Here is a 71,835-nt window from a genome sequence, read left to right as displayed (position 1 = left end):
TTCAAGGAGCGTTCTGTTTTGATAGGGATATTTGACCTAAAATCCTTTAGGCCTACCTACAGAACAAAATAAAAATAACTACGCATCCCTGCCCAGCCGGGCATTAGTGGCCCAAACGGTGTTTAGCATCCCAAATGGCTCTGCAAGAGCTGAGAGCGTATTCTCTGCGGCTGGCCTGCTCTCCAGGCACAATCACATGAGCCTGAAGCTACAGACTCTGGCCAAACTCATGTTTCTAAAAATGAATTCAAAGGCACTGTAGACTGAGCCTAATGACGCATTTTTATTTAATTTGTATTTCATTCTAAGTAAGTCAATCAGCATGTATGTGCAATTTATAGACTATAACGATTTAATACAACAAAAGGTTGTTTAAATGCTGAGCTTACACAGAACCCAAACTGGCTGCGCGCGTGCGCCATAGTGTTGACAGTACCAAAATACAACAACTCATTTACAAAAAACACTGCAGCACAAACAAGTTACAACGTGAAATCGCCTCTATCCCATTCATACCTTAGAGGACCAAACTACATCTCCCATAATGCAACGCCCGTACCGTTAGCTCCCAGTCTGCATCACAGAAAGGCACGCTAGCTAGCAACAGCAGCACTTTTAGCACTCTGTAAACTATATTAATAACAACAATAAAACTCACAGTTACATGTTTCTATAGTCTCACATTCCCTTATAACAACAATATCTACAGCATTAACCTTGGGATGTTTTATTTATTTCACGATATGGACTTCTACAAAGGAGTCATATCAAGACACACCTTTCTCTCTGGGTTTTCTCGGACTGAAGAGAACGGCAGCTACGGGTAGCACCAGGGTGTTAGTAGGTGACGCATGCACCCAGATGAAATAAAATACATTTAATGAAACAAAACCCGAAGATGTTAACATCATTCAGCTACTGTAACTGCCTACCTAACATCAACAGGCAGCACCAGTAGCGCAACAATTAAAAATAGACACCAAAAGTAAAGTTCCTGGCGATCAAAGCGATCTGACTCCCCCCTTCTGTCTGAACTTGGAATATTCCTGTTCGCGGGCTTTGGCCCTCAACCTGTTTATTCTGTTCTGCGTTGTGTACTATTCTAATATTTTGAAGTTTGATGGAATAACCATTTTAACTCTACTACAAATACATTTCGTATTAGGCTACATGTCTGACTCCTGACCTATTTAGAGTGTTTATATGCTGTTTAATACGACATGTAGCCTATTTGAAATTATGAGTGCTTCTTACAGTCACCTTTTCCTGTTGTTTACAAAAAAATACTTCAATATTTCAAAACCAAATGGTAGGTTATACGCCACAGCTTTCAGCCAATCAGCATTCAGGGGTCAAACCACCCGGTTTATAATTTCAATTATCTCGCCAACCCCCTCGTTACCACTCTGGGTAGCAGAGTTTCAGTTGTGTTTACATCTGTAGGTCTGATATCTGATTGGAAGTTCACTTTTATAGTAGCATATTGGTTAACAACTCACATTGTTTTATTTTAACAACTCAGAGGCTTTTAAGAGTCTTAGATTCATTGTCTCTCTTTTTCTTTGTTCCTGACCTGCGCTAGTGAGATACACTCTCTCTCTCTCCACCCCAGCGACTCTTGGGGCATGGCCTTTCAGGCTATGACTTCTCTCTCTCTCTCCCTCTCTGATCATGCATAAGGTATTGCATTGTAATGTTTGTTAATGCCTTGTATATGATTTCATAATGTTAAATACCTTTCCACTCTCAGTCTAATTCTTGCAAGTCAATGTCAACTCATTGCCTAATGCTTGCTTGCATATTTTAAGTATCTTTATAGCGTAAAATATAAACATTTTAATGTATAGTTATATATCAAATACTACCAACTACAAAGTCAATCAATTTAATATACACCATCACAAATATTCACATGTTTTCATTTAGGCAGGTCTTAAGAAACATTATGATATTAAACCTCTACGGGATCAGTGTCCCCCCCGCGGGACGGTTGAGCTAATGTAGGCAAATGTGATTGGCATGAGGTTGTAAGTAACAAAAACATTTCCCAGGACAGATATGGGCAGAAAGCTTAAATTCTTGTTAATTTAACTGCACTGTCCAATTTACAGTAGGTATTACAGTGAAAGAATATCAATCTATTTGTTTGAGAAGAGTGCACAATGTATTGATAAACCAATTAGGCACATTTGGGCAGTCTTGATACAACATTTTGAACAGATATACAATGGTTCATTGGATCAGTCTAAGACTTTGCACTGACACTGCTGCCATCTAGTGACCAAAATCGAAATTGCGCCTGGGCTGGAATATAAATACATTTATAAATATGTATATTTATAGGCAATGAGTTGACATTGACTAGCAAGAATTGGACTGAGAGTGGAAAGGTATTTAACATTATGAAATCATATACAAGGCACTATGATCAAATACCTTATTAATTATCTGATAAATCTTGAACAAATCATTTAAAATAGCGTTTATAAATGTGTAAATAACTATTTATAGATTTCTCATTGACATTTACAAATGTAGGAATAATGATTAATAAATGGTAATTGAACTCTTCACAAACAGCTTATAAAAAATGGTATATTAAGGGACTTTAATATAAAGTCTTACTGAACATTTTGATCCATCGATGAGACTTCATCAATACAATCCATTATCATTCGTCTCCTAACTCATGTATCTCTATGACATGTAACTGATGTGCTCTGTTTTTCCTTCCTCAGCCACCGTAACGCTGCGGTGAGAAGCTGCACTGCTCAGCACCTGGAGAGACTGGCTGAGGTCATGGGAATGGCTCGTCTCCTGTCGGGGAAGAAAGACCTCACTGACCGTTTCTTGATTGCCGTCAGTAAACTGGCTGTGGACCCTGCACAGGAAGTCAGGTGGGATGTTCCTCCTGTAAAGTCGCTTGCTTAAACATAATGGCCGGCCTTAATTTAGGCCGTGATTCAATCCATGGCTCGCTATAGCACTAGATCGCCGACAATGCAACTTGTAAAGGTAATTTACTCTTGAGTCGACATCTGCAGCGTTTACCACGAATACAAATTGAAATTGCCTTTAAAAGCCACATTGTCAGCTGTCTACAGCATCTATGCTAAAGGGTGTCATGGATTGAATTGCGGATTTTAGGTATTCCAAAACAACCACAGGTTCTCTTGGAGGGGAATAGTAATTGAAAACAGATAGGAAAAATTATAAACACAAATAAGTGCTACGTGGCATAGGAAAATCCAAGTCCAGGCACTCATGTGGGTTTGAAAGTTAAAAAGCCAAAAGCTTAGCCGAAGCCAAAGGATGTTCTTCTCCCATCGCCAACTAGCGACCTCCTGTGGTGACCAATGCACGCTGACACGGTCGCCAGGTGTATGGTGTTTTCTCCAACACATTGGTGCAGCAGGCTTCCAGGTTAAGCGGGCTTTGTGTCAAGAAGTAGTACGGCTTGGCTGGGTTGTGTTTCGCAGGACGCACGGCTCTCGACCCTCTTGCAAATTCGACCTAATGTATGTCTTATTTTGATGGGATATTTTTTCTCAGGTTGCCATCGTTTGAGGACTGTTTTTAATCACAGACAGGAGAAATTATTTGATATGTTGCACGTTTAAGATGATATGAATATCTTTGTCCACAGGCATCATGGTCGCAATATCTTGAGAAACGTGGCCACCAATGGCGACTTTGCTAAAATGTGGGACAAATTCGCTCCGAGGAAAGAGCGAGAATCCTTGAGGGAGGTCATCTCAAAGGTTAACCTCAAAGAAAGGTACATTCTCTCTGGATGATTAGAAGAAGTATGACAAATGAGCTGAGATGATTACAGAACTCCAATCCCACTGGGCACAGACATCAGTTCAATGTCTAGTTTTGATTTAAATTTGGTAAATCAACCAATGTGAAATTAACCAAAAATGTTGGTTAAAAGTTGGGTGAAAAAAATCCAATTGTGTTTTCCACATTGATTCACCGTCATCACATAGATTTTTTGTTGTTGTTGAAATGAGGTGGAAACAACATTTATTCAACCAGTTTTTGGCCCAATGGGATGAATTTAATATACTGTAAGATTATATCTTTCTGTCTTTTCTCTTTTTCAACAGGAATATCTGAATAATCCCCAACTTGACTATATGTTTGTATCTAAATATTTGCACATTTCCCAACTTGACTATTATCCCCTCCAGTCCCCAAACTCCAATATTTTCACTCATTCTAAGAAATTTGACACTATCATCCAAACCCCCATGTAAATGCATCTTTAAGCTGCATCGACTCCCTGTCCAAGTCCTGAATTCACTATAAGGCAATATGAACCACATTCAAAGCACTAAATGACCTTTCCTCGAAGCTCCTATCTGATCTACCAGCTCAATAGTGGTCTACTGAAACCATACTCACCATCTCAGGGGGTGCTCAGATCATCAACCACTGACCTCCACACCATCCTCAAAACCAGCAGTCCTCTTTTGGAGGCAGATTGGTCAGTGCTCCTGTATGGCACCTACATTGTGGATTTTCATCCAATGCTTCTGGACTATGAGAACATTCTTTGGACAATAAAATTAGGTAAAATGGAAGCTGGCTACAGTCTCAGTTTTATCCTCCAAGACAGTGTGAGGATGTGTAACAACAATACCTGTAGTTTAATTTCATGATCAGGGCCAGATTACCGAATGGGCACGCAGGGCACCTGCCCTGTGGGCCCCGACCTCCAGGGAATATCATCATAACATCCAAAACTAAAAGTATAGTTGATGTATATTACAGTACGTGGACGTTTTACAATTCGTGAGCTCGTTTCATAATTTGTAGCCATGTTTAATATAAATTTGTGCTCATTTTGTAGAAATTCGTGAGCATTTAAAAACATTTAGTGGGGATGTTTTATATCAATTTGCTTACTGGTGCTCTTCCATGCCGTCTCGAGGAGGGGTGCGTCACTTGAGTGGGTTGAGTCACTGACGTGATCCTCCTGTCTGGGTTGGTGCCCCCCCTTGGGTTGTGCCGTGGCGGAGATCTTTGTGGGCTATACTCGGCCCTGTCTCAGGATGGTAAGTTGGTGGTTGAAGCTATCCCTCTAGTGGTGTGGGGGCTGTGCTTTGGCAAAGTGGGTAGGGTTATATCCTGCCTGTTTGGCCCTGTCCGGGGGTATCGTCAGATGGGGCCACATTGTCTCCCGACCTCTCCTGTCTCAGCCTCCAGTATTTATGCTGCAGTAGTTTATGTGTCGGGGAGCTAGGGTCAGTCTATTATATCTGGAGAATTTCTCCTGTCTTTTCCGGTGTCCTGTGTGAATTTAAGTATGCTCTCTGTAATTCTTTCTTTCTTTTTTTCTCTCTCTCTCTCTCTCTCTTTCTCTCTCTCTTTCTCTCTCTCTTTCTCTCTTTCTCTCTCTCTCTCTTTCTCTCTCTCTCTCTCTCTCTCTCGGATGACCTGAGCCCTAGGACCATGCCTCAGGACTACCTTGCCTGATGACTCCTTGCTGACCCCAGTCCACCTGGCTGTGCTGCTGCTCCAGTTTCAACTGTTCTGCCTGCGGCTATGGAACCCTGACCTGTTCACCGGACGTGCTACCTGTCCCAGACCTGCTGTTTTCAAATCTCCAGAGACAGCAGGAGCGGTAGAGATACTCTGAATGAACGGCTATGAAAGGCCAACTGACATTTACTCCTGAGGTTCTGACCTGTTGCACCCTCGACAACCACTGTGATTATTATTATTTGACCCTGCTGGTCATCTATGAACATTTTAACATCTTGGCCATGTTCTGTTATAATCTCCACCCGGCACAGCCAGAAGAGGACTGGCCACCCCTCATAGCCTGGTTCCTCTCTAGGTTTCCTCCTAGGTTCTGGCCTTTCTAGGGAGTTGTTCCTAGCCACAATGCTTCTACACCTGCATTGCTTGCTGTTTGGGGTTTTAGGCTGGGTTTCTGTACAGTACTTTGAGATATCAGCTGATGTAAGAAGGGCTATATAAATAAATTTGATTTGAAATTTGGTTTGATATATGCTCCTTAAAACCAATGAGGAGATGGCACGTGGGTATATGCTCCTAAAAACAAATGAGGAGATGGAAGATACAGGACTTGCAGCGCGTCCAGTGTCACAAATAGAACCAAGTTCTATTTTTGCACCTGGCTAAGCAGATGCTTGCGTGCGTGCAATGATTGAATAACATGTAGGTGTTCATTTATTTTGCAACTGGTCCGGTCAGCATGTTAGAGATAGACAGGACTCCAGTCATGTCATACTGCAAAACACCACTAGATGCCGGACATACCATTTGCATAGATGGGAATAACCAAGAATTCATGTGAAATCCATTCATGAGAATATTTAAAGAAAGGGAAAGGGGGATAGCTAGTTAGAGTACAAGTGGAAAAGGGTAGTCACTAGTGGGGACAAAAATAATGTTTGCTTCTTTCTGCCACACATTACAACAGTGGTTGTTGTATTTTCTGTTCTGTTTGATTATCACTGGATTTGGGCTTTGTTGCCCTTGTTTACAGTGACCTAAATAATGCTCAAGTAAAAGATGGTGCCTCACAACCACGACCACCCAGAGTTTATGCCATTGGTTTCTACATCCAGCTTCTAATGGTGCATTTCCATACAGGATTTACCCAGTATTTTACCCATGGATCTGGTAGACCTGCTCTCATTTGGGGCCAAGGCAATGCTCTGTGTTCTTTTCAGCTGTTTTTTACATAACAATGGCTATCTGTGAACTTTAACACCTTCTCACAAAGCAACAGACTTAAATGATGCAGAGATTGATGATGCCGTCACCATAAGTCTTTAGAGCTGACATTAACATATAACCCTGGTCGAAACCCTGGAGTGTGGGTAAGTCTATATGGAAAAGTACCACTAGAGGGAGCCACATCCCAACATGTGATCCTGGATCCACAAATCTATCAGCAAGTGTCAAAATTTCTGCAAGGTCTCACAGTCTCACATCAGAATTAGACGTTCATCCATGTTTCTCAAACTTCAAAGTTGTTCCAAACGTTAAATCTCAAAGTGTTTAAGGTTAAGTTTAGGCATTAACACCGAAATCTTAAGGTTAGGCATTAACTCCAAATGGTTAAGATAAGGGGTAAGGTTTGGGATAGGCTTATAACAAAACTATCAAAACTGACTTTCTATCGCTGGATTCAACCATGAAACCTTTGGAGTCAGAGGCAGATGCTTATCCACATCCACAATGTCCTAGAAAAACCAAAACTTACTTAAAGGTAACAGCGCTCACTGTTGCCCCTGGTGGCCGGTTTCCACGTCATATCCTGACATCCTCAGCCATGGATGGATGTCGAATACTGACTTGTATCACGGGTGATCTGCCTGCAAAACTCTGATTCCATTCCAGTCTGGCTCAGCTCAGCAAATGTAGCAATTGGACATTTGAAAACGTAGAAAATCCAATTCAATGATATTGTTGTTTCCTGAACTGAGTGAACTCATGAACTGCATTTGACTTCATTTTCAGAGTTAATTGAGTTGAAATGGAATGAAGGCCAACCCTGCTAACCATGGTCCTTCCCTGTAAAGTCTAGACCTTTCCCATCAAAACCCCAAGCCCCCATCCTTGTCTATAGTGCCTTCAGAAAGTATTCATACACCTTGACTTATTTCACATTTCGTTGTCTTACAGCCTGAATTCAAAATGGATTAAATATGTTTTTCTCTCACCCAGCTACACACAGTACACCATAATGAAAAAGTGAAAACATATATTAAGAAATGTTTGCAAATGTATTGAACATTTAATACAGAAATATCTAATTTACATAAGTATTCACACCCTTGAGTCAATACTTTGTACAAACACCTTTGGCAGCGATTACAGCTGTGAGTCTTTCTGGGTAAAGTCTCTAAGAGCTTTCCACACCTGGATTGTGCAACATTTGCCTATTATTCGTTTCAATATTCTTCAAGCTCTATACCAGGCAGTGTCAGAGGAAGGCCCTAAAAATTGTCGAAGGCTCCAGCCACCCAAGTCATAGACTGTTCTCTCTGCTACTGCACAGCAAGCGGTCCCGGAGTGCCAAAAGGCTCCTTAACAGTTTCTACCCCTAAGCCATAGCACTGCTGAACAGTTAATCAAATGGTTACCTGGACTATTTACATTGACCCCCTTATTTTATTCATATTTGTTATTATTTTCTGCACTGACTCTCTTCCATAGGCTCGATATACACTCACTGGACTCTAACCATACACTTACACATACTACACTGACACTCCAAAACACACAAAATAGTTTAATGTAACATAGTCAATGTGTTGGAATGGCCATCACAAAGCCCTGACCTCAATCCTATAGGGCAGAACTGAAAAGGCGTGAGCGAGCAACGAGGCCTACAAACCTGACTCAGTTACACCAGCTCTGTCAGGAGGAATGGGCCAAAATTCACCAAACTAATTGTGGGAAACTTGTGGAAGGCTACCCGAAACGTTTGACCCAAGTTAAACAATTTAAATGCAATGCTACCAAATACTAATTGAGTGTATGTACACTTCTGACCCACTGGGAATGTGATGAAAGAAATACAAGCTGAAATAAATCAATCTCTCTACTATTATTCTGACATTTCACATTCTTAAAATAAAGTGGTGATCCTAACTAACCTAAGACAGGGGATTTTTACTAGGATTAAATTTCAGGAATTGTGAAAAACTGAGTTTAAATGTATTTGGCTAAGGTGTATGTAAACTTCCGACTTCAACTGTATACTGATATGTATATAAACTCAGCAAAAAAAGAAATGTCCTCTCATTGTCAACTGCGTTTATTTTCAGCAAACTTAACGTGTAAATATTTGTATGACCATAACAAGATTCAACAACTGAGACATAAACTGAACCAGTTCCACAGAAATGTGACTAACAGAAATGGAATAATGTGTCCCTGAACAAAGGGGGGGTCAAAATCAAAAGTAACAGTCAGTATCTGATGTGGCCACCAACTGCTTTAAGTACTGCAGTGCATCTCCTCCTCATGGACTGCACCAGATTTGCCAGTTCTTGCTGTGAGATGTTACCCCACTCTTCCACCAAGGCACCTGCAAGTTCCCGGACATTTCTGGGGAGAATGGCCCTAGCTCTCACCCTCCGATCCAACAGGTCCCAGACGTGCTCAACGGAATTGAGATCCTGGCTCTTTGCTAACCATGGCAAAACACTTATATTCCTGTCTTGTAGGAAATAATGCACAGAACGAGCAGTATGGCTGGTGGCATTGTCACGCTGGAGGGTCATGTCAGGATGAGCCTGCAGGAAGTGTACCACATGAGGGAGGAGGATGTCTTCCCTGTAATACACAGCGTTGAGACTGCCTGCAATGACAACAAGCTCAGTCATATGATGCTGTCACACACCGCCCCAGACCACGACGGACCGTGCACCTCCAAATTGATCCCGCTCCAGAGTACAGGCCTCGGTGTAACGCTCATTCCTTCGACGATAAACGTGAATCTGACCATCACCCCTGGTGAGACAAAATCACGACTCGTCAATGAAGAGCACTTTTTGGCAGTCCTGTCTGGTCCAGCGACGGTGGGTTTGTGCCCATAGGCGAAGCTGTTGCCGGTGATGTCTGGTGAGGACCTGCCTTACAACAGGCCTACAAGCCCTCAGTCCAGCCTCTCACAGCCTATTGCGGACAGTCTGAGCACTGATAGAGGGATTGTGCGTTCCTGGTGTAACTCGGGCAGTTGTTGTTGCCATCCTGTACCTGTCCCGCAGGTGTGATGTTTGCATGTACCGGTCCTATGCAGGTGTTGTTACACGTGGTCTGCCACTGCGAGTAGGATCAGCTGTCCGTCCTGTCTCCCTGTTGCGCTGTCTTAGGCGTCTCACAGTACGGACATTGCAATTTATTGCCCTGGCCACATCTGCAGTCCTCATGACTCCTTGCAGCATGCCTAAGGCACGTTCACGCAGATGAGCAGGGACCCTGGGCATCTTTCTTTTGGTGTTTTTCAGAGTCAGTAGAAAGGCCTGTTTGGTGTCCTAAGTTTTCATAACTGTGACCTTAATTGCCTACCGTCTGTAAGCTGTTAGTGTCTTAATGACTGTTCCACAGGTGCATGTTCAATAATTGTTTATGGTTCATTGAACAAGCATGGGAAACAGTGTTTAAACCCTTTACAATGAAGATCTGTGAAGTTACTTGGATTTTTACAAATTATCTGTGGAAGACAGTGTCCTAAAAAAGGGACGTTTCTTTTTGGCTGAGTTTATATATATATATATAGTATTTACAAATTCATCACACATTTATGATTTTATATGGGAATCAAAAAGCTTTCATGGATGTTCACCATGTGCTCAGTGCTGTCAACAGACCCCATTATGACATCACAATGTAACGGAATCCTTTCCATGATATCATTGCTGGTTCCATCTGACAAGCAAAATTTCATTTCCACTCATTTCATGATAGTTCTCTCACAGAGATAGGTTAAGTTCTTATTTTGAGAGTGTTAATATTTATCATCAATGGCTTATCGAGGAAGAAAATCAAGTGAGTTTGACAAACTCCAGAAGGAGAACTCTCAGATGAAGAGCGTCATCGAAAACTTGAGGAAGCAAAACATGGCTTTAAACCAACAGGTTGACCAGGACAAGTTTTCAAGTTTTGTAAGGCTCATCAGTATTTCAAACATTTTTCAAAAATATCACTGTTTATTTTGTGGTTTCATAGACAGACAGTAGGCCTACATCCATAACATCTTTAGCTTAAAAGCTTTATATGACACACTGTAGAAACTATTTTGACTACTTCCCTTCTGCTATTCATTTCATACTGTACCATTGTGATCCAGGGCTATCAGGAGAGCTACCGAATCCCAGAGGGCCATCGGGGCTTCATCAGTGATGCCAGACTTCTGCAGATGCAGAGAGCTGAGAGAGAGGCCATGGAAGCAAAGCAAAGAAAGATAAGTGCTATCCATGAGAATTATGTCCGGACTGCTCTCATCGGGGTTGGCAGCACCTTCGCGCACCACTTCGTCCCCTCTATTCAGTGCATTCCGCGGCCGAAAGCTCCACCGAGGCCTTTGCCACGAAGGCTTGAACACATAGCTCTGGCCCCACTGAAGAACGTGGTGGGGGTGGACGGAGCCCAAGTTCGACCCGGATCTCACTCTCTGGAGTCCATCCAGGTGAATAAGTCATTCAGCAGCAGTAGCGTGCGGCCTGTTCCCGTCCCTCCCACTGGAGCTCCCTCCAAGAGGGGCAAGAAGAAGAAGAAGGGCAGGCGGGGAGTCAAAGCCCTGAAAGTCCAGTTGGACGAGGGCTGTGCTGACAACAACGGACCCATTGACCTGATGGAGGAGGTGAGGGACATCGAGGCTCACCTGAAGGAGGAGGCCTGGAAGGTAGGATGGACTTTGAATTTATTGTAAATGTGAAAATTTGTGAAAACACAAGTGTAGACCTTACTGTGAAACCAACAGTGCAGTTCAAGAAGAGTTTGGAAAATATTTAACAAATAAACAATAATAATAATAAAAGTAACACAATGACATAACAATAACGACGCTATATACAGGGGGTATCGGTACCGAGTCAGTGTGCGGGGGTACAGATTAGTTAAGGGGGTACAGTGTGCGGGGGTACAGGTTAGAAAGGATACTATCTTTGACGGCATGATAGAGTAGATCCTAGAATACAGGATCTCTCTGTGTATTAGTTTATGTATATACTAGTTCTATATGCATTTCTATGATGGGAGCAATCTTTTCTGGTCTACGCCAAAGGTGGTACATGAGGTGAAGGCCATGGGCAGGAGAAGTTTGGGCTCGGCCATGTCCATGGGGGAAATAGCCACCAGCTCTCTGGGAAGCCTGAGCTCAGTGGATATGAACACCCCTGCGGAGCTCCGTGACTACTTGGATGTTGGGACCCCGGTAAAGTCGCGTGACAGCCCACCCAGGCCTGCTCCCCCTCCTACCAAGCCCAGGAGCAAACTGCCTCGGCCTACAAGGTTCCTTAGCCTGCAAAAGGCTGACACCGGCTCAGGTCAGTCCCTCTCATGTACTCACACTAATTTAAATTAGACAGCGAGATGAAGCTAGGTAGACTGATAGTAGGAAGGGAAGGGACACAAATGGCTTTAGCCCAGGGCTAAGACATTTTTCCACACTTGCTTTGCCTGTTGCACAGTGAGATAACCTTTGCTCAAGGCGAATTAGACCCTGCTTCTGAGCAGGGTGAGCACCAAAGAAATGTGTGCTAAATTTAAAATGATATATTACTAACTAAGATGTTCTAGTGTTAAAAGCTACAAACAGATATGGAAATGAGTAAATACATAAATACATACATACAGTTCACAGAGAGATAGATGTCTGCTGTCAACCCATAGACAAGAAGGCAGCCAGTGAGCCAAAGGGCCAAATAAAGAAAGGTCAGGACCAGGCCAGATTGCAGCCCCTGTCCAACCCAGAGCAGGCCCTGACTAAGACCTTTAAGCTGCTCCACTCTGCCTCTGATGACTGGTGAGCATTCACTGTAGACATGACCAATGGAGCTAGGCTAAAGGAAGCACAGTGTAGTGTCCTTGTAAATGTAGATTTGAGCTACAGAGCGTAGAAACTTCTGAAATTAAGAGACCAGAGTCCTAATTGATGAACATCTTTATAATGTTTTTGGAAAATGTTGTGGAAATTGCTTACGTTTCTTTCACTGGCTTGCAGGGAGAAGAAGATCGAGGGCTTGACCTCTCTCCGTGTGATGGCTCAGAACCACATGGACATACTGATGCCTAAACTCCATGATATCTGCCTTGCCATTATAAATGAGGTAGCTGTATTCATTCACTGCCCTATTCATTCATCTGCACAAATCTGCTACATTTGGAGAACAAGCCAAATTATTGTGTCATGTTTCTGATGTTCGTGGGTTGTACTGCTCAACATTAATAGTTGGTCCTGTGCGTATTATTATGATTCAGGTGAAGAACCTGCGCTCTGCAGTGTCCTGTGCTGCCATGGCCACACTGGGTGACATGTACGTTCACCTCCAGAGGGCCATGGACAGTGAGGTGGAGGGGACGGCACGCGTGCTGCTGTACAAAGCCAGCGAGGCCAACAACTTCATCCGGCAGGCCGCCAACTTTGCCCTGGGTCACATGGTGCAGAGCTGCACCCCTACCCGTGTCATGAATGCCCTGCTGGTCGGTGGGCTGAGGTAAAGAGGGAGAGGGGTCAATTAACACTCACTAAGGGGTAGATCCGGACTTCCACAAATGTTCACTTTGTCTCACATTGAAAGTTTGACTCGAATGGAAGTTAGGATTCACTCCAAACGGACCTGATGTGACAATTCAATAGATCATTGATATGTAGTGAACTTTCTGGTGCAAAATGGTCACTGCTCGCTTAAGTATACCACACATTAGATTAGATTCAACTTTATTGTCATTGAACAAGTACAAGTACAACGAAATGCAGTTAGTATCTGACCAGAAGTGCAAATAAAAAAGTGCAAAAAATGTGAAGGGTCCCTGATGCGCTGGAGGTCTCCGATGGCAGGGAGCTGGGCACCAGTGATGTGGTGGGTGGTTTTCTTTGCATTGAGGGCCAGGTTGTTGTCAGCGCACCATGCATCCAGGTGCTTGACCTCCTCCCTGTAGGCTGACTCGTCATTGTCACTGATCAGACCTACCACCGTGGTAGGTCTGATCAAAATGTTGTTTAAACGCTGAGCTGACACGGAACCCAAACTGGCTGCGCGCGTGCGCCATAGTGTTGACAGTCCCAAAATAAAACAACTAATTTACAAAAAACACTGCAGCACAAACAAGTTACAACGTGAAATCGCCTCTATCCCATTCAGACCTTAGAGGACCAAACTACATCTCCCATAATGCAACGCCCGCACCAGCTCAGCTAACCGTCTGCATCACAGAAAGGCATGCTAGCTAGCAACAGCAGCACTTTTAGCACTCTGTAAACTATATTAATAACAACAATAAAACTCTGAAAGTTACATGTTTCTATAGTCTCACATTCCCTTATAACAACATCTACAGCATTAACCTTGGGATGTTTTATTTATTTCACGTTATGGACTTCTACAAAGGAGTAATCTGCAAGACACACCTTTCTCTCTGGGTTTTCTCGGACTGAAGAGAACGGCAGCTACGGGTAGCACCAGGGTGTTAGTAGGTGACGCATGCACCCAGATGAAATAAAATATATTTAATGAAACAAAACCCGAAGATGTTAACATCATTCAGCTACTGTAACTTTCTACCTAACATCAACAGGCAGCACCAGTAGCGCAACAATTAAAAATGGACACCAAAAGTAAAGTTCCTGGCGATCAAAGCGATCTGACTCCCCCCTTCTGTCTGAACTTGGAATATTCCTGTTCGCGGGCTTTGGCCCTCAACCTGGTTGTTCTGTTCTGCGTTGTGTACTATTCTAATAATTTGAAGTTTGATGGAATAACCATTTTAACTCTACAAATACATTTCGTATTAGGCTACATGTCTGACTCCTGACCTATTTAGAGTGTTTATAGGCTGTTTAATACGACATGTAGCCTATTTGAAATTATGAGTGCTTCTTACAGTCACCTTTTCCTTTTGTTTACTTAAATATGGTTTGGTTTCAATATTTCAAAACCAAATGGTAGGTTATACGCCACAGCTTTCAGCCAATCAGCATTCAGGGGTCAAACCACCCGGTTTATAATTTCAATTATCTCGCCAACCCCCTCGTTACCACTCTGGGTAGCAGAGTTTCAGTTGTGTTTACATCTGTAGGTCTGATATCTGATTGGAAGTTCACTTTTATAGTAGCATATTGGTTAACAACTCACATTGTTTTATTTTAACAACTCAGAGGCTTTTAAGAGTCTTAGATTCATTGTCTCTCTCTTTTTCTTTGTTCCTGACCTGCGCTAGTGAGATACACTCTCTCTCTCTCCACCCCAGCGACTCTTGGGGCATGGCCTTTCAGGCTATGACTTCTCTCTCTCTCTCCCTCTCTGATCATGCATAAGGTATTGCATTGTAATGTTTGTTAATGCCTTGTATATGATTTCATAATGTTAAATACCTTTCCACTCTCAGTCTAATTCTTGCAAGTCAATGTCAACTCATTGCCTAATGCTTGCTTGCATATTTTAAGTATCTTTATAGCGTAAAATATAAACATTTTAATGTATAGTTATATATCAAATACTACCAACTACAAAGTCAATCAATTTAATATACACCATCACAAATATTCACATGTTTTCATTTAGGCAGGTCTTAAGAAACATTATGATATTAAACCTCTACGGGATCAGTGTCCCCCCCGCGGGACGGTTGAGCTAATATAGGCAAATGTGATTAGCATGAGGTTGTAAGTAACAAAAACATTTCCCAGGACAGATATGGGCAGAAAGCTTAAATTCTTGTTAATTTAACTGCACTGTCCAATTTACAGTAGGTATTACAGTGAAAGAATATCAATCTATTTGTTTGAGAAGAGTGCACAATGTATTGATAAACCAATTAGGCACATTTGGGCAGTCTTGATACAACATTTTGAACAGATATACAATGGTTCATTGGATCAGTCTAAGACTTTGCACTGACACTGCTGCCATCTAGTGACCAAAATCGAAATTGCGCCTGGGCTGGAATATAAATACATTTATAAATATGTATATTTATAGGCAATGAGTTGACATTGACTAGCAAGAATTGGACTGAGAGTGGAAAGGTATTTAACATTATGAAATCATATACAAGGCACTATGATCAAATACCTTATTAATTATCTGATAAATCTTGAACAAATCATTTAAAATAGCGTTTATAAATGTGTAAATAACTATTTATAGATTTCTCATTGACATTTACAAATGTAGGAATAATGATTAATAAATGGTAATTGAACTCTTCACAAACAGTTTATAAATGGTATATTAAGTGACCTTAATATAAAGTCCAACTGAACATTTTGATCCATCGATGAGACTTCATCAATACAATCCATTATCATTCGTCTCCTAACTCATGTATCTCTATGACATGTAACTGATGTGCTCTGTTTTTCCTTCCTCAGCCACCGTAACGCTGCGGTGAGGAGCTGCACTGCTCAGCACCTGGAGAGACTGGCTGAGGTCATGGGGATGTCTCGTCTCCTGTCGGGGAAGAAAGACCTCACTGACCGTTTCTTGATTGCCGTCAGTAAACTGGCTGTGGACCCTGCACAGGAAGTCAGGTGGGATGTTCCTCCTGTAAAGTCGCTTGCTTAAACATAATGGCCGGCCTTAATTTAGGCCGTGATTCAATCCATGGCTCGCTATAGCACTAGATCGCCGACAATGCAGCTTGTAAAGGTAATTTACTCTTGAGTCGACATCTGCAGCGTTTACCACGAATACAAATTGAAATTGCCTTTAAAAGCCACATTGTCAGCTGTCTACAGCATCTATGCTAAAGGGTGTCATGGATTGAATTGCGGATTTTAGGTATTCCAAAACAACCACAGGTTCTCTTGGAGGGGAATAGTAATTGAAAACAGATAGGAAAAATTATAAACACAAATAAGTGCTACGTGGCATAGGAAAATCCAAGTCCAGGCACTCATGTGGGTTTGAAAGTTAAAAAGCCAAAAGCTTAGCCGAAGCCAAAGGATGTTCTTCTCCCATCGCCAACTAGCGACCTCCTGTGGTGACCAATGCACGCTGACACGGTCGCCAGGTGTATGGTGTTTTCTCCAACACATTGGTGCAGCTGGATTCCAGGTTAAGCGGGCTTTGTGTCAAGAAGTAGTACGGCTTGGCTGGGTTATGTTTCGCAGGACGCACGGCTCTCGACCTTCTTGCAAATTCGACCTAATGTATGTCTTATTTTGATGGGATATTTTTTCACAGGTTGCCATCGTTTGAGTACTGTTTTTAATCACAGACAGGAGAAATTATTTGATATGTTGCACGTTTAAGATGATATTAATATCTTTGTCCACAGGCATCATGGTCGCAATATCTTGAGAAACGTGGCCACCAATGGCGACTTTGCTAAAATGTGGGACAAATTCGCTCCGAGGAAAGAGCGAGAATCCTTGAGGGAGGTCATCTCAAAGGTTAACCTCAAAGAAAGGTACATTCTCTCTGGATGATTAGAAGAAGTATGACAAATGAGCTGATATGATTACAGAACTCATCCTGGAATACCCATCCACGACCCATTTTCAATGCACTGGCTGAGGGATGGAGGTTCTCACCCAAGATTTGACGGTACATGGCCCCGTCCATCGTCCCTTTGATGCGGTGAAGTTGTCCAGTCACCTTAGCAGAAAAACACCCCCAAAGCATAATGTTTCCACCTCCATGTTTGACGGTGGGGATGGTGTTCTTGGGGTCATAGGCAGCATTCCTCCAAACACGGCGAGTTGAGGTGATGCCAAAGAGCTCCATTTGGTCTCATCTGACCACAACACTTTCACCCAGTTGTCCTCTGAATCATTCAGATGTTCATTGGCAAACACAAATTTATATTAAACATGGCTACAAATTATGAAACGAATTGTAAAACGTCCACGTACTGTAATATACATCCGCTCTACTTTTAGTTTTGGATGTTATGATGATATTCCCTGGAGGTCGGGGCCCACAGGGCAGGTGCCCTGCGTGCCCATTCGGTAATCTGGCCCTGATCATGAAATTAAACTACAGGTATTGTTGTTACACATCCTCACACTGTCTTGGAGGATAAAACTGAGACTGTAGCCAGCTTCCATTTTACCTAGTTTTATTGTCCAAAGAATGTTCTCATAGTCCAGAAGCATTGGATGAAAATCCACAATGTTGGTGCCATACAGGAGCACTGACCAATCTGCCTCCAAAAGAGGACTGCTGGTTTTGAGGATGGTGTGGAGGTCAGTGGTTGATGATCTGAGCACCCCCTGAGATGGTGAGTATGGTTTCAGTAGACCACTATTGAGCTGGTAGATCAGATAGGAACTTCGAGGAAAGGTCATTTAGTGCTTTGAATGTGGTTCATATTGCCTTATAGTGAATTCAGGACTTGGACAGGGAGTCGATGCAGCTTAAAGATGCATTTACATGGGGGTTTGGATGATAGTGTCAAATTTCTTAGAATGAGCGAAAATATTGGAGTTTGGGGACTGGAGGGGATAATAGTCAAGTTGGGAAATGTGCAAATATTTAGATACAAACATATAGTCAAGTTGGGGATTATTCAGATATTCCTGTTGAAAAAGAGAAAAGACACTTCAGACGGGCATGTATGTGTGCTTTCTTGAACAGGGGGACCTTGCGGGCGCTGCTGGATTTCAGTCCTTCACGTTTAGTGTGTTAGCAATTGTTTTCTTGGTGACTATGGTCCCAGCTGCCTTGAGATCATTGACAAGATCCTCCTGTGTAGTTCTGGGCTGATTCCTCACCGTTGTCATGATCATTGCAACTCCACGAGGTGAGATTTTGCATGGAGCCCCAGACCGAGGGAGTATGACAGTTCTTTTGTGTTTCTTCCATTTGCGAATAATCGCTCCAACTGTTGTCACCTTCTCACCAAGCTGCTTGGCGATGGTCTTGTAGCCCATTCCAGCCTTGTGTAGGGCTACAATCTTGTCCCTGACATCCTTGGAGAGCTCTTTGGTCTTGGTTATGGTGAAGAGTTTGGAATATGATTGATTGATTGCTTCTGTGGACAGGTGTCTTTTATACAGGTAACAAGCTGAGATTAGGAGCACTCCCTTTTAAGAATGTGCTCCTAATCTCAGCTCGTTAACTGTATAAAAGACACCTGGGAGCCAGAAATCTTTCTGATTGAGAGGGGTCAAATACTTATTTCCCTCATTAAAATGCAAATTGATTTATAACATTTTTGACATGCGTTTTTCTGGATTTTTTTGTTATTCTGTTTCTCACTGTTCAAATAAACCTACCATTAAAATTATAGACTGGTTTCTTTGTCAGTGGGCAAACGTACAAAATCAGCGGGGGATCAAATACTTTTTTCCCTCACTGTAGCTAGTTAGAGCACAAGTGGAAAAGCGTAGTCACTGGTGGGGACAAAAATAATGTTTGCTTCTTTCAGATGGCAATGTTGTCATTAGCTAGCAAAGTTTGTTAGAAAAAATGTATTGGTCTCCACTCAATCTCTTAGCTAGCAAGCTAATGTTTCACTGCAACTAAAGTCAATCTGGAGACCTCAAAATGAAGACGCAAGGTTTTGCTACTAATAAGTTGCCTTCTTTAGAAATTGCATCGTGTTTTTAAGCCATAGTAATGCACTTTAGACCAAATCTTCAGCTGGCCGTCCTGGCAGTCCTGAAATGAACGTTCAAAACAATATTGTGATGAAACGTGCAACCCATGTATAGCTCAGTAGTCTCAGAACCCAGAACCAAATTTTGCATGCATGCTGGCCATCTACTAGATTTTGATCTGGGGGCAGACCAACCTGGTCTCAGAGCATTTTGTATTATTATAGTTTTTTTAATTAACCATTATTTAACTAGGCAAGTCAGTATGTATTCTGTATGTAAATCCGAGACACTCCAGTTAGTATGATATGTTACGTTTCGTATGGTATGTATTAATTTCTGGTTGTCCATCACCCATTTTGTATGATATATTACAATTCGTATTATGTTACAAATTTGCAAAACGTACAATATGTTACAAATTTGGTACACGTATTATATGTCAAGAATTTGTGAAATGTATGATATGCTACAAATTCTAGCTAGGTGGGTAGCGTTACCTGGTTGGCATTAGCTAGTTAGGTTTAAAGGGGAAGAGTTAACTAAAAGGGTTAAGGTTAGGGTTAGCTAAAAGGGTTAAGTTTATGTTTAGGGGAAGTGTTGGCTAACATGCTAAGTATTTGCAAAGTAGCTTAAAAGTAGTAAGTAGATGAAAAGTTGCTAATTAACTAAAATGCAAAAGTTTTCCATGATGAGATTTGAACTCACAACCTTTTCACCCAAGTTTAGTCAAAACCGGGCCAGTGGTGTCTGAGAGATCGCGTGTGACTAACTAACTGAGCATTGTACGTACGAACGGACAGAGACAGATCCACCCTCTGATTTCATCGTGGGTGACAATGAGTGAACCAACAAATATAAATGTATTTTCACACAAACTTTTTTTATTGTTGAATTAACAAATAATGTCATCATCGTATAGTATCCAGTATTTTGAAGCTGTCACTTTCAACTGCTCCTTTTGCAGACGTGTTTGTCCATAAAAGGGCATACAGTGGCGCCACACCCCCAACACACCTCCAGAGAGTGGCAAATCGGTGTCTGCATCTTGCACTCCTTACACCCGCCCACAACCCTCCCACTTGATTCCACCCCATGTCTCTGCTGACTGATGAGCTTCTCGAGGGCTTGCTTCGTGGCCGGGTCGCCACAGTGCGCGATGCCGTTCACCGCCACCCGCTTTGGATCTTTAACGCAGTCCTCCTCATGCCCAATGACGGTGGAGGGCAGCCAGGCTGTATCGTATCCGCTCTGTTGCCACGAGCACCACATTGCTACATTCTGCCTATCCATCTTCTTCACGCGGCCCACCCGGACCTTCAGCTGCAATACCACATGTTCTCCAGTGGGGCACCCACCGGGGTAACCCTGCGCCTTGGCTATGTCCCGACTGCAGTAGACCCCCGGGCCCAACGTGCCCCCCGCCAAGGGCCGGAACCCCCCTGTGATGATGGCTCGAGCGCTGTCACGGTGGGTGCCATGGTACATGGTGTAGCCTTGTCTGCCCCGTGGTGCCTGACCAGGTTTCAGGACAATCTGCTTCTCAACCACAGCCTCCCAACCGGTGAACTGCACCAACTTCGCTGGCATGGCTCTGCTAACGGACACACAGTTGACACCAATTTGTAAACTGATGAGATCAATCAATCAAATGTATTTATAAAGACCTTTATACATCAGTAGTTATCACAAAGTGCTTTACAGTAACCCAGCCTAGACCCCAAAGTGCAAGCAAAGCAGAAGTGAGAGCACAGTGGCTTGGAAAGATTCCCATATAGGAACGTGGAGAGGAACCCAGCTCAGAGAGCCTATCCTCTTCTGGCTGTACCTCATAATCATCAGTGACAAAATCTATGACTCATAGCATACGTATCGGTGAATCGTTGTGACATATGAAATATGAGTGAGAGTGTAATCAATGTGTAATAAGTACGGAAACAATTTATGAACATGTTAAATTATTATGTGACATGGAGTCATTATTCAGGTCCTGATTGGTCAAGAAGCTTATTTGACGCATCAAATAATGTTATTTGACGTGTATCTTTTTGACACGCCAAGACCCAAACGGCATTCCATATGTACCGGGTTAGGCTATATGTGTTGTACACTCACATCAATAATGTATTGATGAAAAAACATATTGAAGACATAGATATAGAGAGGTTTTCTTTTCTAAAATCTAACCACTGAAATTATTATTTACTCAAAGTATGTTTCCATGATTTATTCCCTCCCAAAAGATTATTGACTAAATCTAAATTCAATCTGAAGCGCCGAAGATCCACTTTATAGGGCGATTGACAAAGGCAATGTTCCCGCAGTTGCGGATACTGCATTCACGGTACACGCTGCATATGTCGGCTCAATCAGAAATGTTATTTAAACGTGAACTACAACACAGATATTCTCAGCTACTCATTGAGTACAAAGTATGATGTCGTAATGTATACAAGGTGCCATTGAACAACACAAACCTCTTCCTTTTCGACTGAACTAAACTCCATCTTCTCCCTCTATAAGAGTATTTTGTATAGTCACCACCAGGGCTGGGGTCAATTCAGTGAATAATTTAATTCAAATCTCCCATCATTTATTATGAAGACTTTTCATTTTACTGAACTAACTGAATTAAAGTCAACCCTGATCACCAATACAGCTGTACGGTGGTAATTTGTCAGGACTGTGAGGGAAAGCAAAACATAACATATCTAACATGTAAGTTAGATAGTAACAACAATAAATCCAGTACTGTATAGTTACCGCTGTAGAAAAACTCAAATCTATGCCTTATAGATCCCAATGTTGTGCAACTGACTGGCTGTGGATACGTTGCAAAAATATTTTTACATTGTTTCTACCTTTTTCAGGTAATTAACCTACCCGTTCTACCTCCAATGTTTTGACAGTGTATCTCTGATAGCTTCACTTTCGATTTTTCAGCTCAACAAAGCTTCCTTGCGTGACATCCATGGACATCATACGCAATGGAATCTCTTCAAACAATATCCCGTTTGCTTTAGAGATCACATTCACTTTCATTTTAAAGTGCTGTACACGGAATCCCTCATTATTGTATTCATGCTATTCCATATCGTAACGCTAACCCCATTCTCATTGCAAGACATGCCAGGCAATGTTGCCCTCTAGTGTTTTTTTTTTCATCATGGGTTGTGGTTAATTCCATTTCAATGCCAGTCAATTCAGAAACTAAACCAGATTCAAATGACACATGTTCCTCATTGGAATTGGAATTTCAAGGTACTTCCTGAATTGACTGGAATTTAAATGGAATTGACCTCAAACCTGAGGTTCATCAACCAAAAGTATACTCAGCTGGAAAGAGAAAAACAGAGACAGGAAATTATTTTTGAAAAAAACACACAATGTAAGTAAATGTTATTGTCACTTTTCCTAATAAAAACATAATTGATGTGTGAGTATGTGTGTATATACAATATATATAATTCACTGACCAAAAATATAAACGTAACATGCAACAATTTTTAAGATTTTACTGAAATACAGTTCATATGAGCAAATCAGTCAATTGAAATAAATGTATTATGCCCTATTCTATGGATTTCCCATGACTGGGAATACAGATATGCATCTGTTGGTCACAGATACCTTAAAAAAGGTAGGGGCATAGATCAGAACACCAGTCAGTATCTGGTGTGACCACCATTTGCCTCATGCAGTGCAACACATCTCCTTCGCATAGAGTTAATCAGGCTGTTGATTGTGGCCTGTGGAATGTTTTCCCAGCCCCTTCATTGGTTGCGTGAAGTTGCCGGATATTGCCGGGAACTGGAACGCGCTGTCGTACATGTCAATCCAGAGCATCCCTAACATGCTCAATGGGTAACATGTTTGGTTAGTATGCAGGCCATGGAAGAACTGGGACATTTTCAGCTTCCAGGAATTGTGTACAGATCCGATGACATGGGGCCGTGCATTATCATGCTGAAACATAAGGTGATGGCGGTGGATGAATGGCACAACAATGGGCCTCAGGATCTCGTCACGGTATCTCTGTGCATTCAAATTGCCAAAGATAAAATGCAATTGTGTTTGTTGTCTGTAGCTTATGCCTGCCCATACCATAACCCCACCGCCAAAATGGGGAACTCGCTGTCCACAGCAATGACATCCCCAAACTGCTCGCTGTCTGCCATCTGCCCGGTACAATTGAAACAGGGATTCATCCATGAAGAGCAAACTTCTCCAGCGTGCCAGCGGCCATCGAAGGTGAGCATTTTCCCACTGAAGTCGGTTACGACGCCAAACTGCAGTCAGGTCAAGACCATGTTGAGGACGACGAGTTTGCAGATGAGCTTCCCTGAGATGGTTTCTGACAGTTTGTGCAGAAATTCTTCAATTGTGCAAATCCACAGTTTCGTCAGCTGTCTGGGTGGCTGGTCTCAGATGATCCCGCTGGTGAAGAAAATGGATGTGGAGGTCCTGGGCTGGCGTGGTTACACGTGGTCTGCAGGTTGTGAGGCTTATTGGACGTATTGCGGTTTATGGTAGAGAAATTAACATTCTATTCTTTGGCAACAGCTTTGGTAGACACTCCAGCAGCCGCATGGCGAATTGACCGCTCCCTCAAAATTTGAAAGATCTGTAGCATTGTGTTGTGTAACAAAACTGCACATTTTAGAGTAGCCTTTTATTGTCCCCAGCACAAGGTGCACCTGTGTAAGGATCATGGTGTTTAATCAGCTTCTTGATATGCCACAGCTGTCAGGTGGATCGATTATCTTGGCGAAGGAGAAATGCTCACTAACGAGGATGTAAACAAATGTGTGCACAAAATATGTATATACAGTTGAAGTCGGAGGTTTACATACACTTAGGTTGGAGTCATTAAAACCCATTTTTCAACCACTGCACAAATGTCTTGTTAACAAACTATAGTTTTGGCAAGTCGGTTAGGACATCTGCTTTGTGCATGACACAAGTAATTTTTCCAACAATTGTTTACAGACAGATTATTTCACTTATAATTCACTGTATCACAATTCCAATGGGTCAGAAGTTTACATACACTAAGTTGACTGTGCCTTTAAACAGGTTGGAAAATTCCAGAAAATGATGTCATGGCTTTAGAAGCTTCTGATAGGCTAATTGACAACATTTGAGTCAATTGGAGGTGTACCTGTGGATGTATTTCAAGGCCTATCTTCAAACTCAGTGCCTCTTTGCTTGACATCATGGGAAAATCAAAAGAAATCAGCCAAGACCTCAGAAATAAAATTGTAGACCTCCACAAGCCTGGTTCGTCCTTGGGAGCAATTTCCAAATGCCTGAAGGTACCACGTTCATCTGTACAAACAATAGAACGCAAGTATAAACACCATGGGACCACGCAGCCGTCATTCCGCTCAGGAAGGAGATGTGTTCTGTCTCCTAGAGATGAACGTACTTTGTCGCGAAAAGTGCAAATCAATCCCAGAACAACAGCAAAGGACCTTGTGTAGATGCTGGAGGAAACAGGTACAAAAGTATCAAAATCCACAGTAAAACGAGTCCTATATTGACATAACCTGAAAGGCCGCTCAGCAAGGAAGAAGCCACTGCTCCAAAACCGCCATAAAAAAAACAGACTCAGGTTTGCAACTGTACATGGGGACAAAGATCGTACTTTTTGGAGAAATGTCCTCTGGTATGATGAAACAAAATCAGACCTGTTTGGCCATAATGGCCATCATTATGTTTGGAGGAAAAAGGGGGAGGCTTGCAAGCCGAAGAACACCATCCCAACCGTGAATCACAGGGGTGGCAGCATCATGTTGTGGGGGTGCTTTGCTACAGGAGGGACTGGTGCACTTCACAAAATAGATGGCATCATGAGGGAGGAATATTATGTGGATATATTAAAGCAAAATCTCAAAACATCAGTCAGGAAGTTAAAGCTTGGTCGCAAATGGGTCTTCCAAATGGACAATGACCCCAAGCATACTTCCAAAGTTGTGGCAAAATGGCTTAAGGACAACAAAGGCAAGGTATTGGAGTGGCCATCACAAAGCCCTGACCTCAATCCTATAGAAAATGTGTGGGCAGGACTGAAAAAGCGTGTGCGTGCAAGAAGGCCTACAAACCTGATTCAGTTACACCAGCTCTGCCAACTTATCGTGGGAAGCTTTTGGAAGGCTACCCAAAACGTTTGACCCAAGTTAAACATTTTAAAGGCAATGCTACCAAATGCTAATTGAGTGTATGTAAACTTCTGACCCACTGGGAATGTGATGAAAGAAATACAAGCTGAAATAAATCATATGTGAACTTCTGACCCACTGGGAATGTGATGAAAGAAATACAAGCTGAAATAAATCAATCTCTCTTCTATTATTCTGACATTTCACATTCTTAAAATAAAGTGGTGATCCTAACTAACCTAAGACAGGGGATTTTTACTAGGATTCAATTTCAGGAATTGTGAAAAACTGAGTTTAAATGTATTTGGCTAAGGTGTATGTAAACTTCCGACTTCAACTGTATACGGTATATATATACACTGCTCAAAAAAATAAAGGGAACACTTAAACAACACAATGTAACTCCAAGTCAATCACACTTCTGTGAAATCAAACTGTCCACTTAGAAAGCAACACTGATTGACAATAAATTTCACATGCTGTTGTGCAAATGGAATAGACAACAGGTGGAAATTATAGGCAATTAGCAAGACACCCCCAATAAAGGAGTGGTTCTGCAGGTGGGGACCACAGACCACTTCTCAGTTCCTATGCTTCCTGGCTGATGTTTTGGTCACTTTTGAATGCTGGCGGTGCTTTCACTCTAGTGGTAGCATGAGACGGAGTCTACAACCCACACAAGTGGCTCAGGTAGTGCAGCTCATCCAGGATGGCACATCAATACGAGCTGTGGCAAGAAGGTTTGCTGTGTCTGTCAGCGTAGTGTCCAGAGCATGGAGGCGCTACCAGGAGACAGGCCAGTACATCAGGAGACGTGGAGGAGGCCGTAGGAGGGCAACAACCCAGCAGCAGGACCGCTACCTCCGCCTTTGTGCAAGGAGGAGCAGGAGAAGCACTGCCAGAGCCCTGCAAAATGACCTCCAGCAGGCCACAAATGTGCATGTGTCTGCTCAAACGGTCAGAAACAGACTCCATGAGGGTGGTATGAGGGCCCGACGTCCACAGGTGGGGGTTGTGCTTACAGCCCAACACCGTGCAGGACGTTTGGCATTTGCCAGAGAACACCAAGATTGGCAAATTCGCCACTGGCGCCCTGTACTCTTCACAGATGAAAGCAGGTTCACACTGAGCACGTGACAGACGTGACAGAGTCTAGAGACGCCGTGGAGAATGTTCTGCTGCCTGCAACATCCTCCAGCATGACCGGTTTGGCGGTGGGTCAGTCATGGTGTGGGGTGGCATTTCTTTGGGGGGCCGCACAGCCCTCCATGTGCTCGCCAGAGGTAGCCTGACTGCCATTAGGTACCGAGATGAGATCCTCAGACCCCTTGTGAGACCATATGCTGGTGCGGTTGGCCCTGGGTTCCTCCTAATGCAAGACAATGCTAGACCTCATGTGGCTGGAGTGTGTCAGCAGTTCCTGCAAGAGGAAGGCATTGATGCTATGGACTGGCCCACCCGTTCCCCAGACCTGAATCCAATTGAGCACATCTGGGACATCATGTCTCGCTCCATCCACCAACGCCACGTTGCACCACAGACTGTCCAGGAGTTGGCGGATGCTTTAGTCCAGGTCTGGGAGGAGATCCCTCAGGAGACCATCCGCCACCTCATCAGGAGCATGCCCAGGCGTTGTAGGGAGGTCATACAGGCACGTGGAGGCCACACAGACTACTGAGCCTCATTTTGACTTGTTTTAATGACATTACATCAAAGTTGGATCAGCCTGTAGTGTGGTTTTCCACTTTAATTTTGAGTGTGACTCCAAATCCAGACCTCCATGGGTTGATAAATTGGATTTCCATTGATTATTTTGGTGTGATTTTGTTGTCAGCACATTCAACTATGTAAAGAAAAAAGTATTTAATAAGATTATTTCTTTCATTCAGATCTAGGATGTGTTGTTTAAGTGTTCCCTTTATTTTTTTGAGCAGTATATATATATAAACTCAGCAAAAAAAGATGCATTAAGTACTGCAGTGCATCTCCTCCTCATGGACTGCACCAGATTTGCCAGTTCTTGCTGTGAGATGTTACCCCACTCTTCCACCAAGGCACCTGCAAGTTCCCGGACATTTCTGGGGGGATTGGCCCTAGCTCTCACACTCCGATCCAACAGGTCCCAGACGTGCTCAATGGGATTGAGATCCGGGCTCTTCGCTGACCATGGCAGAACACTGATATTCCTGTCTTGCAGGAAATCATGCACAGAACGAGCAGTATGGCTGGTGGCATTGTCATGCTGGAGGGTCATGTCAGGATGAGCCTGCAGGAAGTGTACCACATGAGGGAGGAGGATGTCTTCCCTGTAATACACAGCGTTGAGACTGCCTGCAATGACAACACCTCCAAATCGATCCCGCTTCAGAGTACAGGCCTCGGTGTAACGTTCAGTCCTTCGACGATAAACGTGAATCCGACCATCACCCCTGGTGAGACAAAATCACGACTCGTCAGTGAAGAGCACTTTTTGGCAGTCCTTTCTGGTCCAGCGACGGTGGGTTTGTGCCCATAGGCGACGCTTTTGCCAGTGATGTCTGGTGAGAACCTGCCTTACAACCGGCCTACAAGCACTCCGTCCAGCCTCTCTCAGCCTATTGCGGACAGTCTGAGCACTGATGGAGGGATTGTGCGTTCCTGGTGTAACTCGGGCAGTTGTTGTTGCCATCCCGTACCTGTCCCGCAGACGTGATGTTTGGATGTACCGATCCTGTGCAGGTGTTGTTACACGTGGTCTGCCACTGCGAGGATTTTTAAATGTATTTTATTTTATTTCACCTTTATTTAACCAGGTAGGCAAGTTGAGAACAAGTTCTCATTTACAATTGCGACCTGGCCAAGATAAAGCAAAGCAGTTCCACAACATACAACAACACAGAGTTACACATGGAGTAAAACAAACATACCGTCAATAATACAGTAGAAAAACAAGTCTATCTATATACAATGTGAGCAAATGAGGTGAGATAAGGGAGGTAAAGGCAAAAAAGGCCATGGTGGCAAAGTAAATACAATATAGCAAGTAAAACACTGGAATGGTAGATTTGTAGTAGAGGAAAGTGCAAAGTAGAAATAAATAATGGGGTGCAAAGGAGCAAAATAAATCAAATAAATAAATACAGCAGGGGAAGAGAGTTGTTTGGGCTAAATTATAGATGGGCTATGTACAGGTGCAGTGATCTGTGAGCTGCTCTGACAGCTGGTGCTTAAAGCTAGTGAGGGAGATAAGTGTTTCCAGTTTCAGAGATTTTTGTAGTTCGTTCCAGTCATTGGCAACAGAGAACTGGAAGGAGAGATGGCTCTGGGGAGGAAGGAGGAAAGGAGAAAGGAGGAATTGGCTGGGGAGAAAGGAGGAATTGGCTCTGGGGGTGACCAGAGATATACCTGCTGGAACGCGTGCTACAGGTGGGTGCTGCTATGGTGACCAGTGAGCGGAGATAAGGGGGGACTTTACCTAGCAGGGTCTTGTAGATGACCTGGATCCAGTGGGTTTGGCGACGATTATGAAGCGAAGGCCAGCCAACGAGAGTGTACAGGTCGCAGTGGTGGGTAGTATATGGGGCTTTGGTGACAAAACGGATGGCACTGTGATAGACTGCATCCAGTTTGTTGAGTAGGGTATTGGAAGCTGTTTTCTAAATGACATCGCCGAAGTCGAGGTTTGGTAGGATGGTCAGTTTTACGAAGGTATGTTTGGCAGCATGAGTGAAGGATGCTTTGTTGCGAAATAGGAAGCCAATTCTAGATTTAATTTTGGATTGGAGATGTTTGATGTGAGTCTGGAAGGTGTCGGGTCGCGTCAATTCAAATCTGGTATTACAACAAAATAGTTAGCAAAGAGTAACTCCTGTTTTCTTTGTACTTTAATTAATGCAAACACTTGAATGGAAAATATGATGTTCGTATACACGGTCTCACTGTAACACCACGCAGGGCAAAACAGCGAAGAGAACGTCACATCCTTTGTTCTCCCTTATATACTCTGACAGAGATAGTTCCTGCTCACTGCTGGCCTGTCAGAGGGAGGATGAGCATGGTTTAAACTTACTCATCCTATCGTTGGCGTGCAGGCTGGTCCCAACCTCGTGACGCACTTCCTGTTGCCGGGTGTAGTTATTGTCGTTAGCAGTTGACTTATCTATAGTTTATATACTTAATATTGTATCATAGCTTCCCTGGTATATTACATAGGTTATGCAAACAAATAGCCAGTTCAATCCTAACAAAGGAGAGTTTACAGTCTAACCAGACACCTAGGTATTTGCAGTTGTCCACATATTCTAAGTCAGAACCGTCCAGAGTAGTGATGCTGGACAGGCGGGCAGGTGCAGGCAGCGATCGTTTGAAGAGCATGCATTTAGTTTTACTTGTATTTAGGAGCAGTTGGAGGCCACGGAAGGAGAGTTGTATGGCATTGAAGCTCGTCTGGAGGGTTGTTACTACCATTTTCAAAAAAAAAATCCAGATTTTTATTTCTTCATTTCGTGACCCAAAAACGATGACTCCAATCATGCCGAAATAGCGACATTCTGGAAAGTCCTAAAATAACATTTTAAAACCATTTTCACAAGAAATTACAGATTTTTATTTTTGTGATCCAAAAACGGTGACTCCGGTCATGCCTAACTAGCGACATTCTGGACAGGCCTAAAAAAACATCTTAAAACCATTTTCACAAAAAAACGCAGATTTTTATTTTTGTCAACCAAAAACGATGACTCCGGTCATGCGAACTAGCGACATTTTGGACAGGCCTAAAAAAAGATTTTAAAACCATTTTCACAAAAAAGCACACTTTTTTTTTTTCCATTTTTGTGACACATAAACGGTGACTCCTCAGGTCATGCCGAACTAGAAACATTCTGGAAAGGCTTAAAATAACACCATGTCGCTAGTTCGACATGACCGGAGTCACCATTTTTACAAAAAAGTGCAGATATTTATTTTTATTTTTGTGATCCAAAAACGGTGATTTCGGTCATGCCGAACTAGCGACATTCTGGAAAGGCCTAAAAAAAACATTTTAAAACCATTTTCACAAAAAATTTGAGATTTTTTATTTTTGTCAGCCAAAAACGACGACTCCGATCATGCCGAACTAGCGACATTCTGGACATGCCTAAAAAAAGATTTTAATGCCATTTTCAAAAAAAAGTGCTGATATTTTCCCCTTCATATTCGTGACACAAAAACGGTGACTCCGGTCATGCCGAAATAGCGACATTCTGGAAAGGCCTAAAATAACATTTTAAAACCATTTTCACAAAAAAGTGCAGATTTTTATTTTTCATTTTTGTGACACAAAAACGGTGACTTCGGTCATGCCGAACTAGCGACATTCTGGACAAGCCTAAAAAAAGATTTTAAACCATTTTCACAAAAAAAGTGCAGATTTTTATTTTTCATTTTTGTGACACAAAAACGGTGACTTCGGTCATGCCGAACTAGCGACATTCTTGAAAGGCCTAAAATAACCTTTTAAAACCATTTTCACAAAAAAGTGCAGATTTTTATTTTTGCGATCCAAAAACGGTGACTCCAGTCTTGCCGAACTAGCGACTTTCTGGACAGGCCTAAAAAAAGATTTTAATGCCATTTTCAAAAAAAAGTGCTGATATTTTCCCCTTCATATTCGTGACACAAAAACGGTGACTCCGGTCATGCCGAAATAGCGACATTCTGGAAAGGCCTAAAATAACATTTTAAAACCATTTTCACAAAAAAGTGAACATTTTTATTTTTGTGATCCAAAAACGGAGACTCCGGTCATGCCGAACTAGCGACATTCTGGACAGGCCTAAAAAAGATTTTAATGCCATTTTCAAAAAAAAGTGCTGATATTTTCCCCTTCATATTCGTGACACAAAAACGGTGACTCCGGTCATGCCGAAATAGCGACATTCTGGAAAGGCCTAAAATAACATTTTAAAACCATTTTCACAAAAAAGTGAACATTTTTATTTTTGTGATACAAAAACGGAGACTCCGGTCATGTCGAACTAGCGACATTCTGGACAAGCCTAAAAAAAGATTTGAAAACCATTTTCACAAAAAAGCGCAGATATTTTTTTTTCATTTTTGTGACACAAAAACGGTGACTTCGGTCATGCCGAACTAGCGACATTCTGGAAAGGCCTAAAATAACATTTTAAAACCATTTTCACAAAAAAGTGCAGATTTTTATTTTTCATTTTAGTATTTAGTTCTCTGTTCCCCTCCATTGTCTTTGTGTGTAATTGTTTGTTTGTTATGTGGATTATTGTCAGGCGCTTTACTTTTGCTATGTTCTGTGTTTTTGGCACGTTATTGTTTTTATGTGCTGTCATTTTTGGAACGGAATTAAAGTGCACCTGTTCACTACACTCTGCTCTCCTGCACCTGACTTTGCCTCCCGTACACACCCCTGACAATTAGCATGAGGTTGTAAGTAACAAAAACATTTCCCAGGACATAGACATATCTGATATGGGCAGAAAGCTTAAATTCTTGTTAATCTAACTGCACTGTCCAATTTACAGTAGGTATTACAGTGAAAGAATACCAATCTATTTGTTTGAGAAGAGTGCACAATGTATTGATAAACCAATTAGGCACATTTGGGTAGTCTTGATACAACATTTTGAACAGATATACAATGGTTCATTGGATGAGTCTAAAACTTTGCACTGACACTGCTGTCATCTAGTTTGTCAAATTTCAAAATTGCCCCTGGCCTGGAATATTACCTTATGGCCTTTCTCTTGCGTTTCAAAGATGATGGTACAAAACACACACAAAAAAAACGTTTACCAGATCTAATGTGTTATATTCTTCTACATTAATTTAACATTTCCACAAACTTCAAAGTGTTTCCTTTCACATGGTATCAAGAATATGCATATCCTTGCTTCAGGTCCTGAGCTACAGGTAGTTTTGGGTATGTCATTTTAGGTGAAAATTGAAGGGTCCGATCTTTAAGAGGTTCTTTCAAAATAACATAATAGCATATTTTGAGTTTAATTATGTTACTATGCTTAGCTCAAGGCTCGACTTCAAGTTCAGTCTGCCATCAAGTCGAAACGGTCCTGTGGCAATATGTTTTCACCGTGGTGACGGAAAAGGGACATGGCTTGAAAACGTATCTCAATCCAGGGATGGAAGGTATCGCTGTACTCCTAATTGTCCCATTAGCCAAGCCTCGAAATCGAGAAGATTGAAATACTGCTCGTTTTTAATTAACTGCCTTTTTCATCAGCATGCTAGGTTATTCCACAACACTTCCGGCAGCTACTCACCCCAACGCTAGACGTCACATTTTAATGGAATCACATATTTTTGTTGCGTCTTATACTTCCTTGTGTTGTGTACTTCTTATTTTACCATTACGTTATTTAGATTATTTTTAGCCATTGGTGGAGAGGTACTGTCTACTGATGTGTGCTAGCCTTTGGGGAGTAACAAGTAATTTATAAACATTTATAAAGTGTATATATAGTGAACACTTTAGATTAGGGGGTATTAGTGAGGCTCTGAGGTATTAGTAAGTGCATGTACACACATTCATAAATGCTCTCATTTAATGAATACACCATTCGTGACATTTATAAATACATTTATAAATATGTATATAAATGGTGAGTCAAACCATTAATCAACCATTAACAAATGCCTTGACAATAACTCCTTTTTAACTGGTTTATAGTACATTAGTAGTACATTATTAACCATTTACAAATTGTGAACATACTATGATCAAACACCTTATTAATTATCTGATAAATCATGAACAAATCATTTAAAATAGCGTTTATAAATGTGTAAATAACAATTTATAGATTTCTTATTGACATTTACAAATGTAGGAATAATGATTAATAAATGGTAAGTTAACTCTTTCCAAACAGTTTATAAATGGTATATTAAGTGACCTTAATATAAAGTCCTACTGAACATTTTGATCCATCGATGAGACTTCATCAATACAATCCATTATCATTCGTCTCCTAACTCATGTATCTCTATGACATGTAACTGATGTGCTCTGTTTTTCCTTCCTCAGCCACCGTAACGCTGCGGTGAGGAGCTGCACTGCTCAGCACCTGGAGAGACTGGCTGAGGTCATGGGGATGTCTCGTCTCCTGTCGGGGAAGAAAGACCTCACTGACCGTTTCTTGATTGCCGTCAGTAAACTGGCTGTGGACCCTGCACAGGAAGTCAGGTGGGATGTTCCTCCTGTAAAGTCGCTTGCTTAAACATAATGGCCCGCCTTAACTTAGGCCGTGATTCAATCCATGGCTCGCTATAGCACTAGATCGCCGACAATGCAGTTTTTAAAGGTAATTTACTCTTGAGTTGACATCTGCAGTGTTTACCACGAATACAAATTGAAATTGCCTTTAAAAGCCACATTTTCGGCTGTCTACAGCATCTATGCTAAAGGTTGTCATGGATTGAATTGCGGATTTTAGGGATTCCAAAACAACCACAGGTTCTCTTGGAGGGGAATAGTAATTGAAAACAAATAGGAAAAATTAGAAACACAAATAAGTGCTACGTGGCATAGGAAAATCCAAGTCCAGGCACTCATGTGGGTTTGAAAGTTAAAAAGCAGGGATGTTCTTCTCCCATCGCCAACTAGCGACCAGGTGTATAGTGTTCCCTCTGACACATTGGTGCAGCTGGCTTCCAGGTTAAGCGGGCATTGTGTCAAGATGCAGTGCGGCTTGGCTGGGTTGTGTTTCGGAGGACGCACGGCTCTCGACCTTCGCCTCTCCAGAGTCCTTACGGGAGTTGCAGCGATTGGACAGAGATTGTAACTACCAATTGGATACCACGAAATTGGGGTAAAAATTCAAGATGTAAATGAGTCCAAATAGTCAGTACATGATTCAGTTTCCTTCCTTCTGTTTGGTGACTAATGAAGACAACCCTACTTGATCACAATGGTCGGCCTGAGCCAAGCGCTGTGCAGATTCGCTAAGATTTTCATAATAACGAACGGTTAATACCCAGTTGTTAGATAGTTGAGATGATTTGTAGATCAGGTAATGCGGTGCATTACTCAAACCGACCCTCTTGCAAATTCTACCTAATGTATGTCTTATTTTGATGGATATTTTTTCTCAGGTTGCCATCAATTGATTACCGTTTTTAATCACAGACAGCAGAAATGATTTGATATGTTGCACGTTTAAGATGATATTAAAATCTTTGTCCACAGGCATCATAGTCGCAATATCTTGAGAAACGGGGCCACCAATGGCGACTTTGCTAAAATGTGGGACAAATTCGCTCCGAGGAAAGAGCGAGAATCCTTGAGGGAGGTCATCTCAAAGGTTAACCTCAAAGAAAGGTACATTCTCTCTGGATGATTAGAAGAAGTATGACAAATGAGCTGATATGATTACAGAACTCCAATCCCACTGGACACAGACATCAGTTCAATGTCTAGTTTTGATTTAAATTTGGGAAATCAACCAATGTGAAATTAACCAAAAATGTTGGTTAAAAGTTGGGTGAAAAAAATCCAATTGTGTTTTCCACATTGATTCACCGTCATCACATAGATTTTTTGTTGTTGTTGAAATGAGGTGGAAACAACGTTTATTCAACCAGTTTTGGCCCAATGGGATGAATTTAATATACTGTAAGATTATATCTTTCTGTCTTTTCTCTTTTTCAACAGGAATATCTGAATAATCCCCAACTTGACTATATGTTTGTATCTAAATATTTGCACATTTCCCAACTTGACTATTATCCCCTCCAGTCCCCAAACTCCAATATTTTCACTCGTTCTAAGAAATTTGACACTATCATCCAAACCCCCATGTAAATGCATCTTTAAGCTGCATCGACTCCTTGTCCAAGTCCTGAATTCACTATAAGGCAATATGAACCACATTCAAAGCACTAAATGACCTTTCCTCGAAGCTCCTATCTGATCTACCAGCTCAATAGTGGTCTACTGAAACCATACTCACCATCTCAGGGGGTGCTCAGATCATCAACCACTGACCTCCACACCATCCTCAAAACCAGCAGTCCTCTTTTGGAGGCAGATTGGTCAGTGCTCCTGTATGGCACCAACATTGTGGATTTTCATCCAATGCTTCTGGACTATGAGAACATTCTTTAGACAATAAAATTAGGTAAAATGGAAGCTGGCTACAGTCTCAGTTTTATCCTCCAAGACAGTGTGAGGATGTGTAACAACAATACCTGTAGTTTAATTTCATGATCAGGGCCAGATTACCGAATGGGCCCGCAGGGCACCTGCCCTATGGGCCCCGACCTCCAGGGAATATCATCATAACATCCAAAACTAAAAGTATAGTGGATGTATTTTACAGTACGTGGACGTTTTACATTTCGTGAGCTCGTTTCATAATTTGTAGCCATGTTTATTATAAATTTGTGCTCATTTTGTAGAAATTCGTGAGCATTTAAAAACATTTAGTGGGGATGTTTTATATCAATTTGCTTACTGGTGCTCTTCCATGCCGTCTCGAGGAGGGGTGCGTCACTTGAGTGGGTTGAGTCACTGACGTGATCTTCCTGTCTGGGTTGGTGCCCCCCCTTGGGTTGTGCCGTGGCTTAGATCTTTGTGGGCTATACTCGGCCCTGTCTCAGGATGGTAAGTTGGTGGTTGAAGATATCCCTCTAGTGGTGTGGGGGCTGTGCTTTGGCAAAGTGGGTAGGGTCATATCCTGCCTGTTTGGCCTTGTCCGGGGGTATTGTCGGATGGGGCCACAGTGTCTCCCGACCTCTCCTGTCTCAGCCTCCAGTATTTATGCTGCAGTAGTTTATGTGTCGGGGAGCTAGGGTCAGTCTGTTATATCTGGAGTATTTCTCCTGTCTTATCCGGTGTCCTGTGTGAATTTAAGTATGCTCTGTCTAATTCTTTCTTTCTCTCTTTCTCTCTCTTTCTTTCTCTCTCTCTTTCTCGGAGGACCTGAGCCCTAGGACCATGCCTCAGGACTACCTTGCCTGATGACTCCTTGCTGTCCCCAGTCCACCTGGCTGTGCTGCTGCTCCAGTTTCAACTGTTCTGCCTGCGGCTATGGAACCCTGACCTGTTCACCGGACGTGCTACCTGTCCCAGACCTGCTGTTTTCAACTCTCCAGAGACAGCAGGAGCGGTAGAGATACTCTGAATGATCGGCTATGAAAAGCCAACCGACATTTACTCCTGAGGTTCTGACCTGTTGCACCCTCGACAACCACTGTGATTATTATTATTTGACCCTGCTGGTCATCTATGAACATTTGAACATCTTGGCCATGTTCTGTTATAATCTCCACCCGGCGCAGCCAGAAGAGGACTGGCCACCCCTCATAGCCTGGTTCCTCTCTAGGTTTCTTCCTAGGTTCTGGCCTTTCTAGGGAGTTGTTCCTAGCTACCGTGCTTCTACACCTGCATTGCTTGCTGTTTGGGGTTTTAAGCTGGGTTTCTGTACAGCATTTTGAGATATCAGCTGATGTAAGAAGGGCTTTATAAATAAATTTGATTTGAAATTTGATTTGATATATGCTCCTTAAAACCAATGAGGAGATGGCACGTGGGTATATGCCCCTAAAAACAAATGAGGAGATGGAAGATACAGGACTTGCAGCGCGTCCAGTGTCACAAATAGAACCAAGTTCTATTTTAGCACCTGGCTAAGCAGATGCTTTCGCGCGTGCAAAGATTGAATAACATGTATGTGTTCATTTATTTTGCAACTGGTCTGGTCAGCATGTTAGAGTTAGACAGGACTCCAGTCATGTCATACTGCAAAACACCACTAGATGCCGGACATGCCATTTGCATAGATGGGAATAACCAAGAATTCATGTGAAATCCATTCATGAGAATATTTAAAGAAAGGGAAAGGGGAATAGCTAGTTAGAGCACAAGTGGAAAAGGGTAGTCACTGGTGGGGACAAAAATAATGTTTGCTTCTTTCCGCCACACATTACAATAGTGGTTGTTGTATTTTCTGTTCTGTTTGATTATCACTGGATTTGGGCTTTGTTGCCCTTGTTTACAGTGACCTAAATAATGCTCAAGTAAAAGATGGTGCCTCACAACCACGACCACCCAGAGTTTATGCCATTGGTTTCTACATCCAGCTTCTAATGGTGCATTTCCATACAGGATTTACCCCAGTATTTTACCCATGGATCTGGTAGACCTGCTCTCATTTGGGGCCAAGGCAATGCTCTGTGTTCTTTTCAGCTGTTTTTTACATAACAATGGCTATCTGTGAACTTTAACACCTTCTCACAAAGCAACAGACTTGAATGATGCAGAGATTGTTGATGCCGTCACCATAAGTCTTTAGAGCTGACATTAACATAAAACCCTGGTCGAAACCCTTGAGTGTGTGTAAGTCTATATGGAAAAGTACCACTAGAGGGAGCCACATCCCAATATGTGATCCTGGATCCACAAATCTATCAGCAAGTGTCAACATTTATGCAAGGTCTCAGTCTCACATCAAAATTAGACGTTCATCCATGTTTCTCAAACTTCAAATTTCAAAGTTGTTCCAAATGTTAAATCTCAAAGGGTTTAAGGTTAAATTTACGGATTAACTCCGGATTTTAAGGTTAAGTTTAGGCATTAACTCCAAATGGTTAAATTAAGGGGTAAGGTTTGGGATAGGCTTATAAGAAAACTATCAAAAATGACTTTCTATCGCTGGATTCAACCATGAAACCTTTGGAGTCAGAGGCAGATGCTTTCCACATCCACAATGTCCTAGAAAAACCAAAACTTACTCAAAGGTAACAGCGCTCACTGTTGCCCCTGGTGGCCGGTTTCCACGTCATATCCTGACATCCTCAGCCATGGATGGATGTCGAATACTGACTTGTATCACGGGTGATCTGCCTGCAAAACTCTGATTCCATTCCAGTCTGGCTCAGCTCAGCAAATGTAGCAATTGGACATTTGAAAACGTAGAAAATCCAATTCAATGATATTGTTGTTTCCTGAACTGAGTGAACTCATGAACTGCATTTGACTTCATTTTCAGAGTTAATTGAGTTGAAATGGAATGAAGGCCAACCCTGCTAACCATGGTCCTTCCCTGTAAAGTCTAGAGCTTTCCCATCAAAACCCCAAGCCCCCATCCTTTTCTACAGTGCCTTCAGAAAGTATTCATACACCTTGACTTATTTCACATTTTGTTGTGTTACAGCCTGAATTCAAAATTGATTATATGTTTTTCACCATAATGAAAAAGTGAAAACGTATATTAAGAAATGTTTGCAAAGGTATTGAATATTTAAAACTGAAATATCTAATTTACATAAGTATTCACACCCTTGAGCCAATACTTTGTACAAGCACCTTTGGCAGCGATTACAGCTGTGAGTCTTTCTGGGTAAGTGTCTAAGAGCTTTCCACACCTGGATTGTGCAACATTTGCCCATTATTCTTTTCAATATTCTTCAAGCTCTATACCAGGCAGTGTCAGAGGAAGGCCCTAAAAATTGTCAAAGGCTCCAGCCACCCAAGTCATAGACTGTTCTCTCTGCTACTGCACAGCCAAAAGGCTCCTTAACAGCTTCTACCCCTAAGCCATAGCACTGCTGATCAGTTAATCAAATGGTTACCCGGACTATTTGCATTGACACCCTTTTTTTATTAATATTTGTTATTATTATCTGCATTGACTCTCTTGCACAGGCTCGATATACACTCACTGGACTCTAACCATACACTTACACTGACACTCCCAAACACACACACACACAAAATAGCTTATGGACAACAAAGTCAAGGTGTTGGAGTGGCCATCACAAAGCCCTGATCTCAATCCTATAGAACATTTGTGGGCAGAACTGAAAAAGCTTGTGTGAGCAACGAGGCCTACAAACCTGACTCAGTTACGCCAGCTCTGTCAGGAGGAATGGGCCAAAATTCACCCAACTTATTGTGGGAAGCTTGTGGAAGGCTACTCGAAACGTTTGACCCAAGTTAAACAATTTAAAGGCAATGCTACCAAATACTAATTGAGTGTATGTAAACTTCTGACCCACTGGGAATGTGATGAAAGATATAAAAGCTGAAATAAATCATTCTCTCTACTATTATTCTGACATTTCACATTCTTAAAATAAAGTAGTGATCCTAACTGACCTAAAACAGGGAGTTTTTACTAGGATTAAATGAATTGTGAAAAACTGAGTTTAAAAGTATTTGGATAAGGTGTATGTTAACTTCCGACTTCAACTGTATATTTCCACTATCGGAAACAATGGGACGACCTCAGAGTTCCATGAGCAATTTTTTGTTGTTGTTTATGTTACAACGTGGGCAGGTCTCATTGCCAACAATAGCGAAGCAGGCATTGTGACGTAGAACAATGGGCTAGGAATAGAACATTCGGAAAGCGAGTTGGTGCCACGGTGCTCAATAGAACTAATAGGAGCTGGCAGGGTGAAAAATGCCCTAAAATAAGGCCTGTTTTTTGTGATTATTTAAAAACTACGGCAAACAGCTGGGATATGGTAATATTGTGAATATTGTGAAACTAGGCTCCACGGCGGATGCAATGGTATTCCTCCAAAGCTCCATTGTCCTGGGTCTGCACAACTCTGCCAGGACCTAGGATCAAGGGAGATACTAAAGTGTTTTAGTACTATATCTCTTGACACAATGATGAAAATAATCATGGCCTCCAAACCCTCAAGCTGCATACTGGACCCTATTCCAACTAAACTACTGAAAGAGCTGCTTCCTGTGCTTGGCCCTCCTATGTTGAACATAATAAACGGCTCTCTATCCACCGGATGTGTACCAAGCTCACTAAAAGTGGCAGTAATAAAGCCTCTCTTGAAAAAGCCGAATCTTGACCCAGAAATTATAAAAAACTATCGGCCTATATCGAATCTTCCATTCCTCTCCAAAAATTTTGAAAAAGCTGTTGCACAGCAACTCACTGCCTTCCTGAAGACAAACAATGTATACGAAACGCTTCAGTCTGGTTTTAGACCCCATCATAGCACCGAGACTGCATTTGTGAAGGTGGTAAATGACCTTTTAATGACGTCAGACCGAGGCTCTGCATCTGTCCTCGTGCTCCCAGATCTTTGTGCCGCTTTTGATACCATCGATCACCACATTCTTTTGGAGAGATTGGAAACCCAAATTGGTCTACATGGACAAGTTCTGGCCTGGTTTAGATCTTATCTGTCGGAAAGATATCAGTTTGTCTCTGTGAATGGTTTGTCCTCTGACAAATCAATTGTAAATTTCGGTGTTCCTCAAGGTTTCGTTTTAGGACCACTATTGTTTTCACTATATATTTTACCTCTTGGGGATGTCATTCGAAAACATAATGTTAAATTTCACTGCTATGCGGATGACACACAGCTGTACATTTCAATGAAACATGGTGAAGCCCCAAAATTGCCCTCGCTAGAAGCCTGTGTTTCAGACATAAGGAAGTGGATGGCTGCAAACGTTCTACTTTTAAACTCGGACAAAACAGAGATGCTTGTTCTAGGTCCCAAGAAACAAAGAGATCTTCTGTTGAATCTGCCAATTAATCTGGATGGTTGTACAGTCGTCTCAAATAAAACTGTGAAGGACCTCGGCGTTACTCTGGACCCTGATCTCTCTTTTGAAGAACATATCAAGACTGTCACAAGGACAGCTTTTTTCCATCTACGTAACATTGCAAAAATAGTCTGGCCCAGGAGTGTGAAGGTGAACGGAAAGGCTGGAGCAACGAACCGCCCTTGCTGTCTCTGCCTTGACGGTTCCCCTCTTTCCACTGGGATTCTTTGCCTCTAACCCTATTACAGGGGCTGAGTCACTGGCTTACTGGTGTTCTTCCATGCCGTCCATGGGAGGGGTGCGTCACTGACGTGGTCTTCCTGTCTGGGTTGGCGCCCCCCCTTGGGTTGTGCCATGGCGGAGATCTTTGTGGGCTATACTCGGCCTTGTCTTAGGACGGTTAGTTGGTGGTTGTAGACATCCCTCTAGTAGTGTGGGGACTGTGCTTTGGCAAAGTGGGTGGGGTTATATCCTGCCTGTTTGGCCCTGTCCGGGGGTATCATCGGATGGGGCCACAGTGTCTTCTGATCCCTCCTGTCTCAGCCTCCAGTATTTATGCTGCAGTAGTTTATGTGTCGGGGGGCTAGGGTCAGTCTGTTACATCTGGAGTATTTCTCTTGTCTTATCCGGTGTCCTGTGTGAATTTAAATATGCTCTCTCTAATTCTCTCTTTCTCTCTTCTTTCTCTCGGAGGACCTGAGCCCTAGGACCATGCCTCAGGACTACCTGGCATGATGACTCCTTGTTGTCCCCAGTCCACCTGGCCATGCTGCTGCTCCAGTTTCAACTGTTCTGCCTGCGGCTATGGAACCCTGACCTGTTCACCGGACGTGCTTGTTGCACCCTCGACAACTACTATGATTATTATTATTTGACCATGCTGGTCATTTATGAACATTTTAACATCTTGAACATGTTCTGTTATAATATCCACCCGGCACAGCCAGAAGAGGACTGGCCACCCCTCATAGCCTGGTTCCTCTCTAGGTTTCTTCCTAGGTTTTTGGCCTTTCTAGGGAGTTTTTCCTAGGGAGTTTTTCCTAGCCACCGTGCTTCTTTCACATGCATTGCTTGCTGTTTGGGGTTTTAGGCTGGGTTTCTGTACAGCACTTTGAGATTTCAGCTGATGTACGAAGGGCTGATTTGAAAAATTTGATTTGAATGGACCATTTTTTTATCAGAAAAAAGCATTGTTAAAAATGTCATGAGTCCAGCCTAACTGGAGCATCTAGGCTAGTCACTTCCCAGGGAAAGGATGGTCTTCAGTCGGCCTGTTGTCCACGAAGTGATAGGAACACACATAGGGTCGGTTTGGTGGTTTCTTCAAGTTCAATGCTTTGAGCCAAAGCCGAAGAGACTCCTCATCCATAGGAGGTTGGTGCAAATCAAAAACGTTTGGTGGTCAAAACCGTCCTGCTCCATGAACAGCTTCCGTTTCTGCCAGTTGTTGTGGCATCCCCTTACCGAACATTAAATGCCAGTTTTGCATGAATACATGTTTGGGAAGTTATGCGAGTTAGTTAGCTAGCTGCGAACTTCTGGCTGGAAGTGCTTAACCGGAAAAAAAATATAAACAGACCCTGCCCATATTTCCATTGAAAACGGGACAGAACCAAACCAATCAGTTCTAAGTATATAGTTGGTGAAGGCATTCACAGTCGACCGCTCAGACGGGTGAGGGCATTCCAGACACCCATTTATTACTTGGTCCTTCTAGAAGGATTTAGTGACCAACAGTTTTTTACATGGTCCGTAATTTCTCCGGATTTAGCTACCAATAGATTTTCCAGATAACCAAGATACATGTAATACCATTGTTTGAACTAGGTATTGAGTTTATTCTTGTAAAAAACAAATATTGAGTTTATTTTTTATAATTAATTGGTATTATATTTAAAAAGTGATTGATTTGCTCCTAACTTGTAATGTTGTTAATGCTTTTCTTTTTGAATAAATATGTATTTAATGTATAAGTGAATAGTTGGGTTTACTTTGAAGTTTAAGTTTTGACCAATAAGGTCGCTTGTTAAGCTGTGGCCAATGGGAGAGTGGACCTGGTTAATGGAAGCTTGGGCAAAAAGAGAGGGAAAGAGACGTTGAGAAGAGGATGGTCGTTTTACATTAGGACCGTTGGTGAAGAAAATTATAAAAGAAGACGACAAAACTAGAACAAAACCCATACCTACTAAGACATGAAGGGAAATAACGATTTTATTTTATAAGAGAGTTGTTATAATTTTGTTAAAACTTAGTAAAGACTGAAGCTACCGTCTCATTGTGGAGGTTTTTGACAGCCTTGAGGTTAGCTTAGCATCGTGTAACACCGAGAGATAATTGCTTGGGAAAGCATAACAGTTCATGTTCCCATGGTATATCGGTTACGGCTAAGGAGTACTGTCTGCCTTGTAGCGGTGCTTGCTGTGGATTTTGTGAGGAAACCTGCAAGGAACTGCCATACTTCCCTGAAGGAATATCTACAAGTAGTGAGTAATCACAACGTGAGGTGCTTCTGGACTTTGTGTTTAGTCGTTTTTAATTTTTTTTAATTTTTTTTAGCTCCAATGCCCGCAAACGGGTTATTAGGCAAGCTTTAAATAATTTGGACATGGGTTGTACATGACTCATTGGGGTTTATTATTTTTCATTTATTTTTGATACTGTGCTGTGAAAATGTAATCATACACATATTGAACCTTATGTATGTTGCCATGGTGGAGTCATACTGTTTCAGTTTAATTTAATGCATGGGCTAGCCCAGGGGTCGGCAACCCAAAATGTTGAAAGAGCCATATTGGACCAAAAAAAGAAATCTGTCTGGAGCCGCAAAAAATTAAAAGCCTTATAATGAAGGCAACACATGCTGTAAGTGTCTATATTAGCTATATTAGCCTACTATCAAAATGATAAGTAGGCTACAAATACATAATGAGCATTCATGATTAAACGTTTATTTTACCTGCAGCGCATCCTGGAGAGAATGACGCACAACGTGACTGTACGATGGTGCTTGAAGTTTAACCCTCCATTATAATATTAATGTATTATGTTTCGTTGCATTGATGAAATTTTAGAAATACAATACAGAAATCAGATTTTTGATGTCATTTTTATTTTAGGATTCGAAAAAACAACAACAAAATGTGCAACGTGCATAATAGGGCTCCTGTAATTTCAGACCTCCCCATGGAAATAAAATGCGGTCCTTTTCAACCCTCAATAATACGATACAATCCTCTTCTCCTTTCCCCCCTTATCTGGGCAACAGACAGAGTGCAATAAAACAGCAGCCTTTTTAAAAGGTAAAGTATATAAAATTAAAATAATACAGTTTAAGTTCGATTTCTGTGCATTATCCTCTTCTCTTTAGTTTTCTGCAAATGTGCAGCAGCACCCTCTTCTCTTTTGACACGCACAATACAATGCAGCCATCCTCCAACCTGAGCAACAAAACACAATAATATCCCTATATGTCATTCCAAATATATACTGACAAAAATCAGAAATCACTTTATAAAAACAGCCACTTTGTTACTAAATATGTGCCTATGACAGGATTGTGTTCTTACCCGTTTAATGTGACTTCTGTTTTCGGACATCACTGGACAGCTTCTCAACATCAGGCATGTAAGATGTAACTGTAATCTTCACGCAGGACTGCAAGCTCTCATCTGTGAGGCGGGTGCGGTATTTTGATTTTATGTAGTTCATGTTTGAGAATATCTGCTCGCACAGGTATGTTGATCCAAAGATGGATAATACTCCAAATGCATATTTCTTCATGTTCCTATAACTGTCAGGAAGAATGGAAATGTCTTTCCACGTTACTCATTTTGTTATTTGACAACTTCTCATTACAAAGCAAACATGCAGGCAATCCTTCTGCATTGGCAATGAAAGCAAATGATTCGGTCCAAGAACTGTGGAATCCTCTGTTCTCCTCAGCTATCTTTCTCTTTTTCCCTTTGGGAGCCATGGCCCATGACACACCCGCCGGTTTGTTTGCAACAGCCACCTGTCTGGCACTACGCCGAGCTGAAAGAAACGTGTGTCGCAGGCTATGACGTAAATCTTCGTTGACAGAAATGTTGAAATTAAATATTTATTATACACATTTTTACAGCATTGGATAATAAATTATATTAAAACAAAAAATATATTCACACCATCTTTTTCCATTTTCATATTTTTGAAAAAGCTCCAGGGAGCCACTAGGGCGGCGCTAAAGAGCCGCATGTGGCTCTAGAGCCACGGGTTGCCGACCCCCGGGCTAGCCTATCCTGATACAATATCAGAAACATATAATCATTTCATCTGAAGTTAATACCCTGTCGTCACCCTAGACAGTTTACAATAGGAATTCTTATTGGAGATGTCCTTCTCACCTAACATCCCATGCTGTGGAGATATTCTACATAAGTTAATATTGTGAGAGTCATATTCGAGCCTGGTGAGAGGGTTACATACAGCATAGCCCAGTGGTTCCCAACCAGGGGTACTAATATTATATTCTTATTTACAATAAAAGTTACCACAAAATGACCCCGACAGGGTTAGATTGTGTAGAAATGGGCTTTAGATTCCCCCAAAAACCGTAGGGAGGACCCCCAGACCTCCCGCCACTTATATATAAAAAAAAAAGGCCTGCCCCTGGTAATCCATCTGGCCCTGCAGCCTTGTGGAGTTGTTAAGATACACTTTGGTGCTTTTCTCAGAACCTGGAAGTGCCTAATACTGGAAGCGCCTGATATCTCGTGATAGCTTCAGATGTCGGTGTTGAGCAAGAAGAGAGTGGTCCAAAGAAGGGAGAGGTCCATAGAGTAAGGTCGGTTAAGTAAGTCAGGCAGGCAGACAGTTGAAGACTCGATGTGTCTCTTCGGTCTAATCGTACAAAACCCTTCCCATAGAAGATAACATTTCCTGATAGGTCTGTGCCTGAGAGAGAGACGTTCCGTAAATGTAATCTGTAATGTATGTTGCGTGAGACAAGCAACTTGATCACATTTGTAGAGACAAAGTCAGTAGGTATCTGAATTGGAGCTTACATTTTCATGGGTTGCCACTCCATCACGTGGTCGAGTCGTTGCCATTGTTATCAACGTTCTACAGCCACATTGATGTCCAAAAGTAAATGACTTTGAATGGGAGCTATAACCGTTTCGCCTAAAATACACTATAGTGGCTTCGAAATACGATGACATTGCTAAAGTAGGCAAATATTTAGTAGGAAACGACTGCCATTATCATCATGTCATCGAATTTACTTTAGACAGATGGCAATGTTGTCATTAGCTAGCAAAGTTTGTAAGAAAAAAATGTGGTGGTCTCCACTCAATCTCTTAGCTAGCAAGCTAACGTTACACTGCAACTAAAGTCAATCTGGAGACCTCAAAATGAAGACGCAAGGTTTTGCTACTAATAAGTTGCCTTCTTTAGATATTGCATCGTGTTTTTAAGCCACAGTAATGCACTTTAGACCAAATCTTCATCAGTGCCTATTGAGGATGTATTGAGTAAATGTTCAGCTGGCTGTCCTGGCAGTCCTAAAACGAACGTTCAAAACAATATTGTGATGAAACGCGCAACACATGTATAGCTCAGTAGTCTCAGAAACCAGAACCAAATTTTGCATGCATGCTGGCAATCTACTAGATTTTGTTCTGGGGGCAGACCAACCTGGTCTCAGAGCATTTTGTATTATTATATATATATTTTTTAATGAACCTTTGTTTAACTAGGCAAGTCAGTATGTGTTCTGTATGTAAATCCGAGACACCCCAGTTAGTATGATATGTTACCTTTCGTATAGTATGTATTCATTTCTGGTTGTCCATCACCCATTTTATATGATATGCTACAATTCGTATTATGTCCCAAATTTGCGAAACGTACAATATGTTACATATTTGGTACACATATTATTTGTTAAGAATTTGTGAAACGTAAAATATGCTACAAATTCTACCTAGGTGGATAGCGTTAGCTACCTGGTTGGCATTAGCTAGGCTAGGGGTTTGGGTTAAGGTTAGGGTTGAGAGTTAGGTTTAAAGGGGAAGGGTTAGCTAAAAGGGTTAAGTTTATGTTTAGGGGAAGGATTAGCTAACGTGCTAAGTATTTGCAAAGTAGCATAAAAGTAGTAAGTAGCTAAAATGCTAAAGTTGTCCATGATGAGATTTGAACTCGCAACCTTTGGGTTGCTAGACGTTCACATTATATGCCCACCTATCTACCCTGACCAACCACTGTACTTTCAATTTTGCCATAAGTAACCATTTGTCTTATTAACTATACGAAACATATACTAAATGGAGGTTTGGATTTCCATACAGAATAATACGAAATGCTCTGAGACCAGGTTGGGCAAACATAGTCATACTGTGTGTGTGTGTGTGTGTGTGTGCTATTACCAAATTCTTTAGACTTCACAGAGCAGCCTTGTATCAATCGGGAGTAGGCTAACTTTCTGGACTTTAGTGTTTCTTCAATATTTGCTTTTTAGAGTCACGGTTGGTCCAAGAGTAACACAAATGTTGAATTAAGCATACAGACCTAACGCTAAATCACTAGCTGTTCAGGCAGGGATTCAATTTATAGCGCAGCACACTGGAAAGCTGACGATGCAGCGCAGCGTTTAAATGAATTTTCCTCGATGTACGCAGAGATCGAGTTAGCAATATATTCTGCAGATGAATGCTCAATCGGAAATGACGTTTAAATATCAAGCGTGTTTAAGGGGATTGAATCCCAGCCTAAATCCACATTTGCCTGAAACATGAGATAAGGACTAAGTTTGCCTAACCCCTAGTCGGAACAGTCCTTCTGAGATACTGTATCTACCACTATGCTAGAGTTATCTGCAGTCGGATTCAATGTGTAAATACAATTCATTTAACCTGTTTAGGATAGGGGGCAGTATTTTCACGGCCGGATAAAAAACGTACCCGATTTAATCTGGTTATTACTCCTGCCCAGAAACTAGAATATGCATACAATTATTTTATTTGGATTGAAAACACCCTAAAGTTTCTTAACCTTTTGGGGATAAGGGGCAGTATTGAGAATTTTGGAAAAAATATGTTCCCATTTTTAACTGCGTCCTATACCAACTCAGAAGCTAGAATATGCATATTATTGTTCAGGTTTGGATAGAAAACACTCTGAATTTTCTAAAACTGTTTGAATGGTGTCTGTGAGTATAACAGAACTCCTATGGCAGGCAAAAACCTGACAAGGTTTCAAGCAGGAAGTACCCTGTCTGACAAGGAGTCGTGCGTCTTGCATCTTTTTATTGAAAAGTAAGGATCTTAGCTGTAACGTGACAATTCCCAGGGCTCCAATAGGCTCTCAGAACCCGCGAAAAACCTGAAGGTTTACGAGGGAGCCTCAGGCTGAAACACATTATCACCTTTTGTAAGTGGCTGCTCAGAGGACCTTTGAATGAGGCGCGTGCACGATTCGCTCCTGAGGAGAAATTTTATTCGGCTGTTTAGGCTCAATGCATATTCCCGGTCGGAATATTATCACTTATCTACGAGATAAATGGCATAAAAATTGGTTTTAAACAGCGGTTGACATGCTTCGAAGTACGGTAATGGAATATTTAGACATTTTTGTCACGCCAATGCGCCATGCGCGACACCGTGAAGAAGCATTCTGATAGTGTCTAGAACTCACGAACAAAACGTCGCTGTTTGGATATAACGATGGATTATTTGGGACCAAACCAACATTTGTTATTGAAGTAGAAGTCCTGGCAGTGTATTCTGACGAAGAACAAGCAAGGTAAGAACATTTTTCTTATAGGAAATGTGATTTTGGTGGAGGCTGACCTGGGTGGGTATCTAAATAGCTAGCCCTGTGATGCCGGGCTATGTACTTAGATTATTGCAAAATGTGCTTCATCCGAAAAGCTATTTTAAAATCGGACATATCGAGTGCATAGAGGAGTAATGTATCTATAATTCTTAAAATAATTGTTATGCTTTTTGTGAACGTTTATCGTGAGTAATTTAGCAAACTGTTAGTAAATTCCCCGGAAGTTTGCGGGGGTTATGCTTTTTCTGAACGTCACATGCTAATGTAAAAAGCTGGTTTTTGATATAAATATGAACTTGATTGAACAGACATGCATGTATTGTATAACACAATGTCCTAGGTGTGTCATCTGATGAAGATCATAAAAGGTTAGTGCTGCATTTAGCTGTGGTTTGGGTTTATGTGACATGATATGCTAGCTTGAAAAATGGGTGTCTGATTTTTTCTGGCTGGGCACTCTGCTGACATAATCTAATGTTTTGCTTTCGTTGTAAAGCCTTTTTGAAATCGGACAGTGGGGTTAGATTAACGAGATTCTTGTCTTTAAATAGCTGTAAAATAGTCATATGTTTGAGAAATTGAAGTAATAGTATTTCTAACGATTCAAAAATCGCGCCACTGGATTTCAGTGGCTGTTACGTAGGTGGGACGAGTTCGTCCCACATGCGCCAGAGAGGTTAAACTGTTTGAATGGTGTCTGTGAGTATAACAGAACTCATATGGCAGGCCAAAACCTGAGAAGATATCATACAGGAAGTGCCCCCTCTGACCATTTCTTGGCCTTCTATAGCCTCTTTATGGAAAATAGAGGATCTCTGCTGTAACGTGACATTTTCTAAGGCTCCCATAGGCTCTCAGAAGGCGCCAGAACGGGGAATGATGACTCTGCAGTCCCTGGGCGAAAAACAGTAGGGGATTTGGAAAGTGGTCGATCTGAGAACAATGACACGGGTGCGCGCGTGCATGTGACGACTCCATTTTACTTCTTTCAGTCTTTGAACGGATACAATGTCTCCCGGTCGGAATATTATCGCTATTTTATGAGAAAATCGCATAAAATTGATTTTAAACAGCGTTTGACATGCTTCGAAGTACGGTAATGGAATATTTTGAATTTTTTTGTCACGATACCCGCCGGCGCGTCACCCTTCGGATAGTGTCTTGAACGCAAGAACAGAACGCAGCTATTTGGATATAACTATGGATTATTTGGAACCAAAACAACATTGGGTGTTGAAGTAGAAGTCCTGGGAGTGTATTCTGACGAAGAACAGCAAAGGTAATCCAATTTTTCTTATAGTAAATCTCAGTTTGGTGGGTGTCAAAATAGCTAGCCATGATGGCCGTGCTATCTACTCAGAATATTGCAAAATGTGCTTTCACCGAAAAGCTATTTTAAAATCGGACACCGCGATTGCGTAAAGGACTTCTGTATCTATAATACTAAAAATAATTTGTTTTTTGTGAACGTTTATCATGAGTAATTTTGTAAATTCACCGGAAGTTTTCGGTGGGTATGCTAGTTCTGAACGTCACATGCTAATGTAAAAATCTGTTTTTTGAGATAAATATGAACTTGATTGAACAAAACATGCATACATGTATTGTATAACATAATGTCCATAATGTCTGATGAAGATCATCAAAGGTTAGTGCTGCATTTAGCTGTGGTTTTGGTTTTTGTGACATTATATGCTAGCTTGAAAAATGGGTGTGTGATTATTTCTGGCTGGGTCCTCTCCTGACATAATCTAATGTTTTGCTTTCGTTGTAAAGCCTTTTTGAAATCGGGCAATGTGGTTAGATAAAGGAGAGTCTTGTCTTTAAAATGGTGTAAAAAAAGTCAAATGTTTGAAAAATGGAAGTTTTCGAGGAGTTTGTATTTCGCGCCACGCTCTATCATTGGATATTGGCGAGGCGTTCTGCTAGCGGAACATCTAGATGTAAGAGGTTTTAAGGTTAAATTTACGGATTAACTCCGGATTTTAAGGTTAGGGTTAAGTTTAGGCATTAACTCCAAATGGTTAAGGTAAGGGGTAAGGTTTGGGATAGGCTTATAACAAAACTATCAAAAATGACTTTATCGCTGGATTCAACCATGAAACCTTTGGAGTCAGAGGCAGATGCTTATCCACATCCACAATGTCCTAGAAAAACCAAAACTTACTTAACCTCTCTAGGGCAGGTGGCACCAAATTGTCCCACCTACGTAACAGCCAGTTGAATCCTGTAGCGAGATTTTCAAATACCTTAGAAATGCTATTACTTCAATTTCTCAAACATATGACTATTTTACAGCTATTTAAAGACAAGACTCTCGTTAATCTAACCACACTGTCCGATTTCAAAAAGGCTTTACAACGAAAGCAAAACATTAGATTATGTCAGCAGAGTACCCAGCCAGAAATAATCAGACACCCATTTTTCAAGCTAGCATATAATGTCACAAAAACCCAGAAGACAGCTAAATGCAGCACTAACCTTTGATGATCTTCATCAGATGACACACCTAGGACATTATGTTATACAATACATGCATGTTTTGTTCAATCAAGTTCATATTTATATCAAAAACCAGCTTTTTACATTAGCATGTGACGTTCAGAACTAGCATACCCCCCGCAAACTTCCGATGAATTTACTAACAATTTACTAAATTACTCACGATAAACGCTCACAAAAAGCATAACAATTATTTTAAGAATTATAGATACAGAACTCCTCTATGCACTCGATATGTCCGATTTTAAAATAGCTTTTCGGTGAAAGCACATTTTGCAATATTCTAAGTAGATAGCCCGGCATCACAGGGCTAGCCATTTAGACACCCACCAAGTTTAGCCTTCGCCAAACTCCGGTTTACTATTAGAAAAGTTTGATTACCTTTCCTGTTCTTCGTCAGAATGCACTCCCAGGACTTCTACTTCAATAACAAATGTAGGTTTGGTCCAAAATAATCCATAGTTATGTTCCAACAGTGACGTTTTGTTCGTGCGTTCAAGACACTATCCCAATGGTAAATAAAAGGTCACGCGCACGGCGCATTTCGTGATAAAAGATTTCTAAATATTTCATTACCGTACTTCGAAGCATGTCAACCGCTGTTTAAAATCAATTTTTATGCCATTTTTCTCGTAAAAAAGCGATAATATTCCGACCGGGAATCTGCAATTAGGTAAACAGCCGAAAGAAAATGCAGCACGGGGTCGAATCGGGCACGCGCCTAATTCCTTTGTCCTCTTATCGGCCACTTGGCAAAGGCGATTATGTGTTTCAGCCTGAGGCTGCCTCGTCATCGTTCAGTGTTTTCCCGGGCTCTGAGAGCCTATGGAAGCCGTAGGAAGTGTCACGTTACAGCTAAGATCCCCACTCTTCAATAAGCGGAGACAAGAAGAACGACTCCTTGTCAGACAGGCCACTTACTGCATGAAACCTTCTCAGGTTTTTGCCTGCCATATGAGTTCTGTTATACTCACAGACACCATTCAAACAGTTTTATAAACTTTAGGGTGTTTTCTATCCAAAGCCAATAATTATATGCATTTTCTAGTTACTGGGCAGGAGTAGTAACCAGATTAAATCGGTACGTTTTTTATCCGGCCGTGTAAATACTGCCCCCTACCCCCAACAGGTTAAAGGTAACAGCGCTCACTGTTGCCCCTGGTGGCCGGTTTCCACGTCATATCCAGACATCCTCAGCCATGGATGGATGTCGAATACTGACTTGTATCACGGGTGATCTACCTGCAAAACTCTGATTCCATTCCAGTCTGGCTCAGCTCAGCAAATGTAGCAATTGGACATTTGAAAACGTAGAAAATCCAATTCAATGATATTGTTGTTTCCTGAACTGAGTGAACTCATGAACTGCATTTGACTTCATTTTCAGAGTTAATTGAGTTGAAATGGAATGAAGGCCAACTCTGCTAACCATGGTCCTTCCCTGTAAAGTCTAGACCTTTCCCATCAAAACCCCAAGCCCCCATCCTTGTCTACAGTGCCTTCAGAAATGATTCATACACCTTGACTTATTCCACATTTCGTTGTGTTAGTCTGAATTCAAAATTGATTAAATATATGTTTTTTCTCTCACCCAGCTACACACAGTACACCATAATGAAAAAGTGAAAACATATATTAAGACATGTTTGCAAATGTATTGAACATTTAATACAGAAATATCTAATTTACATAACTATTCACACCCTTGAGTCAATACTTTGTACAAACACCTTTGGCAGCGATTACAGCTGTGAGTCTTTCTGGGTAAAGTCTCTAAGAGCTTTCCACACCTGGATTGTGCAACATTTGCCCATTTTTCGTTTCAATATTCTTCAAGCTCTATACCAGGCAGTGTCAGAGGAAGGCCCTAAAAATTGTCGAAGGCTCCAGCCACCCAAGTCATAGACTGTTCTCTCTGCTACTGCACAGCAAGCGGTCCCGGAGTGCCAAAAGGCTCCTTAACAGCTTCTACCCCTAAGCCATAGCACTGCTGAACAGTTAATCAAATGGTTAGCCGGACTATTTGCATTGACCCCCTTATTTTATTCATATTTGTTCTTATTTTCTGCACTGACTCTCTTCCATAGGCTCGATATACACTCACTGGACTCTAACCATACACTTACACATACTACACTGACACTCCAAAACACACACACAAAATGGTTTAAGGGCAACAAAGTCAAGGTGTTGGAATGGCCATCACAAAGCCCTGACCTCAATCCTATAGGGCAGAACTGAAAAGCCGTGAGCGAGCAACGAGGCCTACAAACCTGACTCAGTTACACCAGCTCTGTCAGGAGGAATGGGCCAAAATTCACCAAACTAATTGTGGGAAACTTGTGGAAGGCTACTAGAAACGTTTGACCCAAGTTAAACAATTTAAAGGCAATGCTACCAAATACTAATTGAGTGTATGTACACTTCTGACCCACTGGGAATGTGATGAAAGAAATACAAGCTGAAATAAATCAATCTCTCTACTATTATTCTGACATTTCACATTCTTATCATAAAGTGGTGATCCTAACTAACCTAAGACAGGGGATTTTTACTAGGATTCAATTTCAGGAATTGTGAAAAACGGAGTTTAAATGTATTTGGCTAAGGTGTATGTAAACTTCCGACTTCAACTGTATATATATATATATATATATAACTCATCAAAAAAAGAAACGTCCTCTCATTGTAAACTGCGTTTATTTTCAGCAAACTTAACATGTGTAATATTTGTATGAACATAACAAGATTCAACAACTGAGACATAAACTGAACCAGTTCAACAGAAATGGAATAATGGAAATGAAATAATGTGTACCTGAACATAGGGGGAGTTAAAATCAAAAGTAACAGTCAGTATCTGGTGTGGCCACCAGCTGCATTAAGTACTGCAGTGCATCTCCTCCTCATGGACTGCACCAGATTTGCCAGTTCTTGCTGTGAGATGTTACCCCACTCTTCCACCAAGGCACCTGCAAGTTCCCGGACATTTCTGGGGAGAATGGCCCTAGCTCTCACCCTCCGATCCAACAGGTCCCAGACGTGCTCAACGGGATTGAGATCCGGGCTCTTTGCTAACCATGGCAGAACACTGATATTCCTGTCTTGTAGGAAATAATGCACAGAACGAGCAGTATGGCTGGTGGCATTGTCACGCTGGAGGGTCATGTCAGGATGAGCCTGCAGGAAGTGTACCACATGAGGGAGGAGGATGTCTTCCCTGTAATACACAGCGTTGAGACTGCCTGCAATGACAACAAGCTCAGTCATATGATGCTGTGACACACCGCCCCAGACCACGACGGACCGTCCACCTCCAAATTGATCCCGCTCCAGAGTACAGGCCTCGGTGTAACGCTCATTCCTTCGACGATAAACGTGAATCTGACCATCACCCCTGGTGAGACAAAATCACGACTCGTCAATGAAGAGCACTTTTTGGCAGTCCTGTCTGGTCCAGCGACTGTGGGTTTGTGCCCATAGGCGACGCTGTTGCCGGTGATGTCTGGTGAGAACCTGCCTTACAACAGGCCTACAAGCCCTCAGTCCAGCCTCTCACAGCCTATTGCGGACAGTCTGAGCACTGATAGAGGGATTGTGCGTTCCTGGTGTAACTCGGGCAGTTGTTGTTGTTGCCATCCTGTACCTGTCCCGCAGGTGTGATGTTTGCATGTACCGATCCTGTGCAGGTGTTGTTACACGTGGTCTGCCACTGCGAGTATGATCAGCTGTCCGTCCTGTCTCCCTGTTGCGCTGTCTTAGGCGTCTCACAGTACGGACATTGCAATTTATTGCCATGGCCACATCTGCAGTCCTCATGCCTCCTTGCAGCATGCCTAAGGCACGTTCACGCAGATGAGCAGGGACCCTGGGCATCTCTCTTTTGGTGTTTTTCAGAGTCAGTAGAAAGGCCTGTTTGGTGTCCTAAGTTTTCATAACTGACCTTAATTGCCTACCGTCTGTAAGCTGTTAGTGTCTTAATGACTGTTCCACAGGTGCATGTTCAATAATTGTTTATGGTTCATTGAACAAGCATGGGAAACAGTGTTTAAACCCTTTACAATGAAGATCTGTGAAGTTACTTGGATTTTTACGAATTATCTGTGGAAGACAGTGTCCTAAAAAAGGGACGTTTCTTTTTTGCTGAGTTTATATATATATATATATATTATTTACAAATTCATCACACATTTATGATTTTATATGGGAATCAAAAAGCTTTCATGGATGTTCACCATGTGCTCAGTGCTGTCAACAGACCCCATTATGACATCACAATGTAACGGAATCCTTGCCATGATATCATTGCTGGTTCCATCTGACAAGCAAAATTTCATTTCCACTCATTTCATGATAGTTCTCTCACAGAGATAGGTTAAGTTCTTATTTTGAGAGTGTTAATATTTATCATCAATGGCTTATCGAGGAAGAAAGTCAAGTGAGTTTGACAAACTCCAGAAGGAGAACTCTCAGATGAAGAGCGTCATCGAAAACTTGAGGAAGCAAAACATGGCTTTAAACCAACAGGATGACCAGGACAAGTTTTCAAGTTTTGTAAGGCTCATCAGTATTTCAAACGTTTTTCAAAAATATCACTGTGTTTATTTTGTGGTTTCATAGACAGACAGTAGGCCTACATCCATAACATCTTTAGCTTGAAAGCTTTATATGACACACTGTAGAAACTATTTTGACTACTTCACTTCTGCTATTCATTTCATACTATACCATTGTGATCCAGGGCTATCAGGAGAGCTACCCAATCCCAGAGGGCCATCGGGGCTTCATCAGTGATGCCAGACTTCTGCAGATGCAGAGAGCTGAGAGAGAGGCCATGGAAGCAAAGCAAAGAAAGATAAGTGCTATCCATGAGAATTATGTCCGGACTGCTCTCATCGGGGTTGGCAGCACCTTCGCGCACCACTTCGTCCCCTCTATTCAGTGCATTCCGCGGCCGAAAGCTCCACCGAGGCCTTTGCCACGAAGGCTTGAACACATAGCTCTGGCCCCACTGAAGAACGTGGTGGGGGTGGACGGAGCTCAAGTTCGACCCGGATCTCACTCTCTGGAGTCCATCCAGGTGAATAAGTCATTCAGCAGCAGTAGCGTGCGGCCTGTTCCCGTCCCTCCCACTGGAGCTCCCTCCAAGAGGGGCAAGAAGAAGAAGGAGGGCAGGCGGGGAGTCAAAGCCCTGAAAGTCCAGTTGGACCAGGGCTGTGCTGACAACAACGGACCCATTGACCTGATGGAGGAGGTGAGGGACATCGAGGCTCACCTGAAGGAGGAGGCCTGGAAGGTAGGATGGACTTTGAATTTATTGTAAATGTGAAAATTTGTGAAAACACAAGTGTAGACCTTACTGTGAAACCAACAGTGCAGTTCAAGAAGAGTTAGGAAAATATTTAACAAATAAACTAATGTAAACAATAATAATAATAAAAGTAACACAATGACATAACAATGACGAGGCTATATACAGGGGGCATCGGTACCGAGTCAGTGTGCGGGGGTACAGGTTAGTTGAGGGTTACAGTGTGCGGGGGTACAGGTTAGAAAGGATACTCTCTTTGACGGCATGATAGAATAGATCCTAGAATACAGGATCTCTGTGTATTAGTTTATGTATATACTAGTTCTATATGCATTTCTATGATGGGAGCAATCTTTTCTGGTCTACGCCAAAGGTGGTACATGAGGTGAAGGCCATGGGCAGGAGAAGTTTGGGCTCGGCCATGTCCATGGGGGAAATAGCCACCAGCTCTCTGGGAAGCCTGAGCTCAGTGGATATGAACACCCCTGCGGAGCTCCGTGACTACTTGGATGTTGGGACCCCGGTAAAGTCGCGTGACAGCCCACCCAGGCCTGCTCCCCCTCCTACCAAGCCCAGGAGCAAACTGCCTCGGCCTACAAGGTTCCTTAGCCTTCAAAAGGCTGATACCGGCTCAGGTCAGTCCCTCTCATGTACTCACACTAATTTAAATTAGACAGCGAGATGAAGCTAGGTAGACTCATAGTAGGAAGGGAAGGGACACAAATGGATTTAGCCCAGGGCTAAGACATTTTTCCACACTTGCTTTGCCTGTTGCACAGTGAGAACCTTTGCTCAAGGCGAATTAGACCCTGCTTCTGAGCAGGTTGAGCACCAAAAATGTGTGCTAAATTTAAAATGATATCATAATGAACTAAGATGTTCTAGTGTTAAAAGCTACAAACAGATATGGAAATGAGTAAATACATACATACATACAGTTCACAGAAAGATAGATGTCTGCTGTCAACCCATAGACAAGAAGGCAGCCAGTGAGCCAAAGGGCCAAATAAAGAAAGGTCAGGACCAGGCCAGATTGCAGCCCCTGTCCAACCCAGAGCAGGCCCTGACTAAGACCTTTAAGCTGCTCCACTCTACCTCTGATGACTGGTGAGCATTCACTGTAGACAAGACCAATGGAGCTAGGCTAAAGGAAGCACAGTGTAGTGTCCTTGGAAATGTAGATTTGAGCTACAGAGCGTAGAAACTTCTGAAATTAAGAGACCAGAGTCCTAATTGATGAACATCATTATAATGTTTTTGGAAAATGTTGTGGAAATTGCTTACGTTTCTTTCACTGGCTTGCAGGGAGAAGAAGATCGAGGGCTTGACCTCTCTCCGTGTGATGGCTCAGAACCACATGGACATACTGATGCCTAAACTCCATGATATCTGCCTTGCCATTATAAATGAGGTAGCTGTATTCATTCACTGCCCTATTCATTCATCTGCACAAATCTGCTACATTTGGAGAACAAGCCAAATTATTGTGTCATGTTTCTGATGTTCGTGGGTTGTACTGCTCAACATTAATAGTTGGTCCTGTGCGTGTTATTATGATTCAGGTGAAGAACCTGCGCTCTGCAGTGTCCTGTGCTGCCATGGCCACACTGGGTGACATGTACGTTCACCTCCAGAGGGCCATGGACAGTGAGGTGGAGGGGACGGCACGCGTGCTGCTGCACAAAGCCAGCGAGGCCAACAACTTCATCCGGCAGGCCGCCAACTTTGCCCTGGGTCACATGGTGCAGAGCTGCACCCCTACCCGTGTCATGAATGCCCTGCTGGTCGGTGGGCTGAGGTAAAGAGGGAGAGGGGTCAATTAACACTCACTAAGGGGTAGATCCGGACTTCCACAAATGTTCACTTTGTCTCACATTGAAAGTTTGACTCGAATGGAAGTTAGGATTCACTCCAAACGGACCTGATGTGACAATGCAATAGATAATTGATATGTAGTGAACTTTCTGGTGCAAAATGGTCACTGCCCGCTTAAGTATACCACACATTAGATTAGATTCAACTTTATTGTCATTGAACAAGTACAAGTACAACGAAATGCAGTTAGTATCTGACCAGAAGTGCAAATAAAAGAGTGCAAAAAGTGTAGTAAAAAGTAAAATAACTAAGTACGTTATTAAGTGGGATGTATAAATGTGCAATGAAGGCAAATGGCAAGTCTAAATGTGCAATGAAGGCAAATTGAAAGTGCAAGGAGGCATGCAACTGAAATGCAGGGAGAGCAGCAATGAGGTTACCGAGGTAGACATGTACATGTACAACTGAATTATGTCCTTAATCAGATTTTGCAAAGCAATGTCAGAGTCCAGTAGTACTGTGAAATGGACAAAGAGAGTAGTGCAACAAGGTCCCTGAGAGGCAGTACCTTTTGTTTGTGGCATGGATGTGAAGGGTCCCTGATGCGCTGGAGGTCTCCGATGGCAGGGAGCTGGGCACCAGTGATGTGGTGGGTGGTTTTCACCACCTGTTGCAGGGCCTTCCGGTCAGCCACGGAGCACCTGCCAAACCACACTGTGGCGCAGTTAGTCAGATTGCTCTCGACCGTGCAGCGGTAAAAGTTCACCAGGATCTTGGGAGACAAGCAGGCCTTCTTCAGCCTCCTCAAAAAGTACAGGCGCTGCTGCGCCTTCTTGACCAGGGTTGAGGTGTTGCGGGTCCAGGAGAGGTCATCGGAGATGTAGACACCCAGGGATTTGAAGCTGGGCACACGCTCCACTTCAGTGCCATCAATGAGAATTAGGGCGTGGCTGCGGCTTTTAGACTTCCTGTTAATCCACTATGAGCTCCTTGGTTTTCTTTGCATTGAGGGCCAGGTTGTTGTCAGCGCACCATGCAGCCAGGTGCTTGACCTCCTCCCTGTAGGCTGACTCGTCACTGATCAGACCTACCACCGTGGTAGGTCTGATCAAAATGTTGTTTAAATGCTGAGCTTACACGGAACCCAAACTGGCTGCGCGCGTGCGCCATAGTGTTGACAGTACAAAATAAAACAACTAATTTACAAAAAACTTTGCAGCACAAACAAGTTACAACGTGACATCGCCTCTATCCCATTCAGACCTTAGAGGACCAAACTACATCTCCCATAATGCAACGCCCGCACCAGCTCAGCTAACCGTCTGCATCACAGAAAGGCATGCTAGCTAGCAACAGCAGCACTTTTAGCACTCTGTAAACTATATTAATAACAACAATAAAACTCTGAAAGTTACATGTTTCTATAGTCTCACATTCCCTTATAACAATATCTACAGCATTAACCTTGGGATGTTTTATTTATTTCACGATATGGACTTCTACAAAGGAGTAATCTGCAAGACACACCTTTCTCAGTGTTTTCTCGGACTGAGGAGAATGGCAACTACGGGTAGTACCAGGGTGTTAGTAGGTGATGCAAGCACCCAGATGAAATAAAATATATTTAATGAAACAAAACCCGAAGATTGTCACGTCCTGGCCAGTATAAGGGTTAATTAGTATTGTAGTTTGGTCAGGACGTGGCAGAGGGTATTTGTTTTATGTGGTTCGGGGTGGTGTGTTTTTGTTGAAGGGGCATTTGGTTTAAGTATTCCGGGGTTTTTTGGGCACTGTTTGGTTTTCTGGTATTCTATGTTTAGTCTAGTATGCATGTTTCTATGTTTGGTTAATTGGGGTTGGGACTCTCAGTTGAAGGCAGGTGTTGTCTATCTGCCTTTGATTGAGAGTCCCATATATTAGGGTGTGTTTGTGGTTGTTATTTGTGGGTGATTGTTCTGTGTTGAGCCTTATGCTTGGCCAGACTGTTTGTAGTTGTTCGTTCGTTCATTTTCGTGTTTTGTTATTTTGGTATTCATTTTTGAAAAAAAATAATCATCAAGATGAGAAAACACATACCTGCTGCGTTTTGGTCCTCCATCACCGACGACAACCGTGACAAAGATGTTAACATCATTCAGCTACTGTAACTGCCTACCTAACATCAACAGGCAGCACCAGTAGCGCAACAATTAAAAATGGACACCAAAAGTAAAGTTCCTGGCGATCAAAGCGATCTGACTCCCCCTTCTGTCTGAACTTGGAATATTCATGTTCGCGGGCTTTGGCCCTGAACCTGGTTGTTCTGTTCTGCGTTGTGTACTATTCTAATAATTTGAAGTTTGATGGAATAACCATTTTAACTCTACTACAAATACATTTCGTATTAGGCTACATGTCTGACTCCTGACCTATTTAGAGTGTTTATATGCAGTTTAATACGACATGTAGCCTATTTGAAATTATGAGTGCTTCTTACAGTCACCTTTTCCTGTTGTTTACTTAAATACTTAATTCAAATCATATGGTTTGGTTTCAATATTTCAAAACCAAATGGTAGGTTATACGCCACAGCTTTCAGCCAATCAGCATTCAGGGCTCGAACCACCCGGTTTATAATTTCAATTATCTCGCCAACCCCCTCATCACCACTCTGGGTAGCAGAGTTTCAGTTGTGTTTACATCTGTAGGTCTGATATCTGATTGGAAGTTCACTTTTATAGTAGCATATTGGTTAACAACTCACATTGTTTTATTTTAACAACTCAGAGGCTTTTAAGAGTCTTAGATTCATTGTCTCTCTCTTTTTCTTTGTTCCTGACCTGCGCTAGTGAGATACGCTCTCTCTATCTCTCCACCCCAGCGACTCTTGGGGCATGGCCTTTCAGGCTATGACTTCTCTCCCCCCCCCCTCTGATCATGCATAAGGTATTGCATTGTAATGTTTGTTAATGCCTTGTATATGATTTCATAATGTTAAATACCTTTCCACTCTCAGTCCAATTCTTGCAAGTCAATGTCAACTCATTGCCTAATGCTTGCTTGCATATTTTAAGTATCTTTATAGCGTAAAATATAAACATTTTAATGTATAAATAGTTATATATCAAATACTACCACACTACAAAGTCAATCAATTTAATATACACCATCACAAATATTCACATGTTTTCATTTCGGCAGGTCTTAAGAAACATTATGATATTAAACCTCTACGGGATCAGTGTCCCCCCCGCGGGATGGTTTAGCTAATGTAGGAAAATGTGATTAGCATGAGGTTGTAAGTAACAAAAACATTTCCCAGGACAGATATGGGCAGAAAGCTTAAATTCTTGTTAATTTAACTGCACTGTCCAATTTACAGTAGGTATTACAGTGAAAGAATATCAATCTATTTGTTTGAGAAGAGTGCACAATGTATTGATAAACCAATTAGGCACATTTGGGCAGTCTTGATACAACATTTTGAACAGATATAAAATGGTTCATTGGATCAGTCTAAGACTTTGCACTGACACTGCTGCCATCTAGTGACCAAAATCGAAATTGCGCCTGGGCTGGAATATAAATACATTTATAAATATGTATATTTATAGGCAATGAGTTGACATTGACTAGCAAGAATTGGACTGAGAGTGGAAAGGTATTTAACAATATGAAATCATATACAAGGCACTATGATCAAATACCTTATTAATCATCTGATAAATCATGAACAAATCATTTAAAATAGCGTTTATAAATGTGTAAATAACTATTTATAGATTTCTCATTGACATTTACAAATGTAGGAATAATGATTAATAAATGGTAATTGAACTCTTCACAAACAGTTTATAAATGGTATATTAAGGGACTTTAATGTAAAGTCTTACTGAACATTTTGATCCATCGATGAGACTTCATCAATACAATCCATTATCATTCGTCTCCTAACTCATGTATCTCTATGACATGTAACTGATGTGCTCTGTTTTTCCTTCCTCAGCCACCGTAACGCTGCGGTGAGGAGCTGCACTGCTCAGCACCTGGAGAGACTGGCTGAGGTCATGGGGATGTCTCGTCTCCTGTCTGGGAAGAAAGACCTCACTGACCGTTTCTTGATTGCCGTCAGTAAACTGGCTGTGGACCCTGCACAGGAAGTCAGGTGGGATGTTCCTCCTGTAAAGTAGCTTGCTTAAACATAATGGCCGGCCTTAATTTAGGCTGTGATTCAATCCATGGCTCGCTATAGCACTAGATCGCCGACAATGCAGCTTGTAAAGGTAATTTACTCTTGAGTCGACATCTGCAGCGTTTACCACAAATACAAATTGAAATTGCCTTTAAAAGCCACATTAGCATAGATGCTGTAGACAGCTGACAAAGGGTGTCATGGATTGAATTGCGGATTTTAGGTATTCCAAAACAACCACAGGTTCTCTTGGAGGGGAATAGTAATTGAAAACAAATAGGAAAAATTATAAACACAAATAAGTGCTACATGGCATAGGAAAATCCAAGTCCAGGCACTCATGTGGGTTTGAAAGTTAAAAAGCCAAAAGCTAAGCCGAAGCCAAAGGCCGCCAGGGATGTTCTTCTCCCATCGCCAACTAGCGACCTCCTGTGGTGACCAATGCACGCTGACAAGGTCGCCAGGTGTATGGTGTTTTCTCCGACACATTGGTGCAGCTGGCTTCCAGGTTAAGTGGGCTTTGTGTCAAGAAGTAGTACGGCTTGGCTGGGTTGTGTTTCGCAGGACGCACGGCTCTCGACCCTCCTGCAAATTCTACCTAATGTATGTCTTATTTTGATGGGATATTTTTTCTCAGGTTGCCATCGTTTGAGTACTGTTTTTAATCACAGACAGGAGAAATTATTTGATATGTTGCACGTTTAAGATGATATTAACTTCTTGAGGCTACCTGGGACGTTAGCGTGCCCCCCGTGGCGCACCCTATCAACAGCAGGTGCATTTCAAGAGCGGCAAATTTGAAACCAAATAAATGTACAAATTCAAATTTCTCAAACATACAACTAACTTACAGCCTTTGAAAGATAAACATCTTCTTAATCTAACCACGTTTACCGATTTCAAAAAGGTTTTACGGGGAAAGCATAAAGTTAGGTTATGTTAGGAGAGTACATTGACAATAGCGGTGTGCAATGCATTGTCGATTCAAAGACAGGCTTCACCAAAACCATACAATCAGCTAAAATGATGCACTAACCTTTTACAATCTCCATCAGATGACACTCCTAGGACATTATGTTAGACAATGCATGCATTTTTAGTTCTATCAAGTTCATATTTATATCTAAAAACAGTGTTTTACTATGGCGTTGATGTTCAGGAAATCGTTTCCCTCCAATACCGGCAGTCAAGTCATGACAACAAAATAATTAATTAATATTAGAAAACATTGCTAAAATATTATATTGTCATTCAAAGAATTATAGATTTACATCTCTTGAACGCAATGGACTTGCCAGATTTAAAATTAACCTTACTGGGAAATCACACTTTGCAATAATCTGAGCACTGCGCCAGAAAAATACGCATCGCGATACAGACTAACCGCCATGTTGGAGGAATCTAAAATCGAAAATACTATATAAATAATCCATTACCTTTGATTCTCTTCATCAGATGTCACTTCCAAAGAGTCCCAGGTCCATAACGAATGTAGTTTTGTTCAAAAAAGCTCATCATTTATGTCGAAAAACCTCCGTGTTGTAGCGCATGATCTAAGCCAGCCGGACTTCACTTCACTTCAAGAACGGAAAAAATATATTTCCGTTCGTTCAAACATGTCAAACGTTGTATCGCATAAATCATTAGGGCCTTTTTTAACCAGAACATGAATAAAATTCAAGGCGGACCATTGGGTTCTCTTTTAAAACGTTTCGGAATGAGAGTACCCACCATCAACTCGCACGCCAGGTGTCTAATGGACCATCACGTTCCATGGCTCTTATTCGGTCAGATCTCACTGTAGAACACTCAAAACACTTTGTAAAGGCTGGGGACATCTTGTGGAAGCAATAGGAAGTGCCAGAATATTCCTCACCCCCTTTGTTTTTCAATGGCATAGGCTCAAAGTCAATTCAACACATCAGGTATCCACTTCCTGTCAGAATCTGTCTCAGGGTTTTGCCTGCCAAATGAGTTCTGTTATACTCACAGACACCATTCAAACAGTTTTTGAAACTTTAGGGTGTTTTCTATCCATATATAATAAGTATATGCATATTGTAGTTACTGGGTAGGTGTAGGAGGCAGTTAAAAATGGGCACATATTTTTTCAAAAAATTCTCAATACTGCCCCCTATACCCTAACAGGTTAATATCTTTGTCCACAGGCATCATGGTCGCAATATCTTGAGAAACGTGGCCACCAATGGCGACTTTGCTAAAATGTGGGACAAATTCGCTCCGAGGAAAGAGCGAGAATCCTTGAGGGAGGTCATCTCAAAGGTTAACCTCAAAGAAAGGTACATTCTCTCTGGATGATTAGAAGAAGTATGACAAATGAGCTGATATGATTACAGAACTCCAATCCCACTGGGCACAGACATCAGTTCAATGTCTAGTTTTGATTTAAATTTGGGAAATCAACCAATGTGAAATTAACCAAAAATGTTGGGTGAAAAAAATCCAATTGTGTTTTCCACATTGATTCACCGTCATCACATAGATTATTTGGGTTGTTGAAATGAGGTGGAAACAATGTTTATTCAACCAGTTTTGGCCCAATGGGATGAATTTAATATACTGTAAGATTATATCTTTCTGTCTTTTCTCTTTTTCAACAGGAATATCTGAATAATCCCCAACTTGACTATATGTTTGTATCTAAATATTTGCACATTTCCCAACTTGACTATTATCCCCTCCAGTCCCCAAACTCCAATATTTTCGCTCATTCTAAGAAATTTGACACTATCATCCAAACCCCCATGTAAATGCATCTTTAAGCTGCATCAACTCCCTGTCCAAGTCCTGAATTCACTATAAGGCAATATGAACCACATTCAAAGCACTAAATGACCTTTCCTCGAAGCTCCTATCTGATCTACCAGCTCAATAGTGGTCTACTGAAACCATACTCACCATCTCAGGGGGTGCTCAGATCATCAACCACTGACCTCCACACCATCCTCAAAACCAGCAGTCCTCTTTTGGAGGCAGATTGGTCAGTGCTCCTGTATGGCACCAACATTGTGGATTTTCATCCAATGCTTCTGGACTATGAGAACATTCTTTGGACAATAAAATTAGGTAAAATGGAAGCTGGCTACAGTCTCAGTTTTATCCTTCAAGACAGTGTGAGGATGTGTAACAACAATACCTGTAGTTTAATTTCATGATCAGGGCCAGATTACCGAATGGGCATGCAGGGCACCTGCCCTGTGGGCCCCGACCTCCAGGGAATATCATCATAACATCCAAAACTAAAAGTAGAGCGGATGTATATTACAGTACGTGGACGTTTTACAATTCGTGAGCTCGTTTCATAATTTGTAGCCATGTTTAATATAAATTTGTGCTCATTTTGTAGAAATTCGTGAGCATTTAAAAACATTTAGTGGGGATGTTTTATATCAATTTGCTTACTGGTGCAAAAAAAAATGCATGAAATGTATGCATTCACTACTGTGAGTCGCTCTGGATAAGAGTGTCTGCTAAATGACTTAAATGTAATAGTAAATGGTGCTCTTCCATGCCGTCTCGAGGAGGGGTGCGTCACTTGAGTGGGTTGAGTCACTGACGTGATCCTCCTGTCTGGGTTGTGCCGTGGCGGAGATCTTTGTGGGCTATACTCGGCCCTGTCTCAGGATGGTAAGTTGGTGATTGAAGATATCCCTCTAGTGGTGTGGGGGCTGTGCTTTGGCAAAGTGGATAGGGTTATATCCTGCCTGTTTGGCCCTGTCCGGGGGTATCGTCGGATGGGGCCACAGTGTCTCCCGACCTCCTCCTGTCTCAGCCCCAGTATTTATGCTGCAGTAGTTTATGTGTCGGGGAGCTAGGGTCAGTCTGTATATCTGGAGTATTTCTCCTGTCTTATCCGGTGTCCGTGTGAAGTATAGTATGCACTCTCTAATTCTCTTCTCTCTTTCCTCTCTTCTCGCCTATCTCTCTCCTCGGATGACCTGAGCCCTAGGACCATGCCTCAGGACTACCTGGCCTGATGATCTCTTGCTGTCCCCAGTCCACCTGGCTGTGCTGCTGCTTCCAGTTCACTGTTCTGCCTGGCGGTGTATGGAATCCCTGACCTGTTTCACCGGACGTGCTCCTTGTCCCAGACTTGCTGTTTGCAAACTCTGTAGAGACAGCTTGGAGCGTAACCGAGGAGACAGCAGGAGCGGTAGAGATATCCTGTGAATAGACCGGCTATGAAAGGCCAACTGACATTTACTCCTGAGGTTCTGACCGTGGGGGGGTTCGGGACAACCCTCTGACAACCACTGTGATTATATTATTTGACCCTGCTGGTCATCTATGAACATTTAAACATCTTGGCCATGTTTATCGTTATAATCTCCACCCGGCACAGCCAAGAAGAGGACTGGCCACCCCTCATAGCCTGGTTCCTCTCTAGGTTTCCTCCTAGTTCTGGCCCTTTCTAGGGAGTGTTCCTAGTCCCCGTGCTTCCTACACCCTGCATTGCCTTGGGGGCCCTGGTTTGGGGTTTTAGGCTGGGTTTCTTCTGTACAGTACTTTGATGATATCCAGCTGATGTAAGAAGGGCTTTATAAAATAAATTTGGAATTTGAAATTTTGGTTTGATATATGCTCCTCAAACCAATGAGGAGATGCACGTGGGTAGATGCTCCTAAAAACAATGAGGAGATGGAAGATACAGGACTTGCAGCGCGTCCAGTGTCACAAATAGAACCAAGTTCTACTTTTTGCACCTGGCTAAGAGATGCTTGCGTGCGTGCAATGATTGAATAACATGTAGGTGTTCATTTATTTTTGCAACTGGTCCGGTCAGCATGTTAGAGATAGACAGGACTCCAGTCATGTCATACTGCAAAACACCACTAGATGCCGGACATACCATTTGCATAGATGGGAATACCAAGAATTCATGTGAAATCCATTCATGAGAATATTAAAGAAAGGGAAAGGGGGATAGCTAGTTAGAGTACAAGTGGAAAAGGGTAGTCACTAGTGGGGACAAAAATAATGTTTGCTTCTTTCTGCCACACATTACAACAGTGGTTGTTGTATTTTCTGTTCTGTTTGATTATCACTGGATTGTGGGCTTGGTTGCCCTTGTTTACAGTGACCTAATAATGCTCAAGTAAAAGATGGTGCCTCACAACCACGACCACCCAGAGTTTATGCCATTGGTTTCTACATCCAGCTTCTAATGGTGCATTTCCATACAGGATTTACCCAGTATTTTACCCATGGATCTGGTAGACCTGCTCTCATTTGGGGCCAAGGCAATGCTCTGTGTTCTTTTCAGCTGTTTTTTACATAACAATGGCTATCTGTGAACTTTAACACCTTCTCACAAAGCAACAGACTTAAATGATGCAGAGATTGATGATGCCGTCACCATAAGTCTTTAGAGCTGACATTAACATATAACCCTGGTCGAAACCCTGGAGTGTGGGTAAGTCTATATGGAAAAGTACCACTAGAGGGAGCCACATCCCACATGTGATCCTGGATCCACAAATCTATCAGCAAGTGTCAAAATTTCTGCAAGGTCTCACAGTCTCACATCAGAATTAGACGTTCATCCATGTTTCTCAACTTCAAAGTTGTTCCAAACGTTAAATCTCAAAGTGTTTAAGGTTAAGTTTAGGCATTAACACCGAAATCTTAAGGTTAGGCATTAACTCCAAATGGTTAAGATAAGGGGTAAGGTTTGGGATAGGCTTATAACAAAACTATCAAAACTGACTTTCTATCGCTGGATTCAACCATGAAACCTTTGGAGTCAGAGGCAGATGCTTATCCACATCCACAATGTCCTAGAAAAACCAAAACTTACTTAAAGGTAACAGCGCTCACTGTTGCCCCTGGTGGCCGGTTTCCACGTCATATCCTGACATCCTCAGCCATGGATGGATGTCGAATACTGACTTGTATCACGGGTGATCTGCCTGCAAAACTCTGATTCCATTCCAGTCTGGCTCAGCTCAGCAAATGTAGCAATTGGACATTTGAAAACGTAGAAAATCCAATTCAATGATATTGTTGTTTCCTGAACTGAGTGAACTCATGAACTGCATTTGACTTCATTTTCAGAGTTAATTGAGTTGAAATGGAATGAAGGCCAACCCTGCTAACCATGGTCCTTCCCTGTAAAGTCTAGACCTTTCCCATCAAAACCCCAAGCCCCCATCCTTGTCTATAGTGCCTTCAGAAAGTATTCATACACCTTGACTTATTTCACATTTCGTTGTCTTACAGCCTGAATTCAAAATGGATTAAATATGTTTTTCTCTCACCCAGCTACACACAGTACACCATAATGAAAAAGTGAAAACATATATTAAGAAATGTTTGCAAATGTATTGAACATTTAATACAGAAATATCTAATTTACATAAGTATTCACACCCTTGAGTCAATACTTTGTACAACACCTTTGGCAGCGATTACAGCTGTGAGTCTTTCTGGGTAAAGTCTCTAAGAGCTTTCCACACCTGGATTGTGCAACATTTGCCTATTATTCGTTTCAATATTCTTCAAGCTCTATACCAGGCAGTGTCAGAGGAAGGCCCTAAAAATTGTCGAAGGCTCCAGCCACCCAAGTCATAGACTGTTCTCTCTGCTACTGCACAGCAAGCGGTCCCGGAGTGCCAAAAGGCTCCTTAACAGTTTCTACCCCTAAGCCATAGCACTGCTGAACAGTTAATCAAATGGTTACCTGGACTATTTACATTGACCCCCTTATTTTATTCATATTTGTTATTATTTTCTGCACTGACTCTCTTCCATAGGCTCGATATACACTCACTGGACTCTAACCATACACTTACACATACTACACTGACACTCCAAAACACACAAAATAGTTTAATGTAACATAGTCAATGTGTTGGAATGGCCATCACAAAGCCCTGACCTCAATCCTATAGGGCAGAACTGAAAAGGCGTGAGCGAGCAACGAGGCCTACAAACCTGACTCAGTTACACCAGCTCTGTCAGGAGGAATGGGCCAAAATTCACCAAACTAATTGTGGGAAACTTGTGGAAGGCTACCCGAAACGTTTGACCCAAGTTAAACAATTTAAATGCAATGCTACCAAATACTAATTGAGTGTATGTACACTTCTGACCCACTGGGAATGTGATGAAAGAAATACAAGCTGAAATAAATCAATCTCTCTACTATTATTCTGACATTTCACATTCTTAAAATAAAGTGGTGATCCTAACTAACCTAAGACAGGGGATTTTTACTAGGATTAAATTTCAGGAATTGTGAAAAACTGAGTTTAAATGTATTTGGCTAAGGTGTATGTAAACTTCCGACTTCAACTGTATACTGATATGTATATAAACTCAGCAAAAAAAGAAATGTCCTCTCATTGTCAACTGCGTTTATTTTCAGCAAACTTAACGTGTAAATATTTGTATGACCATAACAAGATTCAACAACTGAGACATAAACTGAACCAGTTCCACAGAAATGTGACTAACAGAAATGGAATAATGTGTCCCTGAACAAAGGGGGGGTCAAAATCAAAAGTAACAGTCAGTATCTGATGTGGCCACCAACTGCTTTAAGTACTGCAGTGCATCTCCTCCTCATGGACTGCACCAGATTTGCCAGTTTCTTGCTGTGAGATGTTACCCCACTCTTCCACCAAGGCACCTGCAAGTTCCCGGACATTTCTGGGGAGAATGGCCCTAGCTCTCACCCTCCGATCCAACAGGTCCCAGACGTGCTCAACGGAATTGAGATCCTGGCTCTTTGCTAACCATGGCAAAACACTTATATTCCTGTCTTGTAGGAAATAATGCACAGAACGAGCAGTATGGCTGGTGGCATTGTCACGCTGGAGGGTCATGTCAGGATGAGCCTGCAGGAAGTGTACCACATGAGGGAGGAGGATGTCTTCCCTGTAATACACAGCGTTGAGACTGCCTGCAATGACAACAAGCTCAGTCATATGATGCTGTCACACACCGCCCCAGACCACGACGGACCGTGCACCTCCAAATTGATCCCGCTCCAGAGTACAGGCCTCGGTGTAACGCTCATTCCTTCGACGATAAACGTGAATCTGACCATCACCCCTGGTGAGACAAAATCACGACTCGTCAATGAAGAGCACTTTTTGGCAGTCCTGTCTGGTCCAGCGACGGTGGGTTTGTGCCCATAGGCGAAGCTGTTGCCGGTGATGTCTGGTGAGGACCTGCCTTACAACAGGCCTACAAGCCCGCAGTCCAGCCTCTCACAGCCTATTGCGGACAGTCTGAGCACTGATAGAGGGATTGTGCGTTCCTGGTGTAACTCGGGCAGTTGTTGTTGCCATCCTGTACCTGTCCCGCAGGTGTGATGTTTGCATGTACCGGTCCTGTGCAGGTGTTGTTACACGTGGTCTGCCACTGCGAGTAGGATCAGCTGTCCGTCCTGTCTCCCTGTTGCGCTGTCTTAGGCGTCTCACAGTACGGACATTGCAATTTATTGCCCTGGCCACATCTGCAGTCCTCATGACTCCTTGCAGCATGCCTAAGGCACGTTCACGCAGATGAGCAGGGACCCTGGGCATCTTTCTTTTGGTGTTTTTCAGAGTCAGTAGAAAGGCCTGTTTGGTGTCCTAAGTTTTCATAACTGTGACCTTAATTGCCTACCGTCTGTAAGCTGTTAGTGTCTTAATGACTGTTCCACAGGTGCATGTTCAATAATTGTTTATGGTTCATTGAACAAGCATGGGAAACAGTGTTTAAACCCTTTACAATGAAGATCTGTGAAGTTACTTGGATTTTTACAAATTATCTGTGGAAGACAGTGTCCTAAAAAAGGGACGTTTCTTTTTTGCTGAGTTTATATATATATATAGTATTTACAAATTCATCACACATTTATGATTTTATATGGGAATCAAAAAGCTTTCATGGATGTTCACCATGTGCTCAGTGCTGTCAACAGACCCCATTATGACATCACAATGTAACGGAATCCTTTCCATGATATCATTGCTGGTTCCATCTGACAAGCAAAATTTCATTTCCACTCATTTCATGATAGTTCTCTCACAGAGATAGGTTAAGTTCTTATTTTGAGAGTGTTAATATTTATCATCAATGGCTTATCGAGGAAGAAAATCAAGTGAGTTTGACAAACTCCAGAAGGAGAACTCTCAGATGAAGAGCGTCATCGAAAACTTGAGGAAGCAAAACATGGCTTTAAACCAACAGGTTGACCAGGACAAGTTTTCAAGTTTTGTAAGGCTCATCAGTATTTCAAACATTTTTCAAAATATCACTGTT

At 42.1% G+C, this 71,835-nt stretch overlaps 5 protein-coding genes and 2 long non-coding RNA genes across 8 annotated transcripts in view; 5 read left to right on the top strand and 2 right to left on the bottom strand.

The window, feature by feature from the left end:
* The first annotated feature begins 2,543 nt into the window (after nt 1-2,543).
* LOC115178004 (TOG array regulator of axonemal microtubules protein 1-like) lies at nt 2,544-4,920 on the top strand. The gene is made up of 4 exons (XM_029739016.1): nt 2,544-2,557; nt 2,739-2,897; nt 3,647-3,778; nt 4,113-4,920. The coding sequence occupies exons 1-4, from the start codon at nt 2,544-2,546 to the stop codon at nt 4,120-4,122; spliced, it is 315 nt and encodes a 104-aa protein (XP_029594876.1). The 3' UTR covers nt 4,123-4,920.
* Nucleotides 4,921-10,282: 5,362 nt separating this feature from the next.
* Nucleotides 10,283-17,182, top strand: LOC115178173 (uncharacterized). Of its 2 annotated transcripts, none has more exons than XM_029739230.1 (7): nt 10,283-11,398; nt 11,780-12,041; nt 12,388-12,520; nt 12,719-12,824; nt 12,976-13,211; nt 16,088-16,246; nt 16,996-17,182. In XM_029739230.1, the coding sequence occupies exons 1-7, from the start codon at nt 10,913-10,915 to the stop codon at nt 17,144-17,146; spliced, it is 1,533 nt and encodes a 510-aa protein (XP_029595090.1). In that variant the 5' UTR covers nt 10,283-10,912; the 3' UTR covers nt 17,147-17,182. The 2 variants fall into 2 exon arrangements, with proteins under 2 accessions (XP_029595090.1, XP_029595089.1); XM_029739229.1 differs by having other exon boundaries at nt 12,352-12,520.
* A 2,938-nt stretch (nt 17,183-20,120) lies between these two features.
* LOC115178638 (uncharacterized) lies at nt 20,121-22,166 on the bottom strand. The gene is made up of 2 exons (XM_029739892.1): nt 22,142-22,166; nt 20,121-20,852 (listed from the first exon to the last, which is right to left on the bottom strand). The coding sequence occupies exon 2, from the start codon at nt 20,846-20,848 to the stop codon at nt 20,207-20,209; it is 642 nt and encodes a 213-aa protein (XP_029595752.1). The 5' UTR covers nt 20,849-20,852; nt 22,142-22,166; the 3' UTR covers nt 20,121-20,206.
* A 19,939-nt stretch (nt 22,167-42,105) lies between these two features.
* LOC115177837 (uncharacterized) lies at nt 42,106-46,248 on the top strand. The gene is made up of 2 exons (XR_003872509.1): nt 42,106-43,434; nt 45,664-46,248. It is a non-coding gene; the product is annotated as an uncharacterized LOC115177837 (long non-coding RNA).
* On the bottom strand, nt 44,312-44,573 carry LOC115177838 (uncharacterized). Its single transcript, XR_003872510.1, has 2 exons — nt 44,518-44,573; nt 44,312-44,388 (listed from the first exon to the last, which is right to left on the bottom strand). It is a non-coding gene; the product is annotated as an uncharacterized LOC115177838 (long non-coding RNA).
* Nucleotides 46,249-55,436: 9,188 nt separating the features above from the next.
* Nucleotides 55,437-65,655, top strand: LOC115178003 (uncharacterized). The gene is made up of 9 exons (XM_029739015.1): nt 55,437-55,819; nt 56,007-56,561; nt 56,950-57,211; nt 57,515-57,683; nt 57,882-57,987; nt 58,139-58,374; nt 62,377-62,535; nt 64,731-64,862; nt 65,184-65,655. Exons 1-9 carry the CDS (start codon nt 55,679-55,681, stop codon nt 65,191-65,193), a joined length of 1,770 nt encoding a protein of 589 aa, XP_029594875.1. The 5' UTR covers nt 55,437-55,678; the 3' UTR covers nt 65,194-65,655.
* Nucleotides 65,656-71,383: 5,728 nt separating this feature from the next.
* The window catches only part of LOC115178002 (uncharacterized), a 7,685-nt gene continuing 7,233 nt past the window's right edge, over nt 71,384-71,835 (top strand). Inside the window, exon 1 of the mRNA XM_029739014.1 lies at nt 71,384-71,790. Coding sequence (XP_029594874.1) covers nt 71,650-71,790 — 141 coding nt within the window. The 5' untranslated portion in view covers nt 71,384-71,649. The remainder of the gene's footprint in view (nt 71,791-71,835) is intronic.

This window comes from Salmo trutta, chromosome 38 (assembly GCF_901001165.1).
Source record: "Salmo trutta chromosome 38, fSalTru1.1, whole genome shotgun sequence".
NCBI lineage: Eukaryota > Metazoa > Chordata > Actinopteri > Salmoniformes > Salmonidae > Salmo > Salmo trutta.
This window is presented reverse-complemented; position numbering and strand designations above follow the sequence as displayed.

Coding starts and splice junctions, on each gene's coding strand:
- LOC115178004 (XM_029739016.1), top strand. Junction 2,898..3,646: donor GACCCTGCACAGGAAGTCAG/GTGGGATGTTCC, acceptor CTTTGTCCACAG/GCATCATGGTCGCAATATCT.
- LOC115178173 (XM_029739229.1), top strand. CDS start 10,913: ATGCAGAGAGCTGAGAGAGAGGCCATGGAAGCAAAGCAAAGAAAGATA. Junction 12,042..12,351: donor AAAGGCTGACACCGGCTCAG/GTCAGTCCCTCT, acceptor ACATACATACAG/TTCACAGAGAGATAGATGTC. Junction 12,825..12,975: donor GCCTTGCCATTATAAATGAG/GTAGCTGTATTC, acceptor ATTATGATTCAG/GTGAAGAACCTGCGCTCTGC.
- LOC115178638 (XM_029739892.1), bottom strand. CDS start 20,848: ATGCCAGCGAAGTTGGTGCAGTTCACCGGTTGGGAGGCTGTGGTTGAG.
- LOC115178003 (XM_029739015.1), top strand. CDS start 55,679: ATGGCTTATCGAGGAAGAAAGTCAAGTGAGTTTGACAAACTCCAGAAG. Junction 57,212..57,514: donor AAAGGCTGATACCGGCTCAG/GTCAGTCCCTCT, acceptor ACATACATACAG/TTCACAGAAAGATAGATGTC. Junction 58,375..62,376: donor CTGCTGGTCGGTGGGCTGAG/GTAAAGAGGGAG, acceptor TTCCTTCCTCAG/CCACCGTAACGCTGCGGTGA.